Raw genomic sequence first — 59,305 nt, 5'->3', positions numbered from 1 at the left:
AATGTTACCCTAATTGCCTTAGTCTTTGTTGCTAAGCGTGGAGAGAGAGCGCACTGGAAAAAGCCACATGCCCGTCACGAGTTTCGATTCTCATTGAAGTCGATCGATATTGTACCCATGATTGTACCTCATCATGGAGGAAGGCTCCTTCCATGGACCTTATGCAGCTTTTTTTATTTGCAATTTTTTGTTTGTGCATTACGTTCGAAGAAGGCGTTCTAAATCACACTAGAGTTAGATGTGGAATCAATGAGCCCGCTTACCATAAATGAATGAAAACAGTCTGTCGAGTGTGCTTGAGTGCACGAATCATGGTTGCACGGTTCTCAGATTTGTTCGGAATGGCACTGTGTAAATAAGAGCATGCTACTTAGACGCGGACAATCCTGTCCGCGCCTATGTAGTGCGTCTTAATTACGGTCATAAGAATGCGCTTCCTTGCTCTCACGTGATTGTCCAGAATCACTTTGCGTCGGCAAAATAGTGATCATGACCATCACAAGTTCATGACCAATCCGCGGAGCAATTACGCATCGTCAAGGCGAATCTGGCCAATGGTAGTATGTAGGTGTTATGTGATTCTGGCCATTCACGCGAGGCAAGCCAGCGGATCGTTTTCCCGTGCCAGAGAACACCGACTGTGCCCCGAACTACTGAGAAGATCGACTCCATGGTGCTACCGGTGATGACGTTGCGCACCATTTCTACGACTATAGGCGTGTGATTTTACCGCCACGCCGTGAATTTTGTAGGATGTTTAAGACAAATGCACATTCCGCCCATTTCGTGCTCTGCGGCAGCAACTGCAAACTACGGTGTACCGTTGTTGCAGCTATGAATTGTGAGTAAGCGCGAACAGTCAAGGACGTAGAAGCATGGAGTTAATATACACACGGCAGAAGAGTGACAGAGTCTTCTACGTCCTTGTCTGTTCATGCTTACTCACAATGGTGCAAACCTACAAGCCCACCAACCTGCTTTAGCATCGTTTCAGCTCTATTCAGGCATTCTTGCGATATCATCACGGAGGGGACCGTCGTTGAGAACCTTCACTTCCGTGGCTTAAATGCAATCAGCAGTACCAATCTTGGGTACTGATAGTAAATGACTTGACCGTGTACATAGTGTGTCACACAATAACACCAGATAATACCATGACGTACAGTGTACGTACATACTGATTCACAGATACTCGAATGCCGCGCACATAACACCTACCAGTGCCGCGTCTATCTTTTTACTATCATCATCACCACATATCACCGAGCTTCAATCTACTGTGAATGTACACATACACAGCATTTCTCTACGGGATCTACACAGAGATCATGTGTTCGTCGTGCGGCGTTGTTGTGCCGTGAGTCTCGATCGAAGGAAAACTAGAAAAAAATTCCCGCTCGAGAATTTTCCGCGGCTGCAGTCTTGAAGCGCAAGAGTAGTGAGCCAGCTTCCCGACTGACCCCGTCGATCTTGTGGGTCGCCTATCCGCTCATGACTTTGGACCTTTGAAAATTTCCGTCTCAGTGCAGAGAGGGAGCCGCCGAGAGAAAAAAAACAGCAGTAACGCTAAAGCAGTAGTTGCGTTTTGAAAAAAACGTCGCGCAGGCGTCTCAAGCGAATTCGATGCAACATGGAAGGCAAGCGTCTTGAAAACAAGCGACGAAAAGAAAAAGAAAATTCCGGCAAGGAAGTCGACATTGCAGCTGAGAAGAAGCGTAAGTCTCGATTTCTTCGCCATGGCCATTTTGCCGTGCGGGGATGGCTTTCGCATCGAGTGCATTTTCCCTTGTGTGTGCATGTAGTCGCCAAGCGTGCTTTTTGTTGACAGACGGCTGCGGTTGGCCCGAACAGCTGTGCCGTGCGTGCTCTGGCTGTGCACTGCAAACTACGCCGTTCGCGCGCCGCAGTTCACTGAGGCGGCGCCTCAATTAAAAAAAAAAAAAAAAGCCAGTGCGTTTTGCGAATGAATGAAGCTAAGAAGACCGACGCGTGTCTCGGTGTTTACATTCGTAGCCAGCGCGTTGAAGGAACTGCTACGCTCTTGAAGTAACGTGCGTCCGTTTTGTTGCTTTTTTCGAAGGCGCCTTGAAACACGACTGGAGCCAAACACGGGCCGAAGTAAGCGCTACGCTGGACGTGGGTTTTCCCCTGGATTCCAACCAAGTCACCCTCGAATGCACCGACTCTCAATGTTCGGTCACGTTGCCTGGTGAGTCAGCATTTTTTTTTTTTTCGCTTCACGCATACTCTTGCGCTGCTGTCGGCGACGCGTATTAAAAAGAAAAAAAAAAAAACGTGGGTGATCTATGTTCTTAAGAATCGGTAAAAGAGGGAAGTGAAATTAGTCTTCACAGAGGTAGTTGAGCGTTTATTGCCCGTTTTCTTTTTTTTTTTCGCCACAAGCCCGAAAGAAATGAATGCTCAGCAACAAATTGCAAAGTCACACGAACAACGACCAGCAGCAGAAGCTTGAAACATGCAGCACACACCTCAAGCCGAGAGCGCGCATGAAGTGAGCATATGTAGGCCCGTTGTGCTCAGATTCGGATGCAGGTTAAAGAACCCCAGCTGGTCGAAGTTTCCCGAGTCCTCCACTACAGAATCTGTCATATTCATATAGTGGTTTTGGGATGTTAAACCCCACACATCAATCGTGAAATGAGCATACGCAGCAGGAGCGCACACAAACAACTGTCTCAGCTCGACACCTAAAGCACGCTGCCCAAATAGAAGGGAAAGTGCACGAAACAAACGCACAAGTATACTGAGGACAGGTGCGAAAAACTCAACATTTATCACTTTGTGTGTGAGTAGCGTGCTCTTTTCGCAAGAGCGGCCACAGCAGCGAGCGAAGTGATCTTCGGGCTCTCCCAAATCACTAGTCTGATGAGCGTGCACGCAGGGGAGACCATGCTATGTAGAGGTGATGCTCTCCGATACGCGAGAGACGAACAACCACCTTTAGAGCGGGCCTAACGCGTGCTCGTCGTGCAGTCTCGCTACTGACGAGGAAAATGCACTGAAGCTACTAAGCTCTGAGGATTGCCAAATAGTATATGGTGTATATAAATGGCTCGCCGTTAGCACTCTCAACTGCATGCGCGATCTGGCGTTACAGTTAGCGCCGCACACTGTGATCCAAGAGATCGCTGGTTCGATGCCACAGCCTGTGCATATCATTTTTTTTTTCTTTGCAATCTGTTAGCATGTATTTTGCAACGTCATATCCGTGACAGAAATACGTCAGCGGAGCCGTGTTCGGCCTTGGCATAAAGCACTTTCGTGTTAAAAAGAAAAAGTTATCTCAGGTAACTTTGCAACTTTCTCACCACGCAATACCTGCTCTAATGATACCAGTTTAGTTTGAGAGAAAGGGTGAATTCGTGCATTGTAGTATGCAGAGCGTCAGGGTAAGATTATGAGCATTAATTTTTTAGGCTTCACAGAGCAAATTAAAATGATATCCCCATAATTGTCACATCTTGTTCAATCTGCAGACAGGAGAACAAATATATCGGTCAGTGCCAATGCTCAGTGTGTTATACGCCTTCTCTTTAATCCTGTCTCATTTATCATTCCTTCTGTGTGCTATTCTTTTATATGCAAAAAATGTTTTTATAGTTATGTTGGGCTGGTTCAAAAGAACGAAAATTAGTTCTAGCCCAAGTGGAAGGTTATAGAAAGTGAGGATACCCATGGTTTGATGGTGTTCTCGGGGGTGACAGAGCAACATCTCATGAACTTCAAAGAATTTGTGGTGATATATCAACTGACATTCACGTGGTCTCAGTGTAGCCAGTAGCCATGGATGACTTTACGATACTTAACATTGACAACAATCTGTAGCAGAAATCTGACTAGTTTTTTTTTTTTTAACGACTTCGTGCAGATGGTCGTCAGTGGCAATGTGAACTTTATGCACCCGTGGTGGCTGAATGCACCAGTCTGGTCCAGAAATCCAAAAAAGTTGTAGTGAAGATGGTGAAGCAGGATCCAAACATCGACTGGCAGCAACTTGAGGTAAGCATATTGTAAGGAAGTGTTAAAGAGCATCTCGTCTCTATCTTGTCAGCTTTTGCATTCCCAAGTTTGCCGCTGCTTGTGTGTTGGATTCAAAAGTAAATAATCACCTATAAATTTCATGTGTATCCCATGAGAGGTGCATGCTCAGGTTGATCACCGAAGATGAAAGAAGCTTTGAAATGTCAAATGATGCGACATGCTAATTTTTAACCTGCGTAAGTCTGTTATCACCATGCTTAACTGTAGAAAGAACAGTGTAAAAACGTTAAGCGAATCGCAGTGAAGGATGGAACTCTCTTCATTATTGCGAGGCAAACAAACTGCTCTCAACAAAACTGTTTTACGCTTACAACTGGTAATGCTATGAAAAGTACATCTCTCACAGCTTTCATATGCCAAAAAAAAAAATGGAAAAAATGCTGTGCATATATATGAAGAAAAAGTAGGTGCTATGCATTTGAATATCAGATTAACTTGATTATTATGTTGTATTAATGTTGTGAAACATGGTGGTACATTTAACACAGTGCAAGCGTCATATAGCTGGAAATGCTTATACCAAATAAACAGACTGACACATCTCTGAGACAGTTGCTCACGATGCACTTTTCTTTGTGACCAAGTGTGGCATGTCACTAATTAAAAGTGCTAATGTGCAGAAATGATATGACATTTGATGCAACGTTACATCTAGCTTGCATGTAGTAGCAATTTTGTAGAAGTCAGTTGAGATAAAAAAGAAAATACTCTGCAACATTGGTGTATTGTTGGTTATAACCTCAGAACTAATACAAGCTTCACCCACTGCTGTTACTGTTTCAACCAGAAAGGTTCTGCATAGACTTTTCATCCAATCACATTTGCTCATTTCCGTGACGTCAAGCACTTTACACATGTTTAAATAGCCTATGTTCCCACACAAACACTTGTTCAAGTTGCTGGTCTTAAGGGGCTCTGCAACATTTCTTGAAGTAGCCATGGAATCGATTTACTAAAGGAGTATAATGCCTGAGGAATTCACCGCCGCAAAAATTTTTAGAATCCGTTGAGTGGTAGCAGAGTTACAAAGAATTGTCGCATGCTGCAATTGCGTTTTCTCTCCTTCTGTCCCAACGAAAGCACAGAATTCAGGCAGAGAGGAATGGCACTAGAAAAGCAAATACACCACGTGCGCCTCATCCTTTCGAACACTTTTTTTTTCTTCGTATACGTGGCTTTTCAGAGTGACTGCGTGCGCACGCTTGGACAAGTCACAACCTCCCATGGCGATCCTTGCAACGATTGAGCCCGCAATGTTCAAATGGGGTAATGGCTGATACGACGGCTGTGACAAATTATTTTTGAGCTTGTCCCGTCATTTGTTGAGAGAAGAGAAGGAAATTTTTAGCCGACTTTGAGAATTTATCGAAAATTACAGGCCGTGAGAATTTATTGAAAATTTCAGGCCATGTGCTGTACTGTAATATTTGGATCGCGTGTTCTCCAGAGCTTCTACTACCTGCTGGCATTGTTTTCTGGTTGCAGGGCCCCTTTAAGTAAAGAAAAAACTCTTAAACATCCTGGCAAATTTCAGCTGAGATTCGGACACCGCTGCTTAGTCAAAGGTCATATTTTAGGCAGGAACCATTAACATTCAGTTTTTCATATGTGGGGAATTTGCATTAACACATAAAAAACACTTCGCCTTTGAGAGGACCCCGGTTCGCATGAGCCTCTGACATAGGTGATAGGCAAGCACGTCGGGGTTCTGTGGGTGGAGTTTGTCTTTATTGATTTGTGACCGACTATATATAGCGAAACAACTATCTGAAGTCACTACTTGTGAAATGTCAGCAGAATGTACCGCCAAGCTTGAACAAAGTAGTGTATGCATCATCCCCCCCTTCCTTGAAGTTTCTAGTATGTGCAGGAGCTGTCGAAAGCTCCCAGGCCGCCACCCCCTTTCCCCCTGTGCATACGCATACAAGTGGACAAATGCAACAGATCCATCAACCCCAGCTTTACCTAAAATCCTGACTACACTGCTGTGACGTAGTATGACGTGGTTGAAAGACTTACTTACGGTAATGCACGGACTCTGTCTATTCATATTGTCAAACGAAGAAAAGTGAATGAATGGCATGGGTACTGAATTGATGAAAAAAAGCAGTACCGTTGAAATACATGGCTTCATGCTTGTTTCTACTTAATGTGAGTCTACGTTGATTCTCATTATTTGTACTGTTTTCAATCGCAACTTTGCAGAAAGTGGAAGGGTCGCCTTCGCTGCCCTCGTCAGACGAAGAGCTGAAGGACCAGCACCCGACCGTGGAACTTGTCGGTCCGAAATACGACTACTACGAGAGTGGGGTGAGTGGGCCTGCTTCGGTTGTTGCTCTGCGGCACTTGTCGGGAGGATAGTGCATCAGGCTCATGACTTGCTGCATTTGGTACGACTGATTAGACTCAAATGCGCATGGATGTCGTGCAGTAAGAGAGAGAGAGAGAGAGAGAGTCTGGTTGTTTTAGTTGCTGAACTCTGTAGGTAGGGACACGCAATGTTTTCAATAAAAATTGTATAGCAAAACCTATTCGATTGGAAACTTGTATTTGAAGTCCCATGTAACTTTTTTTTTTTTTTCAGGCAAACGGGGACACAGTCACGGTCACACTGTTCGTCAAGAGCATCTCCAAGGAGGCATTTGCTGTAGACTTTGATGAAAGGGGCTTCCTGGTGAAGTTTCACACTAAGTATGTTTGTTTCGGTGTGCAATACAGTTAGAAGTGTGGGTTCTATGATATATCTTATTAGTTGTCTGGGACTTAATACTGACCATGTTTTCAAGAGGGTTTAGTATCACCAATGTAAATGGTTAACACAGATATTTAGAGATCTTGAATTGCAACGAGTTTCCTCCCAATGTCTTGCGACTGGACAGTTTGCAATTGAAGACTTTCGTCGCTTGTCGATTTCAAGGTCAATTTTTTATGATGCGCTTTCCAAAGTTTTTGAAGAATTTGTCTCCTGATTAACTGTGTAAACCTCAGACAACTTTGTGTCTAGGAGAATTAGAACAATTTGTTAACTTTTATTTTATGCCACAAAAAGTACACTTGTGCAAAAAAAAAATTATTTGATTTGAGCATAAACTTAATATTAATACGCAATCACTTGTATGCGCAAAAGCTCAATCCAGAGCATTAAAAAAACAGCTACTATAAGCGGTGAAGAAAGTTGGTGCCTTGTAATCCTCACTTAGAGGTATCAACTTTAGCGTAGCTGAAATATTTTGGGCGTCACAGGGGTTTAGGTAATTGTTATTTCATGCACTACTTTTAGAGTGTTTCCATGTTAAACCTTTTCTTATTCATGGTGTTATGTTTTTACAGTTATTCGTTATTGTCTACAATATAACAGATAAGCTAGGCTTACACATCAGTACTGTGTAATCCTGTTTTTTAATAAGAGATCGTATGGCTGATCATCTAAAACAGTGCAGCACATTTTTTTTCTCATTTTTTTTTATAATCATGCCAACAAAAGCTTGAGTTCTATCTGGTGAGATGCGCACCAAGTGATTAGCTTGTTGAACAATTTTTCTTGGGATAAATCCGTCTGTGAATAGCAGCTAATCACGTTAGCTCACCCTTATCACTAAACCCCCTCTCCGAACTACAGAAAGAAAAAAAAGCCCCCCGAAACATAATTTTCAACAAGGCTGTTGGTGTGAGACCGTCTATTCATTTCCCAGTGCTCAATGTTTTAGGCAAGCAATTAACAAAAGGTGTGCAATTTCCTGCAGTGCATCTAATTTACAATAATACATTTAAAATTGTGCATTTATTGTTGTCTGCACATCACTTGTTACCTCCTATGCATGCTTTCATTTTTCACAAGCTACAGCCTTTAATTTCTTGGTTGGGTGGTGTATCAGATTGCAGCTTATCAGTGTGACTGTACGTCACACTTATTATGTCCTCCCTTTGTTCCCTTTCCCTCTTTCATATCGTTTGCTTCAAAAGGGCTCGAAATAAACCGCCAAGGGGGGCCCTTTTGGGTGGCGCAGCTCTAGCCAACATGACAGCCTGCTTCTTTTAGAGACACAATACATGGTGTCAGAAGTGCCAAAGCCTCGTCAAAATGGAAAACGTCAAGCATCCAGAACAGCTGCGGTTGGCAGGCAACATACGAAGAAATTGGCAGATGTTCAAGCAAAAACTGGAACTTTTCTTCGCGGCGATGCCTACTAAACCACCCAGGGCGGAAGCCTCCAAGACAGCAATCTTGCTCAGCATCGCCGGTGAGGAAGCCCTCGACATCTACAACAACTTCTCGTTCACAGAAGGTGAGAGCAATGAAGACTACCAGACAGTGTTGCAGAAGTTCGAGGAGTACTGTGTCGACGAGGGGAACGAGGTTTACGAGAGGCATGTTTTTCGCCTTCGCATGCAGAGCGAAGGAGAGCCGTTTGAGCATTATTTGCGAGAGCTTAAAAAACAGGCGAAGCTATGCTGTTTCGGCACGCTAGAAGAATCCATGATACGAAATCAGGTTGTTTTTGGCGCAAACAACTCGAAGATAAGGGAAAAGATGCTGCGAGAAAAGGGCTTAACCTTACAGAAGGCTGAGCAGATTTGTAAAGCAGCCGAGGTTTCGGCACGACAAACTGCTGCTTGGTCGAGTCAAACGTTGCAAGTAGACTACGCCCACAGGGCAGAGCACAACAAAAAAAAGATTTCGGTGCCGACAGTGCAGGCACAAAGGCAATGTCCAGCATATGGAAAGACATGCTTTGCTTGCAATAAGCCGAACCATTTTGCTATATGCTGCAAGCATCGACCGAGCTGACACATAGACCAAGTACAAGAAGTTGAGGCAGAGGACGGATTTGACATTTTGGACATCGGTGTCTACGGTGTCAGCCTAGGGGAAAGCGCAGACTGGACGGTGAGCGGAAAGCTAGGCGGACAGGAAATCAGATTCAAAGTGGACACAGGTTCACAAGCCAACATAATTCCGTGGTCTCTTTTTCGTCGTTTCAAGGCAGCAGCGGACCTTCAGAAAAGTAGTGCAGTTTTGAAGACTTACAACGGCAGCGCCATCAAGCATGTCGGATATAGCAGGGAATTGTTGCTACTAAACGACACGACGCATGCTGGGACCTTCTTCGTAGTCAAAAAAGGTCGCCAGGCCATATTAGGGCTGCACGCATGTAAGCGATTTGGGCTTGTCCCGAAATCTGTGGATTCGGTAAGGTGGAGCGAGCCGGAACCCGAGAAGGCCTTTCCAGACTTATTTCAGGGTACGGGCTGTGTCGGAAAACGATACCGGATGTTCCTGCGGGAGGATGTTGTTCCAGTCGTGCACGCAGCCCGACGGGTACCCTTGGCCCTGAGAGAGCCTCTTCGACATGAACTGGAACGCATGGAAACTGCCTCCATTATCAAGAAAGTGGACGAACTGACAGAATGGGTGAGCTCTCTGGTTATTACGCGTAAGAAAGATGGGGCCCTCCGTGTATGCATGGATCTGAGGGAAATAAACAAGAACATAAAGCGTGAGCACTATCCTATGCCAACAAGGGAAGAGATTGAGGCAGAGCTGTCAGGTGCAACATGTTTTTCGCGCCTAGACGCCAAAGCAGGTTTCTATCAAATTCCATTGGACGCAGCTACATCACGAGTGTGCACTTTTGCGGCGCCGTTCGGGCGTTACCGCTTTTTGCGACTTCGGTTCGGAATTTCGTCAGCAAGCGAAGTTTTCCAGAAAACGCTAACAGAAATATTTGAAGGATTGGCAGGTGTACGCATATACATAGATGACATTTTAGTGTGGGGCGTTACCAAGGATCAGCATAACGAACGCCTGCAGGCCGTGCTGAAGCGGGCACAAAAAGCAGGCCCGACTTTTAACCTGCGGAAATGCATTTTTGGCGTGAAAGAAATTGAGTTCCTGGGTGACGTAATAAGTGAGCAGGGAATAAGTCCGAGTCGCAACCTGGTTGAAAGCGTCCGTTCACTGCCGACACGTACAGATAGGCACACCGTGCACAGAATGATGGGCGTGGTCAACTATTTTCCAAATATGTGCCGTCGTTGAGTGATTGGATAATCTTTCTGCACGGCCTTGTGAAAGAAAACGTCACGTTTGAATGGACCACAACGCATCGGCGGGAATGGGAAGCAGTGTGCAACGCGTTAATAAACCCACCGTTACTCGCGCTCTTTGACGAAAAGAAGGACACTAAGATCACTGCGGACGCTTTGGGGACCAATTTAGGCGCGGCCCTGCTGCAGAAACATGGCAATTACTGGCGCCCAGTGACGTACACATCAAGAACATTAACCGATTGCAAGACCCGTTACTCGCAAATTGAAAAGGAAACGCTCGGTATAGTGTTTGCATGCGAGAAATTTCATCATTTTGTTTATGGTCGAAAGGTATGGATCGAAACTGACCATGCCCCTGCTTTCAATTTCTCAAAAGGGCATTGGAGACATGCCACCACGATTGCAGCGTTTTTTCATCAGGCTTTTACAATATGATTATACTTTGCAGTTCGTGCCTGGCAAGAAGCTGGTTCTGGCGGACATGCTGTCGCATGCACCTATGCCATCACAGTCATCGAGTGCCTTCACAGACGTCGACATCCATGTGACAGAAGTCGTCTCCAGCATCGTAAGCACGCCCATGAAAGTACGCCTGGAAAAGAAAACAAGGAACGACCCGTATTTGAGCGAGGTGAGAGAACGAATTTCACGGGGTGACGCCGTCGAAGGTGAACTCAAGCCCTTTGCCGGAGAACTGTCAGTGGTAGAAGGTACACTACTGCAGGGATGCAAAGTGGTCATACCCAAAGCCATGAGAGCAGAAATTCTTCGACGAATTCACGATGGACACCTCGGACTAAATAAATGCAAGGCGAGAGCACGCAGGTTGGTATTTTGGCCTGGACTCAGCAGTGCCATTGACTCCTTCATTCGGGGGTGCAGTACTTGCCAGAGGTATGCATACAGGCAGCCGAGTGAGCCCCTTCTCATGCAGCCAACCCTGGACAGGCCATGGCACCGAGTGGGAATTGACATTTTTCAGTTCGGGGGAGCCTCCTATGTCATTGTATACGATGCCCACTCCAATTTCCCTGACTTAGAGAAGCTAAGAAGCACAACGGCCAAAGAAGTCATAGATAAAATATCGGCCATCTTCTCACGGTACGGCGTCCCGGTTCATGTATGTACTGACAATGGGCCCCAGTTTGGATCGCAAGAGTTCCGAGAGTTCGCGCAAAGATATGACTTTCAGCACATCACATCGAGTCCAGAATTCCCTCGGTCAAATGGACTGGCAGAAAAGGGGGTTCAGATTGTTAAGCGCATCCTAAAGAAGACCAACGACTCCAACGGTGACTTTTGGTTGGGGCTTTTAGCCTATCGGTCATCCCCACTAGAAGATGGTCGCTCTCCGGGTGAACTACTGCAAGGCCGGCACCTTCGCACGACCCTTCCCGAGTACCAAGGCGATCCCGGAACAACAGTGGAAAAGCGTCGCCAGTCTTCAAAGAAAAAGGCACTGCCACCGCTCGAAAGTGGAACAGCAGTACGCATTCATAATGGACACTGGTCACGCACAGCGACAGTAAGCGAGAAAGCCGCACGAAGATCTTGCATGGTGAAGACCGAGGACCAGCGGATGCTGAGGCGAAACAGGCAACACCTGCTGCGCATACCCGGAAACGGTACAAGCGAGGATGAAGACCAAGGCGCCGACAGCCCTGAAAACATGGTCAATCGGGACAAAAGCCAGGACAGCAATACACCTGGCGAACAAGCGCACGGAGACCAACAAGGCATAGCGGATCCCACAGCTATAACGCAAGGTGCCCACCATGACGGGGACAATTTCAATTTTTCAAGTGCACGAAAGTCTAACAGGAAACGTGCGGAATCTCGACGATTGCATTACGACAACAACTTTCGTCAAGTTTTCTAAAATGTTTTTTTTTTAATCAGAACGAGAACATGTATCAGATTGCAGCTTATCAGTGTGACTGTAGGTCACACTTATTCTGTCCTCCCTTTGTTCCCTTTCCCTCTTTCATATCGTTTGCTTTAAAAGGGCTCGAAATAAACCGCCAAGGGAGGCTCTTTTGGGTGGCGCAGCTCTAGCCAACATGACAGCCTGCTTCTTTTAGAGACACAATACAGGTGGGGAAATTTCTGTGTTGGGTTAGGTGGGGGTTAAGTGGGGTGTTTGAATCCATGACGTTTAGTGGTAAGCTTCAGGGGCAGTTCTGTTTCGATATTTTGTCACTTTGAAATGTGCTCACGTTGTGTAGTGATAGCTTTTGATGCGTACATCTGTTCCAGGAACACCAACACAGAGTTTTTGGAGCAGCATGGAGCGTCGGAGGAGACAACATTCACCTGGCGTGTGAACGTTAAGTGAGTACATGTTTTGGTTAGTTTGTCAGCATTGAATTAGTGCTGGGATTACTTCTATATTAGGTCTATATAATCTGCCAGAAAACGAGAGAATTGTTGTAGTGTGACGGGGACCTATGAAAATTCGTCATGTCATATTTCTGATGTCGACAACGAGAAGACTGTGATGCTGAAAATGCTTGTGGGATTACATCATGATGTGATCATATTATCATCAGCATAATGAAGTCAAAAGTTTGAACCACTATTTCAATAATGTCATCATGACAGTGGCAGGAATCATTTCATGGTTGTCATCGGTGATGTGCTATCATGAGGTGATAAGGATCATTTATGGTTATTGGGGCGTCATAATGCCATCTGCAAAGTTGGTCTTGGCTTTGGTTCCCAGTCACAATGGCTGTGTTGTGGTAAGATATAAGTGCAAAAATTTTTCTCCAATGTGCTTGAATTTCTCTTTGCAACAAATAACGCCAAATGGCCAAAATCAGTTCAATGTATGTTACTACAACAGCCTCATCATCTTATTATGATTTTGGTGCTCGAAACTCCGCGGTTAAACTTTTTTTATGCAAGAATGCCATTGATGAAACGTTGAGGCTGATGGAAAAACGTCATGCCAACCAATGCTGTAACTGTGGTTTCCACTTTAAAAAAACAGGTACCTCAACCAGTTACTGTATTTTCTCACATATAACCCTTCCCTGCACATAACCGGCACCCCTACCTAAATTTAACTCAAAAAAAGAAAGAAATAAAAACAAAACAAACCATGCACGTAACCTTCTGATATAACCTGCACCGTCACTTTTGATGCACATTTAAGTTTTTGGTGCGTGTTACATGCAAGAAAGTACGGTATGTCTCTGGAAGAATTATTGGAGTGATGGAGGCCAGAAAGATGCTATTCTTTCACTTTTTATACCCTAAATCATGCTCGCAAATCGTTATATCTTATGGTAGTTCTCTTTTTTAAAATGCCACAAATAAGAACCATTTGCAAAATACCGATGATTGGTTTCCTATTAATACATTCCCTTGATACTACTAACACACACATTAATAACCTTGCCTACGAAACTGATAAGGGTAAAGGATACACCCAAAGTATTATTACAGGGATGCTGACTGTAACGTATTTTGAGTGCGAGTAGCAGCTAGATGACTTTTTGTATACATACGTATCTTAATGGGTGCTCTACATCAGTTTTTTTTTTTGCCCATCTTACCATGAAGGGGAATATTGCTGCTGATTGTTTGTAGACGTATGTGCTCTGTCAGGCATGTTGCCTACTGCCCTCCTGTGCTTTTACTTTGAATAAACACCAACTTTAATTTGCTTCGCGTACTGTAGGGAAGCCATACGGCCCGAAGAATGTCGGTTCAAACTCAGCCCCTGCAAACTGGAGCTGATCCTCAAGAAAAAGGTGCCGTCGCGGTGGTCGTGTCTTGAGCTCGCGCCCCCTGCCAAGAAAATCGGTGAGTGCCGGTATAGTTGGTTCATTATTTTGAGGCGTTCCTTCTGGGATATTGGCCCGCCTGTTAAACTAAAAGTGTGCAGTTTCTGTACTGTAAAGAAGAGCCCTTGACCTGCGTGAATGCCCACGCTCATTTACAGCTCGATCAAAAAAATGAAAGCCCCACCAACAGCCATCACAGTTTCTGCCATGTAAAATTTGCATAAGTGCTTCGACCAATAGCTCTCACTCATTTTCTGGACTTTTCAAGAAACTGTAGTAGGCTTTCTTATAGAAGATCGGCGCTGAATAGGTGGCGCGCCGAAAAATAGCCCCTGGCAGAGAACCGCGACACAATCATGCTGTTCGCGCCCGGACGACTGGCCGCTGTGTACTGCGGTGAGAGCACGAGCGCGCGCTGCTGCCATGCTTTGTTTCAGAATGAACAGCTCGAAAAGTAATTGCGCCAGTAATACTGCACCGTTGTTTTAAAAAAAAAAAAACTCTTTGAAGCCTTTACTCTCACTCAAGAAGCACGGGAAAAATGAAGAGAAGCTTTGCAAAGCGGGCCGGGTCTATGCATATGGCATTGAAGGGAGAGGTCTGTGCCATGATGGTAACTCCCTCATCATTTTTTTTGGTTGCGCACTAGGTTTTGTGTTAAGCTAGTGCAGGCTGACATACCCCCATTGATAAGTCCGTGCTGCGACGATACCATGCTGTTCACTTCTGTAGTAAAACAGAAAGACACAAAATGGGAAGTGGTAGCTGTGTCAGTTTTCTTTTTTCTGGCGTCGTATGCGTGCTTTGTCCGCGGTACATATGCACGTGGACGTTGATCAAGCAAACCACCGTGGCGGTATAGCACGTGTGGTGTTGCACTGCTGGGCTTGAGGGTGCATAATACGGTCCACGACGGCCGCATTTCGATGGGGGTGAAATGCAAGAAACACCCATGCACCAAGATATATACTGGTGCAAAAAACACGTGGACGCAGGAAGAAAACAACACAAGCACTAACTTTCAACTGACGTTTTCCTTTTGCTTCAAAATAATACCTCGTTCGGCACATGAAACCCCAGCAATAATCGATGTTGATTAGACAGCTTTATTTTAAGCAGACACAGGCAAGCGGAAAAACTAAAACTGTGCTTTAGGGGAACTAAACGAACAGTAGAAATGGAAGACATACTTCTCTAACAAGGCCTAAATTCTGGTGTTACTTAGCCAGTAAAAAAGAAACTTACTGTATTGGCTGACTTTAGAAAGCCAAGCTCGAGTAATCCGCTGCTTTATTAGTAGCAAGAACCCTGTTTTTAGCACAAGTTAAGTCAAGGCGAGACGGTGGTCTTCAAATGAAATTTTTATTCATGGAGATACTGTAATGAAATTAGGTGTGTATATGTATTGTTTCATCTTCTTTTCAAAAATATGATTAGTTTCAGTGTACAACAACTACTTATCAAATTGTGAGAGAATAAGTGAAGTCTAATTGTGTAATTTCTTACGGGTTGTTAAGGCACTTTCCCTCAATATTTTTAGGTTTTGTTTAGGATGCAGCTGTAGCCAAAGACCTGCGATGTGGAGCTATGCTATTTATATTGTCACTGAGATACATCGTCATATCAAAATTCTCATTTGCATTGATCCTCCACAATTTTGAAATTGAATTAGCTCACAATATTGTTCATTACATTTCATATGTCCATTTTAGCCACAAAGAAACAGCATAGCTCCACAGTCCTGTTTCTTACGAGTTGAACGATATAAAGTTTTCAAAAATTGCTTCACAAAAACACAATTAAAAGTTCCGTAAGGCCGGTCAGGTTGGAAAAAAATGTGAAGCTGAGAAAATCACATTTGAAGTTTCGACATGCACTGCAAAATTTTCTATAAGAAACTTTTACCACAAATTTTATACACATGTACGCCACCTATTCCCCTGCAAAACAAAACAAAATGTGCTTTATTTCACCCTTGTAATCATTTCTAAACATTTTTCCAATGTGGAAAGCATTATCAGAACCCCACCATGACAAGCTGCTGAGGGGTCCTGGAAAAGCTGTAGGGTATGAGGCTCAAACGACTAGCTGTTAGGCAGCATGCTACCCTGGGTAATGAATTGCTGTGTTCCGGGCCCTCAATGGACCATGAAAATATCCGGAAAATCGGGCATCCGCCCGGAATGCTAGTGCCCGGAAAAAATGCCCCCTTTTTATAGGTATTTTTTGCTGACGCTGAGGGTCACGGCTGTAGTACAACATTCTTGTTGCGATCTTGTAAATGCATCGTTTAGGTGGTCTGAAAAGAGCCGTTCGTAAAAAAGATATCGATGTGGCCGGTGCTATCTCAGTGGTTGACAGGTTGGCCCAAAAATAGTCTCCCATTTTCTTTTGCACGGCATTCTGCTTGGCCGCGATGATGTTTGCCTCAATTTATTTAAGCTAGCCGTCGTGCTGTTGGTGTTCACCGATGACCGTGTCATCAGTGCTCGTGTGAACTCCGAGCTTGTTGGCTGTGTAGGCACTGCCAAAAATCGGATGGCGAAGGCTATAAGCGCCGACTCTAAGGAGGTCGAACTTTCGGGTAGCCGGCTTTCCCGACAAAAGGCTCTTCGTTTGCACCGATTTCTCAACTCGCTGCACCTGCTCCGCCGTTGAGTAGTACACAGCATCAATCCGAAATGTATCGCTCATCGAACTTGGTCCCACGGCGTCGTCAGCATCGTTAAAGTCTCCTGCGGATCCAACCAGTCCGGCCGAGACTGCAGCTAGCTGCCAAAGGGCACTTGTGGCCGGTGCCTTCTTGTTCCAAGGCCATTTTTTACGGTTACCGAAAGCTCATTGGTTGATGGTTTCAGATGAGAATTTCCAGACATCTCGATCGCGGTGAAAAAGTGTCGGTGCAAAGCGGAAACACAGTGCATCGAGCAACACGCACGATCGAAAGAGCAGACGCACACAAACAGACAGCCACGGCGGGGAATGCAACACAAAGAAAAAAAAAAGATGACGCGTCAGTCACCTCATAAATGGGAGACTCGAAAAGCGCGCCTTGTGTGTTGGTTTGTGTAGTTTTCAGGGGCAAAGCTTCTTACTGTCGATGCTTTCCCGTTGGTGGCGTTGGCATGCGCCGTAGCCGTGATGACGCCGATGACAATGAAGATGATTATGATGATGATCGTGGACAATGACTGGCTTGTGCAGTATATGACGTCTCTATATGCTCGACTTTATGACGGGAAACAACCGTCAACCACCAGTGGAACGTGCACAGGCCTTGTCTCTGCCAACTTAAGGCTAGATTCGATACCACAAAAAAGTAATAATTAAGGCATAACAAAATTCACAGCTCAACACTGCATACCATGATCAATGAAACATTGTATAGAGCTGCACACCACTTTATCACTCATGTACATGCATGAGGGGTCAGTGCCACCAGTGATTTACAATAACACCGAACGATCCCACCGCTTTGCCCACGCATCATCATTTACTTCGTGGATATGCTGTTTTTTTTTTTCATTTCATTCCGCTTGTGCAGCATGTAAAGGTTTCAGTATGAACCAACTAGTCTTCGTAGAAGTGTCCCAAAAATTAACTTTAGTGGCTTCGATGCGTAACCATCAAATTGCCTAAAGACTTCTGTTTGTGTTGTCTGATTGGCCGACTTCTGTTTGCATTGTCTGTTGCTTTCCGCCGTCTGCTGGCAGCGCCACTGCCCGCGCCCAGCAACACGTGGGTGCCAGTGTCGAGGAACGTTCAAGGGAGGACCCCGCTGAGCAACGTGGCCCCCGTGCACCAGCTGACGAACAATGTTCAAGGCAGCGTGCAGCATGCTGGCGTGCTGGACTCTTGCGCCGGTGATGCCTCGACTGCTTCAGCATCCCTCAGTGACCCTCTCTTAAAGGTGCAGTGAGCAACCAGGCTTATTAATTCCTTCTAACCAAAGACGAGCCGGACTTGTCCACACTAAGAGGAGCAATTGGGGGTACAACTGAGCTGCTCTGTTTAGTTCTGATCAATTTTTTTTAGTTGGGGCTTAGGAAAACTAACGCAAACTAAGTGAACTAAGCAGCTAAGGTTCACCAAAAAAAAAAACTCTGAGTACTCGTTCAAAGCATGCAATGTGGTCGAGGAAGGCCAGCATTCCAGCAACTGGTATTGAAAAGTGGTGCTATCCTCAGTGCATGAGTGTCACGTGTGGGCCAGCAACAGCTCCATTCAGAAAAAAGAAGTAAAAGAAAAATACATGTTTTGAAAATTTTCTCTGTTAAACAAGAATTTCAGTTTCCCTGAGAATGTGGCAGTGACTACACAGAGCCGCACATTTTCTGTGAATCATCGGATAAGATGATGACTGTGTCTGCAAATACTGGCTGTGGGCCGGCGAATCCCCCAATGGCGCTTCCGAGGTGTTTTTTTTTGGGGGGGCGGGGGTTGCTGCTGCACTTGAAATTTTAAATTTCCGAGAGGCATTTTCTATACCTAAGACTAGAGAGGTTGGGGAACATATGCAGAGAATTGGCAGTAAAGCCAATTCTCTGCATGTGTTCAGAAAATATTTTGCTCGTATCTTGCAAATAAAGCACCTTCAAACTGCTTTATTGAGCAATTTCAATATTTCTAAGATGAAAAAAAAATAACATTTCGTTTGGTTTTTCGATTAAACGAATTCAGCCTGCTCCGCTTGGTGGACAAAACCGATATAGCAAAGCTGGTGGCATGCAGTGGGATTTAAATTAAGTGGAGTTGAATGAAGTGGCAGAAGCAATATAATGGGCACAGTGACAGTTGCGGGATCGGTGAGAAGTGCGGGTGGTGGGAGGGCTGGCACATATCCGTAGTGGGACTTGTTTCCTGCGGGTAACATAAAGTTTCCCAAAATTAACTAGAGGAGGCTCAAGCACTGCGATCGTTCAACCGCATTGGCAATGATGGGTAGTACATCGATTTGCCGAGCCTTGTGTTTGTGGGTTTCCAACGCAGTTGTGGCTTTGTCGAGCACTGTGTTTTGGTTTTGTTTCGAATGAAAGAACAGACCGTTCTGAACTTCACGAAAGGTCAAGGTGGTGTAGTGTAATGGCTGAACCTTTGCTGAATGTTTGCTGAACTTCGGCTTGCGGCAAAGTGAACGCATGTCTCACGAGGCCTGACGGAGCCGAAAGAATGAAGAATAGTCAGACCCGTGTAGTGCCCATCATTCCCGTGCTGGCTGGAGCACCGTGCGTTGCTGCAGCTCCCCCAGATACTAGCGCCAGAGTTCCCTTTAGTGTGTATATGGGAAACACTACTGTGTATATGGGAAACAATATGCAACACTTAAAGCCTCTACCAAGAACAGCTTTGGCTGTTAAACCTCGGTAGGCAAAAAGCTAAGTGAGAGCCCCCGCTGTTGCTCGGAGGTCACAGAGCTCGACTGCTGTCCTGGACACGAGTTCAATCTAGGGCGTGGCAGTTGTGTTTCAGTATATAAGAAGAGCCTACTGTGTGTGATGTCAATACAAGTTAAAAACCCAACCTGGTTGAAATTATGTTGACCCCTTCACCACAGCCTTTAAAGCCTGTGCTGCATTGGAACGTTGAGCACTAAAAACCGTGCAGCACATTGTGTTAGTGCCTTCCCTGCCTTTTTCTCCTTCGTTTCTTTCTCTCTTCCCCAGTGCGGCTTCATTGAAATGTTACTGTTCAATACGTCTTCCTGGTGCTTGTATTCACGCAACAAATGTTTTTCAAGCTCGTTTCGGGCAATTGTGTGATGTCGCAGTTTCCTAGGTCATACGTCCTCTCTCTGTGCTTCTATTAGAAATATTTCAACATTTTATTTCAATTGGCCAACAAGCTTCAATGTTACTTAAGAGTTTTTGTCCACAAAATAGCATTTCTAGATTTTTTTAGCACTTTGTTCTGTAAGGAACTTAAACAATGGAAAGCATGGTACAAAACTTTGTTAATGAACCAAACTGCTTTTTTTTAACGAACTCCTTTTCATTCCTTACATATAGGACATGAAAGATTGCCAAGTCAGAAATTGCGCTGTTTATGGTGTAGAGCAACATGTTTTTGTGCAAATGTGTTCCTTAACCTAACCTAACACCCGTTTGCAGGTTTGGTGTTTCTCAACTAGCGAGTCCCTTACAGCCTTTTTGTCATGGGTGTAACCTATTTAGAAGCTCTATCCGCTTATGGATTGTTGTAATGGGTGTGTAAGTCCATGTATCGCAGGTATTCTGTCGTCAAAGTATTGCAAGAGCATTCCTAATTAACCATAATTAACTTAGGCCTCTCTTAAAGGGGCCCTGCAACACTTTTCGCGCATGGTCAGAAAACGCTGCCGATCGGTAGTAGAGGCTCCCAACAACACAGGAGCCAAATATGATAGCGTAGCACGCGGCCTGGGATTCGCAATAAATTATCAAATTCAGCTAAAAATTTCTTTCTCTTCCCTGAACAAATCACGGAATATGCCCAAAAATCAAACGTAGATGATCCATCTATCAGCCACTGGCTAATTTGAAGATGGCACGCTCGGTTGTTACAGAAATCGCCACAAAAGGCCGTCACTTATTCACGCGTGCGTGCGCAATCGCACTGAAAAAGTCGCGTATTGGATGAAAAAAAGAAAAAGTGCTCAAAGTCACGAAGCGAGCGTGATGTTTTTTGTTTGCCCCTCCCATCTCTCCCTGCTTAGCTTCCAGCGCTTTCGTCAGAACTAGAGAAGAGAGAATGTGAATGCAGCGTGTGACAAATCTTTGTAACTCCGCTCGTACTGGACGGATTCTTAGAATTTTTGCGGCGATGAATTTGTGAGGCAATACGCTTTTCCAATGAATGAATTCCATGGTTACTCAAAAAAGTGTTTCAGCGCCCCTTTAGGCTCAGTCACACCTATGTGCGGCTCATAGGCATTGCCACACAGAATTCGTGTCTGCTTGCATATGGCTCCAATTGCCACGGCCCTGCCAAGTAAGCTGATGTTCTACTCCTGTGCACGTGATTTGTTCAGAGGTTTGCGAATACAGCTGCATGTCTGAAAAATTAAGCAGCAAGCAACTGATTCAAAGTACTAGTCGCTTTTGTAAACAGAACAGCAATTTGCGACCGGTCACGCTGCAGCTAACTAGGTCCCGCGACTGGTGGATAGTCACAGTTATGCATGAGCCTTTAGCAGAACGAATGCTTCACATCATTGTATTCAATACTTCATCCATTTTAAAGTATGCCATTATTAACTTCGGTCTTTTTTATATAGCTTCGTGATGTTTGCCATGGTATCAACAAAAGGCAGGACAGGAAAAACACAACATTTATGTACATCAGTCATAGTCATAGCCTTGCTACTGCTCGTCTCTGCAGAAGGTCATCAACAAGCCGGAGCCGCCGCCGCCACCCCCTGCTCCACCAGTCCCTGCTCTACCAGCCCTTGCTTCACCAGCTCTTGGTTCACCAGTTCTTGCTCCACCAGTCGTGGTTGCCCGCGGCTACACGGGCCTAGACAACTTGGGCAACACATGCTTTATGAATGCGGTGCTGCAGTGTCTCGCCAACACCCGGGAGTTCAGAGATTACTTCCTCAGTGCGTACATTCATTAATTTGTTCATTCACTCACTCGTTTAATCCTTCATAGATGATGCAGTCTCTATCAAACACTCGGAACAAAATTTTTTTCGTTCCAATTTTAGTATCGGCTTTCATGGAGGCAGTAGGGTGGGGCAAGGTTTTCAGAACCAGTACAGTTTCGCAGCTCCACTTGCGAGCCGACACACGTGTCTGACACATAAACGCGGAGACGACGCACATGCTCAACAAGCCGAGACGTACGAAGAGCAGTCGCTTGTGATGCGCTGCGCGTTTCTCCGTGCTTGCTTCCTCCGCACTCTGTGCATGTTCGTGAATGCTTCAGGCATGATTCAAGATGGAACTGCAGTGTCGCTAGTTCTTGCGTCGGCCACCGTGTTCGCTTCGGCGAGCAAGCGTCTATGGGGAGCTGTGATGCCGCGAGGAGCTTCGACGAAACGGCAGGGTGTGGGCCAAAGGAGCCTTAAAAATATTTCAGTTCTTCTCCGTAATGAAATAATAGATAACATCTCTGTTATGTGTTTGTTGTGGTCAAAAATACTGTTTGCAGTTTCTTCGTTTTTCATATCTGGTTTTAATTCTGTTCCGACAGTGGTTTTCATGGTAAGACGGTCGCAGAACTATACAACTTATTAGCCACTTTACAACAATAAAATGGGCGTGCTCTCCAAGTAAGTCGTCTTTTATGCATGTGTACACATACTTAATCGTTGTAAGTGAAGCAGCACAAAGGATGCTTGGCTCACAGATTTGTTAGTGAATTTATTTCAGTTAGAAAATGGAAGAACTTGGAAGAGCTGTTTCTCTCTTTGGGTAAACGGTATGATTGATTGAGAATGGGGCTTTCTCTTGGTGTGACAAGTTTAGTCATGATAGGTGGGATCTTCTGCACTCTTATTTTAAAACTTGTCCCATAACACTTAGCGACACGGCACCCTCATTTGTAGATACAACACTTCTGCCATTCCTGCTCGATATTGTCAAGCAAGAGACTACAAACACTGTGCTAATGGTCAATGAAACATTCTTGTTGCCTACCACATTTTCATATCGCTTCTGTTTGAAATTCTATTTCGCGACATGCGATTGCTTCTGTAAAGGTGGTACCGTGTGTAAGGAGGCATTGGCTGTGGGCATTTTGGCTGGAACTTCAGTATAGTTTTTTTTACCTCTTTAGAAATAAACGCTGCCAGCAGATAGCTATCGCATGTAATCTGAGGGAGTTGTGGAATTTTGTTTATGAAGAAATATAGCATGACTCACTGTACAGTAGTTTGATAATTGTCGAGAAATGGCAACACAATGAAAGTGCATGTGATGAATTTACGGTTAAAGTGACCTAAATTAAGAATATCTTTGCTTTTATTACAGTGTTGAAAATGTAAGTTTATAAAGAATTTGTGTATATATTAAAGTTATCCTCCTGTCAATGCGAGTTCATTAAATACAGCTGAACCCCTTTGTTAGAGGCATGCACCGGGGAGCAATTCTTGTCTTTTATAGGAGATGTCTCTTATAAGCAGGATACCACGTATGCATTTTTTTATCAACAAGCATTTGAATATAGGTGCATTATTGGCTCTTAAATAAGTTTGTCTCCTAAATCATTGTCTCTTATAAAATGTTCGACTGTAATGTGCGAAAGAAGTTTTTTTCGAGAGGTTCATTTGTGTGTTAGACACAACCAAATGAGTGGAATATAAATCTGGCTGGGCAAAGCATAAAGAATGCTAATTGTTGTCTTGAACTTTAGTGTACTAATTGGAACATAAATTGAAATGAATTGTAGATGAAAAAATCACCCTTCCTGTCGGTAGGATCTGATTCCACAATATTTATACTACAGTAAAACTTCGTTATAATGAAGTGGGGTTATAACAAACTAGTGGATATAACGAAGCAAAAATTTCCTCACAATAGATATCACGAACCATTCTTCGTAAGCAGTGAGCATTTACTGATCATTTTGTTATACGTCAATTCAGTATCTTATAGCACGTGACGATTTACGTCTCATCACGGCTGCGGTAATTCAAAACTAGCGCCTTGCGCTCCACGGGAGCTGCCTGCGGCCTGCCAACATGTTTGTGGGAGCGAATCTCTCTGCCTCCCCTTTCCTCAGGAACTAATGGACTCACCCGCGCAGCAAATCGTGCGAGTGTGTGCCTCAGCTGGCCTACCCTCTCCTGTAGAACTCGTTGACCCGCTCGCGCATCTGACTTCCTCCTCCCCTTCAGTTTCGCGCTGGAGTCACACGCCGCCCAAGCGGTGGGGATTGTGGGTTTCTTTCTTGTCGTTCGCTGTGGAAGAGCAACACCACCTCTATCAGTTTCTGCCGCTAGAAACGAGATAGGCAACGGCAGCAGCAAACGTACTCGCAAAAATAAACAATCGATCAGAGAAGTTGGCAATGTTAAAGGCCGTTGAGTGTGACGTCAAGAAAAAAAAAGTGGCCGAAGATTTCGGCGATGTCGCTGGGTGCTGCGGGCGACTAGGCCCTGACGTCGTTGTACGCTCTCCATGATGCCGGCGTTGTGCCCGACTGCGACATTTTCCGCATGTACGTTGGTGCCGATGCTGACGCGGTAACAACCAAAGTTTAGTCAGATGCGGAAATTGTGCCCGTGGTAACGGATGTGCATGACGACAGTGACGAATGTGTCGACACCCCGAGCCTAATGTTGGCGAACCCGACGTACCGACGCCCGTGCAAGCGCTGGATGCGACAGAGCTGCTGTGCTGCTTCTTTGGTGCTTATGATGACGGCGAGGACGGACTTAAAATGGCTGCTGTAGCTGGAAGAGCAGTCATACGCGTGAGGGAGAGTCTGCAATAGTCAATAATATTAAGGACCAATTTTCTCAGAAGTGATCTGCCAGCTGGTGCGCTGAATTCGGCGGTAATAAAGTGCATTGTTCTTTGTTATTTTGCTATTTTTTGCCTTTCGACGGCTGTTTTTCTCTGCGAGGTGGGCTGCTGTGATATTCGTTGGCATGTACATTTTCTCTTGCTGGCTAATTGTTAGTAGAAATGGATATTGGCTATAAAAAACTAATGGTTATAACGAAGTAATTACGACTCACCCTTCAACTTCGTTATAACGAGGCTTCATTGTACACCTTTAAATGACATTTGACTGTATTTACATGGTCATTACGATAAATTGTCGTAAAATACTTGTAATTCTTTCGAACGTTTACGCTTGCTTTATATTTGGTTGCCAGAACCTCTGCATTGAGTTGGGTAAATTTCATGCATTTATATATAGTCAATCATGATGCGTGTCGCGAAGGGCTTAAGCTTGCACTGAATTTGTGCGACGTTCTTCGCAGGTGCCACCTTTCAGGGCGAGTTGAACCGGGACAACCCTCTGGGCATGCACGGAGAGTTGGCCGTGGCGTTTGCTGTGCTCGTCTCATGGCTGTGGTCGGGCAAGCAGCGCTCGTTTGCACCCGACCGCCTGAAGCGCCTCATCAGCATCAAGGCGTCCCAGTTCACAGGCTTCGCTCAGCACGATGCCCAGGAGTTCATGGCGTTTCTCCTGGACGGACTGCATGAGGTGTTCTTTTCCTCTTGACACGTGGAATGCTAAAGTTTAAAGAGGGGTTGTACTGCATGGCGAGATGTTGTTGAGAGTGTGGTTCAGCTTATTACGAGCGATGTATAGAGAAATAATTAGTGGTTTACGCTAGTGTACATGGTGGCGCAGCTTACTCGCATAGTTTAAAAATCAACTGCAGCGAATTCTAAACGCGCCTAGTCTAGTTTAGAACGGTGTGTCTAGAAGTCTGGTCTAGAATGGTACAAACGGAGAGTTATCTCCGTGCTCAATTTGAGGATTGTGATACAAGGCGACGTTGCCATTCCCGTTTGCTAAGAGTGTCTCGTGGCTGGCTTGTTATGATGTCACCTTTGGTTGCCTGCAGGGGCACATTCACATCTTTTATTAATTTTAGATTTGCTATGGAGTTCGTGTTCCAGAGACATTGGTGGCCAACTTCTCATGCTGTCAAAGTGCAGTCTCCATAACATTGCTCGTGGCGTTTTTGTACCTAGGACCTCAACCGCATCCACAACAAGCCTTACGTCGAGAGGGTTGAATCAAATGGCCGACCTGACAGCGTGAGTAACTTTCACTGCTCTCGTATTACTGAACTATTTTGACATTGTGGGTCAGAGGGAAGTGTCTAAAGGACAAATTCTATATGCACAAAAATCGATGCCATGGCACCGAGCCACGCAGAAAGCATCGAAAAGGACTGTCGCACAACAAAGTAGAGACTATCGCTTGGCTGATAACTCAGCTTTGCAACCCTAGAAACTTGCTCATCGCCCATAAGTTGTATGACAAATGAGCCAATCGCAAGAGATCGGAACAGGGGGAATGATGATGACTGCTTGCTGGCATAGCACAGAAAAAAAACAATAATCAAATGTGCTCACATGTCAGAAGAAAAAAAAAATATGCAAGACATTGTGAAATATTGTATGTCACTTTGTATAACAAAACATACTGCTTTACATTAAATTCTGCTTGCATCACACCAGCTTCAATACAGAGTAGCCACTCACCAACACTGGAAATTCGAAGCCGTCCTGTGGATGGGGCTCGGTTTAGTGAGGGTTAGCAACAGTATGTCCCTTGAATTGCTCGTCACTGTCACATAGATTTCCACTCATAATGAATTTGGTCTTTATTAGAAAACATCTGAACACTCCCTCCCCAAGAGTATACGACTCGCGCTTTGTCCTTACTTTCCTTTTGTTCTCCGTTCGTTTTTAGGTGGTTGCCGACGAATCCTGGAGCAACTACAAGCTTCGCAACGACTCCATTGTCGTAGATCTGTTCCAGGGCCAGTACAAGTCCACTGTCATCTGTCCGAAGTGTCACAAGGTGGGCGAGACGCGAGTGTTCTTCACACAGACAGACAAAGAACTTTATAGGGTCTTAAGAAACGCTACTTTTTAGAGCAACGTCGCAGGCTGCTCCAACGTAGGAACGGGAAGGCCTAGCCTCACCGCCGCATCGTGGGCTTTCTGGACAGCCCGTAGTTGTGGTAGCAGCTCTGAACTTTGCAAGGCAGAGTCCCAACCCACTTCTGTGAGTCGACTTGGGCCCCGTAAAAAGGGGCACTGCCAGAGCATATGTGCTAAGTCACTAACCTCACCACGATCGGGACAAGTAGAGTCAAAAGCCTCTGAGGAGACGATTCTGAGGAAAGATAGGCTTGGATAAGACCTGGTCTGGAGCATTCTAAACGTGATGGCCTGAGGTCTAGACAGCTTGCTGTGCGGAGGAGCAAATGATCGCCTACTCAGCTGCTAGTGTTTAGCCACTTCACTAAATGTATAAATAAAGCATCCCTGAACATCTCCCTGCCAACCTGCGAACCTACATCCTTTCCAGCGCGGAGGGTTAGTGCGCACGCCCGGGAGTGAGCAGTGTCGTTCAAGTTTACTAGAGAGTCCAGTTGGGGTTCGAGATTTGCAAGAAACCAGGTAATGGTATGTGGAGAAAGTGTCCTATTTTCAAATAGTTTAAATACTTCTGCACAGACGGAACCAGAGGCGAAAGCCTTGACCGCTGAATTTGAGTCGGTGAAGATTTGCGATCTACTGTCATCCAAAAGGGCAAGGGCTACAGCCAACTTTTCGGCTCTTCAGGGGGGGGGGGGGGGGGGGTGTGTTATGAACTCCTAGCTGCATAAGCCATTCAGTGCTTGTTTGCAGGGGGATGCCCAACACCCTCTTTACGCTTTTTCTGATCAGAGTTTCCAGCTTCTTTTTTTCAAATCCATACCAAGAGTGCAACGTATGTCATGTGACTCATGAGGAATGCATGAAAGAGCCTCAGTAGATTGTCCTCTCTGAGTCCCCCCCCTTCTGTTCGAAACCCTATTAATCAACCTGATCATGTTCTCGGTCTTGGTTGAAGTCTTACCGATGGTTTGTCTGTTGTACCCGTGCGACTCTATAATCATGCCCAGCACTCAAATAGCGTCCACTCTCGGAATGGGGGTGCCACTTTCGGTGTGAAATACAATGTCAACCTTTGATAAAGGCTTCCAGTTTTTTGGCTTGGCTCATTTTCTACTGGGCCTGTATGAAAGCAGCTCCGATTTACTTGAGGAGCACCTCAGCCCTGTGCCAGCACGGAAGAGCTTCGTTTGATCGACAGCTTCCTGGAGTGCAGTCACGACTTCTTCTTCGCTACCTCTGGGACACCAGATGGTAATATCATCAGCGTAAAGCGTATGGATGATGCCCTTCACGTTAGATAGCAGTGTGGACAACTTGCACATAGCAATGCTAAAGAGAAGCGGGGATATCAGCGCTCCTTGCAGCATGCCTTTAGGGCCCAGTGTTATGGGAGAGGACTTGAGGTCCCTGATATTGAGCGTGGCCTTCCTGGATTCGAGAAAAGAGCTGACGTATCTGTGGAAAGCTTCGCCCAGTCCAAGCTCGGAAATGGAGTTTAAGATGTGCGCGTCGGAGATGTTGTTGAACGCTTTTTCCAAGTCAATACCCTGGCTGCCTCTTACGTCCCTTGTGTTCACGTCTATGATTTGATGTTTGAGTAGCTTCATTGTGTCTTGTGCAGACAAAGACGGATGAAACCCAACCATGCTGTAAGGAAAAAGACCTTTCTTCTCGATGTACTTAGAGACACGGTTGTGAATGACGTGCTCTGCTACCTTGCTGACACAGGACGTTAACGATATAGGCCCAATATTGGCTAAACCTGGAGGTTGGCCCGGCTTGGGAATTAAGTCAACCGACGCCATTTTCCAAGAGTCTGGGACAGAACCTTCTCTTCATATGTGATTGATCTCATCAGTAAGAAAATTGGTGGATTCGTCGTCCAGGTTCCCGAGGGTCCTCTTAGAGATGCCATCCGGTCCAGGAGCCAATCGTCCATTACGGTTTTGAAGAACTTCACAAGCGTCGCTCGTGGTAAAGGGCTCTCCAAGCTCAGTGCAAGGGGTCCATTGTAGAACGGATAGTCTGAACAGCTCGAGGAGCCAACGGTTAAATATCTGTGAGCCAAACCATCTAGTATAGCATCTTCAGAATCAGACTGTCTGATGGCATGCATGAGTTTAGCAATGGCTTGCCTTTGATTACTCTTGGAATTTGACTCGTTCAAAACATGCTTTAGCAAATTCTATTTCCCTCCTATTGTAGTGGAGCATACCCACCAACGCGTATGCGCCTTCGGAGGATAACGAAAAAGCCCCGTGCTCTGATTACACGAGAGCCTGTGCCGTCTTTGCCAGACTTGTCGTACGGCCATCTTTTGTTGCAACCTCGTTGCGACTTCTCTGCTCAAATAAACATCATCACACTATTCTCATTAGGCCATCAACAGAATTGCACACCTCATCCCACTGCTGCCTAGAGAGGGTCTGGCAGTGGTCCTCGATGGTTTGGTTAAGTTGTGCAGTTTTCTTGTGGAGCCGACGATTGAGCCTCTGTCCCTTCCACCTCTTGAGTAATTGTTTCTTGGCCTCTAGGAGGTGCGCAAGGCGGCTGTCAATCCTATCCATTTTCAAATTCGTGTGTATATTTTTTGTTGCCTCACCGTCTCCTTTGAGCTGTTTAGCTCATTGATCCAGGCTGGGGGCTGAGTCCTCAGCTTGTGCGCGTTCTTTTCTAATATGCCAGAAGTAATCCCAATCTGTGAAACTAAACTCTCTTAAGGGCTTGCCCTTTACACTGATATGGGTAGCTAGGACATTATGGTCACTACCCAGATCCACGTGCAAGTTGTGCCAAGTAACAGATTCAACATTTTTAACAGAGTTAAGATCTGGCGTGGTGTCCCTCGTGCAGGAGTAACTAAGTTACCCATCCTGGTCGGAAATGCTGGGTCCGTGGTCAGGGTGAGGTTCAAGTCCGCTGCTGCTTGCCACAAATCCAGGAGCCCCCTCGAGCTCCTGGACTTGGACCTGGACTTGTTTGCCGGTTTGGACAGTTCATGTATTGGTGGGAAGTCCTTGTTAAAGCCGCTTTTCTGCGCTGTCTGACGATGTAAGGTATCTCGAAGCTTTGTCTACAGGTTCTGTTGGCCGTTGGATGAGGCCCTCCGCAGAAGGCGCACTTCAGCGAGCGAACGGGCTGGTTGCCAGTGGTGGTCATTCCGCAACCTCGGCAGATAACATTTCCTAGAGTAGGGCACACGTCGGCTCTGTGGCCGAGTCTACCACAGGCATAGCAGACGTCTGTCTGCCGTTGGTAGAGGGTGCACTTGACTATGCTGGGACCGAACGTCACGTAATTTGGGACTCAAAGTCCTCCGAAAAGGACTGTGGTAGAATTCTTGATTCACCGCACTTCGAGAACAGTGGGATTCCTCGGCTGAGTAAGAAGTCCTCTGAGCTCTTTGTCGTTTATTTCCATATCGATGTTTCTGATAATGCCCTTGCATATGTTGTCGGGCGCAGCAATGTATGAGCTAACCTTGTACCCTGCATTATTAGTGGTGAAGGCCTCTAGACTTGAATAGGCTTGCCGTGGCATGCTCATCACAACAATGTTCTGCATAGCGTTAGGGCAAATGCTGTCTTCTGTGATATCCGCAGTAGAGAGACGCGTTGTTGTCGTGAGGGCGTGAGAAATCCAGGTGTTATTGGTATTCTTAACGTTCAGGCCTCCCCGAGGCCTAACATTGATTCGAAAATGCTCCCTTGGTAGATGAGGCAGTCTTGACGCGTTGGAAAGCTGTTTCTTCACGTTGGCGGGAGATTGGATGCCTCCGTTCTTGTCATATGGTGGGCCTTGATCTTCAGCGCCCGTCACGGATTCTTTAGTTTATTCACTCTTAGAAAGGGTGGTTGTCCATCCAGAACACTGGAATTCTTTGGGAGAAATGTCCTCCCCTTGCACAGTGACTTGCACAGCCATCTTGATAGCTCAAATGTGCTAAGCCTAACCTTAGGCCTAGCAAGCAACGGCATGGTTGAGCAGAAAAGTCCTTCAAAGGTCGACAAAAGGTCCACCCACCGTGACAAAATTGTTTCCGAGTGGTCCTCAAGACTTCAGGCGTCAACTGGAGCAAAAGGCATCAAACACATAGCTAACTTTTCAGAGAGAAAAGGTGAACAAGCAGGAGCCGATGTTTAGACGACCGCATGAATCAGCGCCCCCTAGGTTTCCCCAGGTTGTGATCAGTGTTCTTCAGAATGTTCGTGAAATCGAGAGAATCAGCCCTTTGCATTCGCACATGTGTGTTCCAGCGTGAGTACTCAACTGTTCAACGATTCAGTTTGAAAGGAGACAAGCTCCTTAACAATCCTCTTAAATGCAGCATCTTGCACTTAGTGTGTTCCCTCGACATAATTCGCGACTTATGCTATCAAAAGTACTGACAACGGGGTGAGTTGGTAAAGATTCATTGTCATAGAAAAATTTGCTGTGAGAAATGAGGACACACACAAAAAAAAAGATCAGTCACTGTCCACGTAGTGCCAGTTTTATTTTTCCTATGTCCTTATTCCTTGTAGTGCTGCACTTATTTGTTTATTTTTAATAATACTTGCACTTATGCTTGCTCTTCCTAGTTGAACACATTGGTTTCAGTGTTTAACTCTTATATTTCAGGCTGTGTTTTGTTCTTTCTTTGATCTTAACCCATGCCTTCCATTCATTGTTACATTTGGTAAGTATAAATGCAATTTTGGGCACATCTAGGTATCTTCAAGAAACTAGTGCTAATGACGAGTTTTGATTAGATGTGCTCGACAAAGAATCTGTCTATGCACACATTGATAGCGTCTGGCGCGTTTTCAGCAATTTATTTTTAGTGTGTCTCACTGTTTTTCAGGTCTCTATCAGCTTCGACCCATTCCTGTACCTGACGGTGCCTCTGCCGAAGAGACAGCGTGTTTTCGTCGTGCAGTTTTTCGCACTAGACCCACAGTCCGTTCCGGTTAAGGTCAGTGTTTTGTCTACATTGCCTGTAGGGCACAAGCCGCTTGACAAGCCTAACCGTTTATTATTTACCTTCCAGCTTAGGGTCAGGCTCAACCACGACGCCAAGATCCAAGACCTCAAGGAGGAAATCTTCAAGAAGACCAAGGTGTCCCCAAAGAATGTAAGTCTGAGAAAGTGGCCAGTTTTGCTGATAATTAGCAGATTTGGGCTTCTTTTTTTTTCTCTCTTTGTCTAAAATTTTTTTTGTTATCAAGTAGTTCGTAGAATCTTTCAATCGCTTCTAGTGTATTTGAAGCTTAAAGGGACCCTGCAATATTTTTACAAATAGCCATGGAATGTATTCAGTAAACGAGCTTATTGCCTCATGAATTCACCACTGCAATAATTTTTAGAATCTGTCTAGTATGAGCAGAGTTATAATAACATGTCACAAGTTGCAATTGCACTCTTTTTTCTCATCCCGACGAAAGCATTGGAAGCTAAGCAGGGAGGGATGGCATGGGAAAAGAAAAGTGCCACGCGAGCTTCATGACCTTGAGCACATTTTATCTTTTCTTTCTTCGAATACGTGGCTTTTCAGTGAGACTACGCGCGCATGTGTGGGCAAGTCGTGGCCTCTCGCGGTGGGCCCGCTACCGACCAAGCGAGCCGTGTTCAAATCAGCCAATGGCTTATGGTGGCTTTTGACGAGTGATTTTTGAGCTTGTTCTGTCATTTGTCTGGGAGAAGAGAAAACAATTTTTAGCTGATTTCGAGAGTTGTGAATTTTGGGCCATGTGCTGTGCTATAATAATATTCGGCTCGCTTGTTCTTGATAGCCTCGACTACCGATCGGCAGCATTTTCTGACCATGCTCAAAAAGTGTTGCAGGGCCCCTTTAATGTCGTTTTTCCTGCATATATAGTTGTACAGTTTAACCTGACTGTTATGTCACATTGCGGTGCCAGCTGCGCTTGCTGGAGGTTTACAACCGAAGAATTTACAAGGTGTATGGCAGCGAAGAAAGCCTGGTTGGCGTGAATCCAAAGGACCAGATCTTTGCGTAAGTGCTGACGAAAAGTTTTTTTGAGATGCTGAAAACATTGTTGGTAAACTAAATTTCGCACACGGTTATCCTTGTTATCTACTGCAGGGAAAAGGCAACAAATATTAAAGAAAGAAATCATTTTCACGTGCCACTCTAGTAAAATTTCACTTTGGCTGATTTGGTTGAGAATGATTAGTGCAGTAGCTACTCGTTAAACAGAACTTTAAAGGGCCAGGAAAATGTTCTATTTAGCGGGGGTTCCACTTACTGAGCGTTGAAACGAGATAGCAAAATTTAAGGGGGACGTGGCAGTGGGAATGTTAAATTTGGTCAAAATGTTCAATTTTTCAATTAATTTTTTCTGCCATTCCGAGATCATATTTTACGTCATGGTGAAATAGTAGACAAAAATGAGTATACATAGTAGAAGTTGAGAAAAAAAAGCATTTACTGGTGGGCTGTCGTAAAAAGCTATGAGAAAATTTTAAGAAAAAGGAAATCTGCATCTTTTCCTTGGCACGGTGCCACCATATTGGCATCATCTTAAGGAAGACAGATCAGAGCTAAAGAAAGCCACAAGGCTGAATTTATTCAATAGAAATCTAAGGCGTGCTCCATTCCGTGTTTCGTTTTCTTAGCTTCTAGCTCTAATTTCTTTAAGCTTCATTTTCTCAGCTTCTTTTTTTTTTTTGGCAGTTGCTGTCAGTCATCCTTTTGCCATTTTGCAATAATGAAGATATGGCCATTCTGTTTTCTGCACTTAGATTCTGAGACATTGGTGAAGGCTGTAAAGCTGTCCATATTTGTGTGCACATCATACAGATTTTTATAATTGACTTTTTGTAAAGTTGTTAGTAAGACAATATGCCCAGAGCATTTCAAAATTTTTTTTGTGCTTACTTAAATATTCAAAAATAAAACCAATAGCATTATAGCATTATGGTACAGAATAGGCCCTCCTTGTGAATGTCCTGTTGTGAATTTTGACAAACTTATGTCTAATTAATTAATTTTGGGATGACAATGATAGTATATCAAGAGTTGTAACAAAAAGACTACATTAGATATTTCAAAACCGATTTCAGTTATGATATCATCACAACAAATGATGTTTGCGTGCCAAATTTCATCACTTTATTTCCTTAAACAACAAATGTAGTTTTCATAAGTTCTAAGACAGTAATGTAAGGTGCAGTTGTTTCAATTCAGAAACAGTACTGTTTACTGAGAGTCTACTAAAATTGAAGTTGGTAGTGCTTTACATTTAGCAATTGCTGAAGTTCCTTTTCAATAGAAGCCTCTCGGTAGGAGTCGGTGTGAACTGAATCCTATTTGAAGGCTTCCATATTTGCATTGTGGTAGAAGATAATAGATATCAATTTTTAAACTTCGTTTCTTTTTAAAGAGGTGCTAGTTGTGCGATAAAGGTATCACGAAAACTGTGGCTTTGTCCCAGTAATTCAAACGTGCATAACTCTAAACATTTGTGGTAAATGTGTTCCGGCCGAGACGGTACTAGTAAAGCGTAAAACACTTTTCTGTTGGCAAGCTTTGTGAGGAGGTCAGATGTGCTTCAGTGTGCACAAAGCATGTTATAAAGTTCTTGACTTGCCTCTGAAGTGTTATTTCGTTGCACCTCTGTTACAGGTTTGAAGTCCTTGACAGAGACGTCGCACGGGAAAGAGTGGTGGAGCTGGCTGTCGTGCAGGTAAGATTGATCGTGTGGTCTTTTACACCGGCAGCAAGTAGTGTGAGCACTCGTGGCTAATTTTGATGTTGCCGTCATGTTTTGTATCAAGTACAAATTGATAGTAAGGCGTTCCTTGTCATGCATATTTGGTGTGGTAGTATTTTGATGCGTCCTCTTGGGTGAAGAAAGCAGCGAGTCGAGTGCATCTGGATTGAATTGCTTGTTGAAAGACTAAGCAGGTCTAAATGTAATCCAGAGTCTTTTGGAGATTAGTTAACTGTGCAGTTAGGTGATCTGATGATTTAGCAAATCTTCCAGTGCCAGTTTTGACTTGGGCGTTTACGCCCTGTTGTAAATGCCCAAAAGTTGTTCGAGTTGTAGCGCAGGTTTTGCTGTTTCTGGTTGTACTATGATTTACTATTATGTATTGGATTTCGATCCACGTTCATTGTACTGCTTCGTTTTTGTATGCTTCCTGTGGCACGTGCACACTGTAAACTCCCCTCATGCGCTACTCATGGCAACACTGGAGCCAGCAGAGTACTTCGAACATTTAAAACTTATAAGCCATTTAATTCCCACTCGTAACAGGTATTCTAGCTTAGAATAATTAAAAAGCCTTAGAGTTTAATTAACACCAGTTTATCCACTTTTGAGCGAGTTGGCATCGCGCAGAGTTTTCTTCGAGTAGCACAACCCAGGAGTGAAGGAAACGAGCTGATAATGAAAAGGCAGGGGTGACAGGGGTGGCACTAACTTTTTAAAAAAAGTTTAAAGAAACTTTTGCTAGCGCTTCACTCTGAAATCTCTGCTGTAAAGCGCTGGATAATGGTGTGCTTTAGCAGACTGGAAAGGCTGCTAAGAAGCCCTTGTCTTTCAACGCAGAGGGCACTGATGCCTCCCCTGGCGAGTACCTGCTCGTCGTGCGGCAAGGAGTGCGTGGCTGAGCAGGACAAGCTCAAGCGTTGCACTCGGTGCTTCCGCGTTGGCTACTGCAATCGGTGAGTGAAAGTTGTCAACATTACAAATCAAAGTTGGTTGCTTTGTGAGGCCGTTGAGTTTGTAAAAAGGTGGAGAACGTCTTGATCTTGAATGCCTTCCACTTTAAAACTGCCTACAGTGGCCATTCTTATCTATATTACTTAAAAAATAGGTTAATGAGGCTGTCCAGAGTAGCTTTGCCATTGACCATTTTGATAAACTTTCCTTACTTTGTGCAGTTAACGTTGGTTCACAAAAAATCTATCAACTAGCTCCTCGAGATGTTCTTATCGACTTCAAGTGAAATGGGGGGAAGGAGGGACTAGCGGAGGGCTCCGTTCTTTTTGTTTGCCACAACCGAATGATAGCAGCAGACAAGAGAGAGAAATGCTTTAATGAAATGCTCTAGATGTTAGCCTGGCTTTTCGCTTGACATGCTACTCCTTGCGTTGGCGAGTGATCATGATATTTACACTGATAAACAGATAACGGCACGTCTGGGTTAACACATTGAAGTTGGGCAGGAAGGTGTAAGGGACAGTACTTGCAGTTTTTTCTCACAAGCGTTTCCGGTGCGTATTTAAAAGTTCATCGAGAGGTCTTCAAATCTTCCGCTTACAGGGTGTGCCAGACCAACCACTGGCAACAGCACAAGAGCGCCTGCAAATTCTACCTTGAGCTGGTGGGCCTTCCCTTCGTCGTGAGCATGCCGGCGTCCCAGGCGACGTACCAGAACCTCTGCCGGCTCATGGAGGCTCATTCGAGGTATGTTTTAAATTTATTTCGCCCCAAGCGCCTGTGGCTCATTTTCACAAACTGCTGTGCGTGTTTGAAAACGAGGGGAGCTCTGTGAGCAGCCACTTAGCTGGCAAGATGTAACAGGGTTACAGACGCTGTTCGAAGGACTAAGGAAAATTCAGCCAGGCCCGCGCTGTAAAAGCCGTGGGACAGTGAAGCTGTAAGCGCTTGAGTACCTGAGTTTGGCTAGTGAGATCACATGCATCGTCATTTAGCATGATCATCATCATATTGTTTTCTAGATTTCTTTAGCCACTCACCCTGAGATCATCCGACGTGCATGACTACTACTACTACTACTACTACTACTACTACTACTACTACTACTACTACAACTACTACCACCGTGACACCCACTACTACCACTACTGCTACTATAAGTAGAGTACGAAAGTCCTGCTCTAAAAAAAAAAAAAAAAATTGTGCCTTTTTTTTTTCTCGAATTCTTTTCGCCATGGCATACAGAGTGGAAAATGACCACTTTCCTCCGAAAAAAATTTTTCCCTATGCCCTGGGGGAGGTGCTGATATAACTGGAAAGTGCGTTAAAAAAAAAAAAAAAAAAACGTGTGGCCGAGTCGTATTTAGGTTATCGCACCAGCTTGCCGTGACATCATAGATCTTAACGGTGTCTCCTGGAACGTGCATGATTCTTATTAATAGTAACAAAAAATTACATTAGGCCATAAGGTAGCCAGTGGTAAAATAAGCAAGATTTGGAAAAAAAAGTTATAACAAATTTAGACAAATATATATAAAAAAACTGCAACGTCTCAGATCACACAAACATTCAGTTGCCGGGATTGCAGCATGAAATTCAGGAATGACACCTTCTCTTTCATTTTCCTTTTTAGTAACAGTCCTAATATGCTCTGGTTTCCTTCTTACATAGCAAGTTATGTATTGATGTGGGGTTGGTATTCATTAAAAAATGTGCTTGGGGGTGTCCTTGCTTGCTTGATCCACGGGTGTTATGTGTTTTAGGGGAAGTTCCTGTAGCGTAATTACGCGCGTAATTTTCACCCTTTTTTTCGCGGAAAAGAATGAAAAGTTGTAAGGAGCAAACAACCTTTCGGAGGGATGCAGCATTTTTGGGGTACGATAATTACACGCGGAAAAAAAAGGAAGTCGAATTTTGGATGGGCAAAGTGGGGGGGGGGGGGGGTTTAAGAATTATGCTGGTGTGAGGATTACGCCAGTAAATACGGTAATTCACAGATTTCAGGGGTGGTGTTGTATGCGAAAAACCCTTCGCCAGTGAGCGTACTGAAAGGTACCTCTTGAAGATGGTCCGCTGGCTGCGTACATATTTTTATGTGCCGTTTTCCAATAATTTACGATGTTTCGATGATAAGCTTGTCAGCAATCGACCGGTTCTTGTATTTTGTTTCTTTATTTTAGTTATTTTGTACGATACTGCAGGCAGTATAGTCCAAGCAGGAGAGGATGTACATAAACATACAAGAAAACACGAAAAAATAGAAACTTTCTGCGTAGCAAAGGGTAAGAAAGTAGTAATGAATTCCACTCTGGGATTGTTCGGGGGAAGAATGAATGTTTATATAAATTAGTTCTTGCGTCAGAGTCAGAGTTTATTCTGAGCTCATCAAAATAAACCGAAGAAATCTAAGCATGCCTGTTTTCTTTTTTCATATAATAGCTCTAATTCGGCCATTTGTAGCATATCTGACGGTGAATTAAGGTCACTTCTCGTTTCACGTTGCCACTTTTCGTCGTTGCTTGAATATGAATCCATTCATGACAGTCGTTACCTTCAGAAACTCAGGTGTTGCAGTGCTAAGTACGTTGAAGAAGGTCCAATTCCAAACGTGGGTGAGTGAAGCAGCAATGCGATAGATAGAAAGAGAGAGAGAAAAGTACTAGTATTTGGAATAACAGGTAGTTGAGCTAGTTTGCAAGAATTCATTCTAGAAGATGACATGCAAACACAGACACTAGAAAGAAATGAAGGCACCACAAATGCCGTTTCTGGTGCCTCTGCTGTCTTCTTTCTTGCGTGCCCTCCCTGTCTTTTAGAAAAGTAGTACGTCAGGCACTTAGATGCAGAGGTTCGCTCGAGTTTTTATAATAGAGGTTTTCAGTCATGTTTCTTACCATTGCTTATATGCAGTTCCACTACTCTGTGTAGCAAGGATTGATCACCTTCACCTTTTTTTTCTCATATTTTTTTGTTCAGGCATTCTGTAAATGTTTTCCAACCACCCGTGGAGTCCAGCAAGCGTACGCTAGAAGCTGCCACGGCTGCCTGCACCAATGAGGTGGCTGAAGTTAACAACCAGGAGGTTGAGATTCACGTGAGTGGTCACCTGAAATTTCGGTCACTTCTACAACCAAAATGCGACGTTAGGGACGTGGGTATTAGTTCAGATTTACGAAAAGCTAGCAAATTGGGCACATTACCTTAGTATATTGAACTTCAATACAGTAGATTATCACTAAATGGTACCTGGAGGGACCAAGGAAATATGTTTCATTTAACCGGAGGTTCATTTACTGAGAAGTGAAGAGGGTTGCAAAATACAACGACAAATTAAATCATATCAGATGCAGTTGTTCCATTTAAACATCACCTCTGTTTAAGAGGTTATTGTTTACCGAGAATCTACCGGGTGTAATGGACTTCCCTTATAAGAAATTATTTTACTCTTCACAACTTCAGTTTCAGTGCTGCCTGGGAGGAAGACGGAGGTTATAAACTCAAACTTCTGCTGGGGGTGGTTATGCAATTGAGTTGTGCATGTTTTATTTATTTATTTTTTTGCAAGCAGTAGTACTACTATATTACTTCACAGCATTAGGCCTGCATTTATTGCAGAGTCACGTGCGATATTCCGCCGCTGGTGAACAGGAATTCTTCACTGGCACAGCATCACGCCGCATTCGCTACACCTTAAGTTCAAGAAAAAAGAATTTTCTTTTATTGAAGTTAGTTTTTATACAGCCGTGTTATTCAACCATTCTTCCAGCTCTTCTCGTTCAAAAGGAAAAGCTATTCATGACTACACCTTGCTCGAAAGGTGGAATTTTAATTTAACGAATTTTCAGTGACACGACGAAGTAGATTGCAGATTTTGCTGGCTTCATTACATTGAGTTTTCACTGTATACACTAATGGTTTTATGCACAGAGAGAGCTGCTGTGTTAGGACCTGCCATTGCTTGTGCCTGCTTGCACTTCTTGTGACAGGGCAATTCCTTCCCTCCGCGCACGAGCAAGAGAAAGTGGGTTGACCTGCGAGGTTTGGGAGAAAAAGACTGCGGGTCACCGAAGGGAGGCATCGCGTGTGAAACCCTGAGCGGACTTTTGTTGAGGGCCGGTTGTAGTCTGCCGCCACATTCGCGTCAGCCAGTGGTGGCAGAAGTTGGCCACGCCAGGTTCACCTGGTTACGTTGACATGAAAGCTGAGCACATTCTATACTCCCACTGATGCTGTGCCGCATTGCCTCGGTGCACGTGCATCTGCCCAACTTGTCGCGAAATTAAAACACCTGATTCGCGTTACGCAGTATAGTAGTCATCAGGGAATGTTTTAGTGCCCGTTTTACCATAAGAGTCATGTTACCAGAGCTGCTTCACGAGTAGTCGTGACCTGAACTGCACAGGCCGACTCTGTGAGCCAGGGTGCTGGAGACAGCAGCGGAGCCATGTTCACCGTCACCAGTGTGAGCTCTGAGAACACTGAATGTAAGACAGACTTCGTCCTTGAAGACGAAGGTGAGCACTACGTAACGACTTTCTTGGAAGTGAGCTTGGCGAGTGAGTAAGTGAGGAAATAATCTGACGGAGTGAGTGTGTGCCTTTTTTTTTCTGCTTGCTCTCCAATTAGGGAATGAGCCGTTGGACTTCAGTGGAGTGATCCGCTTGGCGATGGACTGGAAGAATGACCAGCGTCAGGGTAACTACGTGCTCGTCGAGTCCAAAGAAGTGGTAAGCGATCAACTGGGAGGCCTGGGGCCCAGAAACAATCAGTGAACGTTACTTTTTCCATGCTTCCACTTACTTTTTCTATGCTTCCACTGCAAGCTTGTTATTCTTAGTTTGCAGCAAGCAGGTAGTAATGGTGGTATTTTTATTTCTCCCATAAAAAAAAAGTTTTTAAAATATAGAGGGGACCAGTACAGGCTGGCTGCGCTATTTCAGAGGAGGTGTGCGGGGACATAGAGTTTCCTAACATTACCTAAAGGGGGTACTCTGGCGCTGCAATCGCTCGGCCACCATGGGAATGATGGGTAGTACACGGATTTGCCTAGTCTTCGTGCTTGGTGGAGGCGCATCGTACCTGTGGCATCGTTTATTGCTGTGTTTTAATTTTGTTTCGAAGGAAAGAACGAACCCTTTTGAACTTCGTGACCCGATTTGAAAAAGGTAAGCTTAATAGAATACGGTGGTGAAGCGCAACCGCTGAGCATTTGCTGATTTTTGTTTTGTGAGAAAACAGCTCCAAGCCACTGGAACACGCACGGAGCCAGAAGTACGGAGGTTAGACAAATCTGTGTACTACCCATCATTCTCATGCTCGCTGAAGCGCCGCGCGTTGCAGCCGCCATAGACACTAGCGCCAGAGTTCCCTCTAGTGTATATTTAGGCAGCTCTATGGGCGGGGATCCCTTGGGATACCGCAGCCTCAATCGTGCGCTGGATGAGCCGGCGTTGGTCTTCTGGCTCGGAGGCACGCATGAGGGACTCCCGTGACCTTGGGGTGTTTGTGTTATCTGTGTTGTGATGCGTGCATATCCGCACCATATGTATGACTGTCGTCGAATATGAGCAATCTTTGCACCTTGCCGCTATCTGTTTGTTGCCTTTGCTTGAGCACTCACCTGCTTGTATAACCTTCCCACACCCCCTCTTACACAAGCAGGTAGGTGCTAAAGCACAGTGAAAAACGGGAGGCGAAGAGAGATGCCTCCCATTGTTCGCTTTGTCTCCTCTCCTTCAGTACTTCTCTGTTTACGCGGGAAACTCTTTGAAAACGCATTTCGACAACCACACCCAAATAGCCATTTTTATATTATTCTTGTGAGCTGTAGAATGCAACAGCAATTGACGTCCTTTATGTTTCAGAGTGTTTACTCTAGCCTTTGCATGTTGCAGGAGTATGCAATGCCCGAGGATGACCGCAACATGTCTATTTACGGTGAGTTTGTATCTTTTTCTCTGCATTACCTGTGTTGTATTAAGTGCTACAGCACTGGCACTGTCGTTAAGTGTCATGCATTAACATGCATTCATTTGTCTAATGCAAATAGACTAGGGGATCTTCGCGTTCGATGAGCTCAGGTCTCTATTGCATGTTTGTTATGAGTGCTCTCTGTAATGCTAAATAACAAGGTTCATTACGCACAACAAACAGCAAGTATAGCACGTTACATAAAAATTGCGTAAATGTAGTGGTTAACCACTTCTCTGTATAATTGTTGCACTATTCTGCGCAAAATGCAAGAAAGCTTTAGCTCATGTGTAACTTGAATGCTCCTGTTCAGTTATAGTACATGTAAATGTTAAAAGTGTTCTCGTAACATCAGGTTCTGGATTTCCTGATTAAACTATTGCACCTGAGAGACTAACTTAAATTTTAATAATGTGGGAAGCAAAATCTTCATCTGAGGGCGTCGTACCTTTCACAATGATTGTCGATAATTCTTGGGTTATCAAAAAGCAAATAAAGGTAACTGAAGGATAAATTTTAAGAAAATCTGTCACTTTGAACTGAAAACAAACATAGCTGTTCCGCACACTCCACCTGCTAAGCATTTAATGAAAACAAATTGTCTTCAACAAAAACTAGGGGGCCTTGACCCTCCGTTTACGGAGATCAGCAATACAAAATCATATGGATACACCCTTTGACACACTCGCACACATGCACACGACACCAGCTGCTGATATGTATATTGGTATATATGTGCATGTATGCATGCATTACGGGGGCCCTGCAAAACTTTTCCACCCTGGTCAGGAAACACTGCCGATTGGTAGTCGAGGCTCCTGAGAACATGTCGGCAAAACATGGTAGCATAGCAAGCGGTGGGGAATTCATGGATAATTCTCAAAGTCAGCTGGAAATCTCTCTCTCTCTTCTCTCAACAAATAATGCCACACACCCTAATGACCACGCCAAAACACGAAGCCCATGGCCATTGGCCGATTCGAGCATCGTGAGGTGCGTAGTTACTGCAGCTGCTGTGGGATGTCACCACGTGCTAACACGCTCACTTGTGTTCACACTAAAACTAAGCCGGGTGTTTGAATAAAAAAAAATGGAGAGAGAGAAAAAGAAAAGGTTAAAGAAAGCGCTCACTGTCATGATGTGCGCTCCGTGTGCTCATAAATGGGTGTAGCTTCTCGCCTAATTATCACAACCTTGACGGGTAGCTTTAAGCGTGGTTGAGGTACGAAAGAAAAAAAGAAGCACTTGTAACGTGCAAAACTCCACTCGCACATGTCGAATTGTAAACATTTTTGTGGCAACCGATTCGTGAGGCTATGATTCCCTTTAATAATAAAGTTATTTGATAATTACTTGGAAAAGAGTTGCAGGGCTCCTTTAAGCACTGGTTTCCGGGTGTCAAGTAACACGTTCGCTGTTCATGTTCCGCAGAGGAGGACGGCATCACGCTGGACCAGTGCTTGCGGCTGTTTACGGAGCCCGAGGTGCTGGATCCGCAGGAGGCCTGGTACTGCCCGGGCTGCCGTGAGCACCGCCAGGCCACCAAGGAGTTCTCGTTGTGGCGGCTTCCCGTTGTGCTCGTCATCCAGCTCAAGCGCTTCTCCTTCACCCGCTCCATCTTCCGCGACAAGATCGACAAGATGGTCGACTTCCCCGTCTAGTGAGTGCACCCCTCCAAGCACTTGAGGTGTTTATGCCAGGCTCAGAATATGAGCAACATCTTTTGAGGAATGTGACATTGAGCCTGTGCAATAAGACGTGCAATAAAACAGTGCAATAAGATGACGAGAAAGGCTAAACAGCAGCAGTGCTATCAACAGGCTCATTTATTGTTGCTGCTCTAATATATCCTTCTTTCTTGCTGCTTTCTACAATGCATATACTATACTTGTGCAACAAAAATAAGCGCACTTGTTAGTAGTCAGTGCTGGTGCTGTTTGGTCTTGTCATCATCTTGTTGCATCGATTATTATTATGATTATTAGGATTATCAGTGTTATGATTTTAGGGGAGCGTACGGTCATGGAGTTTCGTAAGATATTTACTTGAGGGAGCTGTGGCTCTGCAATCGCTCGGCTGCCATGTGAACGATGTGTTTGCCTACTGTTCACGCCCGTGGCCTCGGACACGCTTGCGATTTTGCTTATTGTTCCGTCTTGGCTTTCGTTTTGGAACCTTGTGACCCGATTTGAATCGGTTATCCTTAAAGAGTCAGGGTCGTCAAAGTGGTACTGCCAAGTTTTCGCTGAATCTCATCTTGTGACAATGTTGCTGCACAGCAGGTGGAGCCACTCGGAGCGTAAAGGGTGAAGCTTACGCAAATTCATGTAATATCCATCATTTCTGTACAGGTGAACCGCTTTGCATCGTTGCTCCCATAGGCTCTAGGTAGTACCAGATTTTTCTCTAGTGTATTACAGTAAAAGCTTGTTAATGTTTTGCTAGTGAATCTGAAAAATTGAATAATTCGGATGAATTGTTCAGTGGCGGCTTGCATATACATTGTTTGATGATGTCAGCCTCTCTTTGTTTCGGTCGTATTTGGTCGTAATCCCAATAATTCAAACAGTCCCAGCAGTTCACTGAGCTCTAAGTGCCACGAATGTGCGGCAGAAGAGAGCAAAAAAGGCGTTTGCGGCCAACCGAAACGAGTCAGTGCAGTTCGCAGTGCCGTCGTCATCATCACCAACTACACGGTAATGACAGGAATGCCAGAACCCTTCATGCCTATTTGCATTCACCACCAGGACGTATGACACTTCGTTAGCCGCGAGCGTTCTAAAAGGTGCAGTCGCCATCCACAATTGCGCTCTTGGCGAGCGAACCTTGAGCAGCTGTGGCAAATGTGTTGTTTGCCGGAGAAAAATAGTATCGTCGCATAGTGGTAGTATGTAATAAGGAAGGGATGCAGGGCACGTTGTGGGCTAATTAATACACAAAGGTCTTGCGTCACGGTAGCATTGCGAACAAGGTCACAGGACGACGAAAACTGTGTCTTTTTCACTTTATGCAAAAACACAGCATCCACGTACTCACCAGGAACGCTAAATCTATGTTTATATTATAGTAATTTGTTTATTGTTTTCTTGGTGCTTTTGATAAGTAATTTGAACATTTTTTCTGGTCTCACTAAATCCAAACTAACGAGCTTTGACCCTGACGTGAAACTCTGTGCATATGGTTTTTTGTTCGCTAGCGCTATGGCAATGCGTGGCACATTCGCCCGTTCAAAATTGTGTGCCCCGAAAGTATTTGGCCCATTTTTTTCTAGAAACGAGCAACAGTTCGAAGCATGCCAAGGTGCTCTTACCACCCAACCTCAGAACTCGACCCACACCTGATCGCGCAGCTCGAGCGGCCCTTATTGTTGTGTGACATGAGCTGCGGCTGCATGGGTGCTGGCTGGTCAATAAGCGACAGCTCACAGGCACTGAATGCACGGGTGTGCTGCCTGCAAACAAACAATAACGTGCAGCCATTTCAGCTGGTGAGGCGTGGTCACTGCGAGAAATAAACAAGCACATGCGTCGGCATTATTACTGTTACAGTCGCGTATTTCTTAGGTGCAACCACATGTCCGCCGCAGTGGCGCAGTGCAGCTGCTGACCTGAAAGTCACTCATGTGGTCCCATCCACAGTGGTTGCAGTTTGATTGAGGTGAAATGCTGAAGGCATTTCACCTCAATGTCAGTGCACGTGAGAGAACACCGGATGGTTGAAATTTATGCCGCCCCACTCTGTGGTGTGCCCCAATATAGTGTTGTGGTATTGGTGCATAGAACTGCTAATATTTTTTAATACAACCTTTTAGGGCATTATCTGAGTTAATATTGCACTCAAACCTCATAACACCCACATCTTCCATGAAAATACGTAGCTATAGTATTTAATAGTTTGTTACAAACAGTCATTTGTAACACTGATTGGTCACTTCTGTCATTATAGCTGATAATTCGTGGCATCCGAATTTGTTATATCGAGGTTTGATTGTATTTGGAAGTCTGTACTTTCAGACAGCCTGAGTGGCTTCAACTGTTCCATGCTTTCTTGCATCGCTAACTTCGCCGAATCGTTGCTTCTCCTCCTCAGTGGCCTCGACATGAGTCCTTACTACTGCGGCCCGGGCACCAGCCACGGGCAACCTCCCATATACGACCTTTTCGCCGTCACCAACCATCACGGCGGCATGCTGGGCGGCCACTACACCGCGTTTGCACGCTGCACCAACCCCGTCGACACGCGTCTGAGCGAGATCGGTGAGCATTTTATCTGGGCATGGGCGAACATTCTAGCATTTCAATTGTTAAAACGAACAGGGTAGACTCTCACTGTGCAGGACCTGAATGGACTAATCTGAATCCGTTTACTACAATGTGCCTCATAATTATGTATCGTGCAGTTTTGGCTCATAAAACTGCATATACAGTGAAATCTTGATACAACGAATCTCAAAGGACCGCTAAAAATTATTTGTTATTTTGAAAAGTCATTGCAGTTAAAGTATTAAAAATTTGTGCAAAAATCGCAAACATGAACATGTAAGTCACCTACCTGTTTTGTGTATACATTTGTGATCGTGTTATGCTGAAATAAGTGAGAAAAAGCAAACACGAAATATTGCGGCACCAGTGTGCATTTATTTTAGGAAGAGCGCGACCTATCCAGATGTGGGCAGCTTAAATTCTGAAATACGAACTTTTAGGTGTGGGCATCCTTCTTACACACTGCAAAGTACCTTCTTATGCACTGCAAAGCACTGCAGTGCATGTACCGCAAAGCACTTTGGTTCCTGCACAGGTAAAGCTGCCTAACGAAAGCAATGCCTTTGGGGCAAAAAACAAATACCAGGCGATAACGATGGCGATAGGGCTTATGCACATTTGAGTAGGGCGGACAGATAAAAAAGATGGGGGAATTTTGATGATGATGATAGTGGCAGGTGCGGAGCTGAGCATTATTTTTAAAGCTGCAAATAACTTTTTAAAATTGCTATTCCTTATTTTGAAGTAGTGTGTAGGTATAAGAGGAATAAAATTGTGTACATTACTGTATTTACTCGCATAATCCTCGCACCTTTTCTAGCGGAAAAGCGACGCAAAGTTGGGGGGTGCGAGAATTGTGGGGAGAAAACTTTCCACCAATAAGTACAGAGAGAAAAAGAAAATGAAGAGGCCGCAAATCGGGATTTTTACACTAGCAACTAACAGCAACCTTTGAGAAGTACTCATTAAAGCTTACCTCAACAATAAAAGCACAGGTTCAGTACAAGGCAAAATTTATTTGAGACACAAAAAGTGCAAGCAAGTAGTCGAGAATTAGAATACCATACGCAAAGCTTGTGGGCGTTGCGGGCGTAACGGTAGCGTTCATCGCTTAACAGGAGCCCTCAAAAGGTAAGCATAGGACGTCAGTATTGGGCTGATGGCTGTCTAACAGAATCGTCTGCAGTTTCCCTTATGAAGAAATAATGTTTACCTTCAATCCCAGTTTTAGGCACACGGCAGGCCCCCGGCGTCTTGGTGGCTTTCAGCTGCCGTCACCAGTTTCGAACACAAAACTCGTAGACTCCGGAGAGCCTACCGGCGGCCCTGTTGCCGTTGTTTAGTGCATGATCTATCACTTTCAACTTGAAAGCAACCGTGTAGCTTCAAGTATCGCCCCATAACGTGACAAGATTACCGACACAATCTACAAAACACCCTGCAACGCGCACTTGCCACTTTGGCTTGGCTTGGATTGGATTGAATCTCAGTGCAATAATAGTACGCTTGATGCTTAAGAGATGGCACACGCTATCATCATCAATGGCTGGAAGGAGGAGATGACATTATTGCAGCAGTTTTCGGGGGTGCGATAATTACTGGAGAAAAAAAAGAAATCGTATACTTGTTGGGGGATGTGGGGGGTGCGAGAATTATGCGAGTGCGGGGATTACGCGAGTAAAAACGGTATTCTGAAATATTCGGTATTCTGAAATATTCGGTATTCTGAAATTTGTAGTGGCGAAATATTTTTACGTTAAATCAATGGACATTTGGAGGCAGATTTTTGAAAGAGTCGTTAATCTAAAAAAATCGTAATCTGAGGTTAGCTCTAACGAGATTCAATTATCTGTAGTAATATTTTGATTTGTATTATAAATACTGTCATCATCCCAAATTTCTCTTAGGGTTTCTTAATGCAGGCTCATTGCTAGGACTTCACTGAACATTTCATTGAGTTTTCAGAGAAAGCAAATTCTGCTAGCTAACGAGCTCACTTACGGAGACACCTTTTTTTCCTGTCTTCCAACAGGCTGGCGGCTGTTTGACGACAGCCACGTTGCCGATGTGTCGGACCAGCGCGTCGTGACGGCGTCGGCGTACATGCTGTTCTACCGGCGCCGGGGCGTCCCGTTCGACCTGCCCGCCGTGGTACCCCGACCCCTGCCCTCTGCGTCGAGGCTCGTGCCCGTTCAGTCGCAGAAGCTCGTTAAGGACCAGGAGAACTTGTTGGGCCAGGAGTTGGCCTCCCTCAAAGACAGCAACAACAACAGGCGCGTCTGCGACTTATCAGAAGACTCCGATGACGACTACATGAACAGCCCCGACTGACGGATGCGGCTCGGAACTCTAGTGGCCACGGCGCTTTAGGTGGTTTTGAAATTGTTGCCTCCTTGCGAGGCCTGGTTTTATTTGTGTCCCCCCCCCCCGAAAGCAGCTGCTTTCTACCTGCTTGTTTTTCCGGTTAGAAATCTACAAAAAGCCATGGCGAGCCTCGACATGCTGTGAGCACGGCATTGTGGAAGTTGTCTACAGCTGTCCACAATCGGCACTCTTGGGCGTCAAAAGTCTGTGAATTGGTGGTTTAGTTGGAATTTTTCTTGCTAGTTTTCCAAAGCAGAGCGTGGTGTCATGAAGATGATTATAGATCCCAGTTTTATGTAAGAACCTTGGAGATGTTACTGGCACGATCGTGTTGGCTGTAGCACAGCGCCCATGGGTTGCCATAAATATAAAATTTGGCATAAATTTCTGTCGGAGAAACCATTGTTGTCCCTCAGATGTTCATTGATGAGGTGCGGTAATTGTCAACATCCAAACTTTCGCCGACAATGTGGCAAAATATTGTTACAAGCGAAAATATTGGACAGACCACATCAAGAATTTGGCACAGTGCTAAACCTTGTCTGTAATTTTGTCGATAAGTTCACGTAGGCAAGGATCTATTTTTTTTTCATTTGCATTACCAACTCAAGACGGCATGACACCATGGCTGTGGAATAGACTGCTTGTGGGATTTCATATATTCTTCCTACTATAGACTGTTTGAATTGCTGCCTTTTTTCTTTTTCTTGCAAGGCATATCTAATTGGGTAATGAGCTGCATGCATGTGTTCCTTCCATTTATGCAACCATCTCACCACCTGCCACCACAATTCTTGGAAGGACAGGTCAGGCTCTTGTTAATTTATTTATAATAATTAGCCTAAACTCATCATGCTTTATTTTATGCTTCCGAGCGATCTCGCTTTATTGTATGGTTTCCGAGTGGTAAAGATGCGCACAACGGTGAAACGCTATATGTGTCGCAGGTGTAATTGCGCTGCACTGTCATCCTTGAATGCAGTATACAATCATAAATTAATCAAGAGCCTCTGCATCCACGGTTTTTCATGTCAATAATTTTTGTTGAATTAATTGTCATTGTACCCCAGGCATGGCTTTCTATCACACAAAGGCGGCTTTTGCCACTATGCACCGAATGAGTGTTATAATGCTTGCTATAATGACTGTGTCAAGAAACTAATCTTAAAAAATACTTACGTATTTGGTCAGATGACATTTGAGGATTGCTCATTGAAATTGGTTAGCAACTTGCAGTACACAGTTTTGCATCACATCAACTAAAAAAAAATCAATGTCTCTTATTTTGTTTTGTTATTTTGTTTTCGTAAGAGCAATAAAGAAGAGATAATGCTCATTCAGTATTCTTTTTTTATAGAAAAGTTTAGTGTAATCAATGTTTCAGTATTGATGAGGAAAAAGAGTCTTCCTTAGCCAGACAAAATATTTTGTACTATTTTCTCTGCCCACTCGTTGTTGCCAGTGTCGCTGTTGTAGTGATGTTGTTTTCAGTGGAGTGTAAATGTTCCCCTTCATTCAAGTTTTTTTTGTGCACTTTTAGTTTTTAAAGCACAAGCGTGTCTACCACTTTGCTGTGTTCTCCAAAAAACAAATAGTAATGTTGATAACTCCTGGCGTTAGTGGTTGCATTTTGACGGTGGAAAAATGCTGGTCAACCATCTGTTGTGTGATTTCAGTGCTCTGAAGAAAGCCGTGAGAAGGGTGGTGGAAATTATCCAGAGCCCTCCACTACAATGTCTTTTATACACCGAGCCTGTTTAAAACATTAAACACAATAAACAAAACAAACGTTACAGTATATCAACAACGCTGGCACTGTATCTCCATCTGAACACATTTGGTGTTACGATTTCACGTATATAATAAAGAACTGAGATAGCCCGACAAGTATAACACCACAGGAGTGTAAGCCTAGCCAGCGAGGACCTCTCGGGCTTAGCGCTGACGATGTGACTGCCGAGCTTTGCATGACCCACTACTAGTACTTCATTACACATAGTAAAAGAAATATAGAAGCCCTCACGGATCTGATGACTTATTAATTTCAAATGTGATCTGTTTAACAGTGAAGAAAAACCAGAAAACTCGTCAAGTGGTTATGCGCCACAGTAATTGCACATGCCCCGCTACAACGTGCAGCAGGTGCAAGTGTCAATAGAAAGTGAACCCTTGACAAACTGAGACGGCAAGAAAGATTGAAATACAGAGAAACACATAGGGAGAGAGAGGAAGATATAGAAAAATAAACGTATGGAGAAAACATAAAATAAGGTGCAGAGAGAGAGGACAAAGGAGCAGTAAGCGAAAGAAAGAAAAATCAACAGAAATAGAGAAATAAAAAGAAACATACAAAAAATGTACAATGTAGAGAGAAAGAAGAAAAAAAAAGATGGAAGGCCACGCAGCTGCACTCTTGTTTCAGGCTTGACAATAATGTGAAGCTGTCATAATATTTCTCTTTATTTATTCTGGCACATAGTTTAACCTCCTTGTAACAGCTATAGAAATGAAGAATTGCCTGTTATATAGTGATGTAGATGAACAATAGTGTTGCCATTGATACAATGTTACAGATATACATGCGTAACGAGGTTTTTAAATGTAACTATGCTCTTTTCGTGTAAGACACAACTTCGCTATGACGAAGTTGCGAGTGTAGATGGTGGCAAAGCTGTCGATGGTCACCTCCTTGTGATGCTACGAGTGTTTCTTTTTGGGCTAAAAACTTCAGCTCTCCTGTGTTTTGTTTTTTTAAACGCAGAGCATTTTATAGTCGTACCTACTTGCAATTCCGGCATCAGTGGTGTCGTCTACACGCCCACTGCGAATGCTCGCGTCATGCCGTCTCGTGCCGCATGCTCGTGTCTCATGCCATCTGTTGCTCTCCCCATCCTTCCTCTCTCTCGCTTCACAAGGCCGACACAGGCAGCGTCTGCTAGTAAAAACAGACTGTTTGCGCTGCACAATGGTTCACTGGCCACCGCGCATATGTAGGCACTGGATCACACGTTTTAAATACAGTCAAGGGCGTCTCTACTTGGCTTTCACATGACTTGACGTTTTGCTTAACTCCAGTAGATGGGGTGGAAGTAACAGCACTTTTAACCAGTAGTGCGGCACAATCCAAGATCAGTGCCCCACCACTCGTTGAAGGCAATGCTTCTCCTTGAGTCAATAAATAAGAACAATAAAAATGAATAACAATTAAGCATTCCCAAACTACACCCAATTATGCAACACTCATATGATACCCCTAACACTCTGCGACGCATTTACTCGAGTTCCTCTAGTAAAAAGATGCAGGTGGCTTTTTTTTTTTTTTTCAAGAGAGACACTTTCAGGTGCTTGTTCCACTGTAGAGCTTTGATGTGCCTCATTAATCGTAACCGAGTAACCGATGTAACAGATGCGTCAACGGAAAAGTGTGGAGAAGATGGCGAAACGAATAGGGTGAAATTGAATTGCTGCACAGGACTTTAGATTCAGAAAGGGCGACAATAGCGTGACGAGAAAAACAGAGGGCCACATGCGGCTACAATATGGTGCCCGAGTAATGTGCATTGTGTAGGCAGCAGCTGCTGTGAATCGCACTCATTCTCTGGCTCTTGTAATCATTATATTAGCGAGGCATTCCCACCGCACTCGAGTTCGAGTCTTACACTTTGCTAGGCCCATTCGCAGCATGTTGTAAGAGGCTAATTGTTCACAACAGCCAATACGGTTTCAGGATTAAAAATTAGTACAGAGCTGTGCTCAAATTTTCTATTAGGAAGTATCGTAACCGTTGGCGAATGTTTTGTTTCATGTTATGGGTTTTTGTACAGGCACATTAGCGAAGTATTCTGTGTGAATATGAACTTGTAGTACATGCTTATCGCAAGTGGAGTGATTGACACTGAATTCATACCTTGCTGTTTTGAAAGCCAGCAGCCACACTGTGACCTTGACATAGGCGGTGGACGGAGTTTCAGACGATGGCTGCTTGGCTAGGTGCAATGGGAGTTGCGTTGTTTTTTGTAAAAGGCACAGACAATGTTTACTGTTGTTGCCCGCCTTTGTTAAAACTTGGGACTGGTACTGTTTTCTTTGGGCGCACGTCTCAGTTTGTGAAGAAGGCTCGTATTGCTAGATGAGTTCCAATAGCCGAATCGTTGCAATCTCTTTGGGGTGATATCTGGTATGGCTGCAAATGTACGTTGTGAACGGTATCGATTTATTGAGCCCTGCTCTAAATTGTCTTGCATGAAAGTTAAATTTATTTCGTTCTAGAGTAGACGTGCTAGTGGTAAAGCTACGTTTGATGATTCTCATAGTTGGCGATGCATTGTTTCTGCGATAGTTGTCCTTGTTAAGGTTTACCTATGCTAGTTTTAGCAGGCTGTGAGATTTGAAGTCTAAAGCTGTCGCGCTGCGCTTGATATACCAAAGCGTTGCGTTGGCAGGAACCTCTAAGCTCTTTCCCTTTTGCAAAATTATTTACCAAGTGCTTGTAATTAGTGAATTGAAATGACATACAACACTGCCTCATCTCTGACCTCTAGTGTACAATAGGCAGGATGGTTAGCAATGTTGGACTTGTAAAGTCTGGACTTCTCGTGGGGAATTCGCTGTGTTTGTTGGCAGCTAGGCAATGCATTTTATACAAAGTCCTTTTCAATTAAATGTGTTTATTTGAAATATTTTTTGTAGGGAAAGCTTGGTTTCTTTGATAACTGTAGCAGGCTGGTTGCTGTGTTTGACATGCTGTAGTCTCTGGTGGTGGTGTTCTGCAAGCCACTTATAAAAGGTAGCAATTAGTTATATGCAATAATGTTTCGAAAGCTAGCTTAGTTGATGATTCGTATTTTCGTTGATGATTCGGACTTGACAAAATACACTTCAATCTTATTATAACGAAGTCACACTTGCCACGAAAATGCTTAGTTATATTTTGAAATTATGTTATAACATAATTGTGGAACTGTGTCTATGACAGAGCTACTTTTAATTTACTTTGTTATAAGCAACAATTCGTTACATTTGGGTACGTTATACCGAGGTTTGAATGTACATGGACGTATTTCCACCTCTGCGAGTGGCATCCCGAGTATGCACTGACACCACATAGGCAGCGAAACGGCTATGTAATTTTCTTACATTTTTGTTGTTTTTAGTCAGGAGTAAATCTTTTAAAACATGGCAGTTGAAGCCAACAGACTTCATTGTAATTGAGGTTTATTTGGCACAAGAGTATCTTTTATGAGCAATCGGATTTAATATTTCTGCCTTTACACAATGAAAGGGATTCGCAAGTTTTAGTTTCAATTTACCGAATATGGTTATCTGTTGCACGTAATGACATCTGTTGTATCGACTTTATCCGTCATTCAGGCATAACATGGCTAGCAGTTCTGTGATTGCCCAGCAGTTTTCGTAGTGCTGTATTCAAAATTTTGTTTCTTTCCAGTGTACTCCTAGGCATATCTTGTAGAAACTGCTTGTAAGGTTTGCAAAACACATTATGAATGCCACCATGATGTTATATCGTTATGCAAAATACCTTTCGACAGGGTGTCAAACAAGGAAGCTTTGAAATCCTGCAAGTTTACAGAATGGTAAAAGGATTTAAAGATTATTTTTTGGTGACCACGTTGGCATGAAGATTGCAGTGTTTCCGTACTTGTGTATTTGTGCCAACAAGTTTTTTCTGGCTTTGATCACAATTGCACACATTCTTTATGTACGTAAGAGGACCGTCCTCTTGAAACAATAATTGAGCAACAACACAACGGGCTTGTGACGCCAGCATGAAGAGTTAGCACTGTGCAATGTTTCAATAGCAGCAGAGGCATCACATTCTTTTGTTGATTTCAGCTCAGTTTTAATAAGCTGCTGCGTTCGATCACGTGTCACAGTGAAGCAATTTCAGTTGCAATTGAGTCCTACCAGGATGCGAGTTTTTTTTAGCCTCTATTGGTTTGTGCAAAATGCCAAACAAAGCAAATCACAATCAGTTTCGATTTCAACACGACCTCTCTTGCAATTGAAGGTGCCCATACGAAACGCATATTAGGTTCTTTTCTTAAGACTACAATGTTGTAATATTTGATTTTTCACGGCTTGCCACCTAACCAACTTTAATAAAAATGCATTGATAATAATCAACTTGTTTGTTGCCAACTGCGAGCTGTACTTCCATTTCACCTTTTTGCGATGGATTCGATGCGGACGTATTGTTTTCTCTTGGTTTTTCCTACGTTCGTATTTTGACAACAGTTTTGTCTTTTTACAACAACCGTGTTGGTTCTTTGCCTTGTGAGTGTGGACTAGTGTCGGAGCTGTGAGCAATATTGAGTCTCCCAAGCCTGCCTTGTACCAAAGCTGTATATATTTTTACCCCAGTGGTGAAACCTGTTGTTTTCTCAATAAAATACAGTGTGCAAACATTGGACTGGATTGTGTCCAGTGAACCATTTGCTAAACAAAACTGTTTACTGCAGTGCCAATTTTTGGGCGTGTTGGTAAATAGAACCCGACGACATATTGAGCGCTAACAGACAGGAACATGATAGAGACTACAACGCTGCATTGTATTGTCTATTGTGTTGACCATTTACTGCATAGACTAATGTAAGCAAACGTGTAGTGAGAAATTTCTTTGTTAAGGGAGGAGTGATAACCACCTTTTATGTGTGCTGGTGTGTGCATTTGTACATGCACACACATCTATGCAAAACTGAAAAATTTTAGGGGGGAGGTGATGAACACAATAAGCGCTTGCAGCACTTTCAGTTTTGACGTGGTTTACACCCTGTCAGTCCCGAGTGCACGCTTACTTTATCTGTTGCAAACACGCATCTATTGATTCTTTTCAATTATTTTACTGTACAATCCTAAATAATTGCCGTAGTTGAACATGGTTAAACAAACTTTGTTTAGTGATAGTCCTGTTTTGCTTGTTTCCAGAAAAGAGGAGACCATTGGATGGCAAGATTTTACCGTATTGAGGTGAACACCTTATATATCCGATCGAACAGCAATGCAGAAAAAGTAAATCGAAGACGTCAGCATAACATTACAGATTTTCCGAAATGTGTGATGTCATCGATGACATCATCCGGTGACGTATCATATGCCACAGTCTATTTAAAATCCATGACGTCACTATCGGAGATTGTGGCGGCAACTGGAACTCGACATTGATTAACCCATTAATAAAAACCTATGGTTTCGTAGTTGACCCCCCGTGGTGGGTTGAGCCATTCTTCCAGGAAGCATCATCATCATCATAACTTATCAGAATAAGCTAGTTCGTTCATTCCCTTGAGTGTCTTTTGGAAAGGCCATGGACCATCCGACAATCAGTGGTTCTCTGCGAAAAATAGAAGTAGAGAGCCTATTATACCTACACATATAAAAAGTCGACTGTAAAAAAATGTTTCAGGGCATAAGTGTGCACTGAGTTGCCCTTCGGGGGGGTGGGGGTGGCATTTCAGCGCCCCGCTCTTAAGTCATTGTATGGGGCAGACTTCACGCCCCCCCCCCCCCCCCCCCCGATCACGCCTATGTTTTAGGGTAATACAAGCTTTAAAAGCCACCCCTAATACCACCATCCGTCCGTTTCCGCCATTTTGCCATAGCGTATGTGACGTCACGTTCTGCGCATGAAGCAAAGCCGTCGTTGTCTATCAAAGTTCCATCCGCCGCAAATCGTTCAAGTTCAGCGCCAAGTTGAAGAAAGCTAACATATCTCGATTTGTCACGCAACTGACCCCGAAACGATATCGTTCGCCGCAATGCAGAGGCTCGCACTTCTTCTTACGGCACGGCTCTCGGGCTTCTCGCATGTTTTAAATATTTTATTTCAAACAAAGTGCTTCACCAACCGCGTCAGAATTTCGCCAGCTTATTTGTGAACACACGAGAATTGCCCCATATAACGCAGATTATGATCGAAAAAAGCCGCCCGCATCTTCCCACGGGGGAAACTTGAGTAAATGCTTCGCAGAGTGGGCCGCGCCACAGAACACTCGAATTTAAGGTCCGTTCGATTCACCTGCACCGGTCGGAACCGGTTCGCGGCTGTGCACGCGAAGTTTTAGAAATTGTGCAGCGTGAGTTCAGCGGTGTAGGCACAGCACGACACCCGAAACAAATGACGATGTGCCGACCAGGTGTTGGCTTTATTTCTTTTCGGTTAATTTACACCGTTCAGCAAACACTGACCTATGGCGAAACGCACATGCGGACAGTTTATGAGGTGCGAACATCTTTGCAAAACACACCGCATTTGTAGAGGCGGGCACGGCGCCTAAGCTACCTACGTCTAAGTGCTGCGTCGTCTGCTCAGCTGCACGCGCGCCTGCACCAAGCCGGCACCGTCAGCGAAGGAGGTGCAGGAAAATCGTGAACAGGTGCTGCACCTCTTCTGCACCTTTTGAAACGAATGGCAGGGTTCAGCGGTCGTCAATGCTGCACCGCTGAAACGAATGGTAATGCGCAGCACCTCGTGAACTGGTTCACGTGGTGCAGGCGAATCGAACGGACCTTTACTCAAGCTGCCACCGGGTTAAAGTGTTCTATTCTAGAACACTATAACCGGGTGGCAAAACGCTCCGTTCACCCAATAACCGCTTAAAACCGGCTTGACTTGGCTAGGGTGGCTAGAATTCTAGCCACCCTAACTTGGCTTAAAGTGTATGAATAGACGGCGACAGAATCGCCGTGTTGGAAATTTTTTAGGAGGTTTAGGGGGTGAGAACGAAAGGTCTACCGTAAAGTTACTCACTAACTTGTGAGGATCTTTACGCAGAGTGGGGGGGGGGGGAGCATCGCGTGATTGTTGCCTGGTTGGGAATGGTTTGGGAATGCTCAATTGTTGTTTCGTCTTTATTATTCTTATTTATGGAATGATGGAAAAGCTTCGTCGCCTTCAACTAGTTTCCATCGTATCTACTCGGATCAAACGAAGCGTCAAGTCGATTGAGCGAAAGCCAAGTAAAGACGCCCTTGACTGGATTCCCAACGCGCAATCCAGTGCCTACATATACCGTGATATACGGGGTGGCCCAACGTTACTAGAACCAGTTGGGGTGGCCAGTGAACGGTTCTTCAGCTCGAGAAGTCGGTTTTTACTAGCAGACGTTGCCTGCGTCGGCCTCGCGAGACGGGGGGGGGGGGGGGGGGGAAGGGGGGGGGAGTTTGCACGAGACGCGCAGTGGGTGTACCGACGTCGGATTTGCGACTAGAGTCAAATGCTCCGCATTTAAAATTGGTTACGGTATAGTATGGTATGAATAGGTTTATTTTGGTCCTGGGGATTAGTCCAAGGCGGATGCTGGCTGCTCCCACGTCGGGACAAAGGCAAAGCCCCTCTGTTGTCATAGGACCTTTAAGAGTGCATAGTGGGTGAGTACCTCGGATTAAGCGACAAGCAAGAGAAGAAGAAGAGGATTTCAGACCCCGGCCAGGGGATTGTATTCGGCTCCCTCGCAAAATTCGGGGCTGCGGTCCCCCTCCACAAGGCAAGTCAGCAGGCTTAATTAAATTTCTCCGAAGAACCGCCGCGAGTCTAAAGTTTCTCGGGCGGGACAAATTCGCGCCCGCTAACACGTCAATCCACGACTGCCCATCATCCTGAAGCCGGATAGCACGGTGTGTCCTTCAAGAGTGGTGCGTCGGTGTCTTCTGCGTAAGGATGATTTTAGGAAAATGTCGTGCTTCCATGCCTTGTCAGCGGAACGTAGGGGGTTATTGTTATCTTCCACTGTGAAGGTCCCATTCTTGTGGAATCTGCACGATGGAAGAGTGGGATCTGTGCGGGTTCCAATCTTCTGACGTGTGACGCCTAGTGCGCTTTCTCCGGGAACCTACTATAGCAGGTTCCCGAAGAAACATCTTTATTGAAAGCTCTCTGGACGCCGCCATAAGCCCCTCTGGGGTATTGCTAACATGCGTGACCCGCCCCTCTCCCCCCCCAAAAAAGAAAGCAGGGCTGAAGGCGTAGCGTCAGCTTTTGCGCTCCCGTATAAAAGCCCAGAAAGGAGAAGATCCTCCTCTTCTTTAAAAAGGGAGATACATAGGGATAAATGAAGCAGATGTCGTTAAGCAGAGCCTTACCGTCTAATCTATGTTTACATTGACGATAGTGTAAATGCACGCCAAGATTTGATGAACGAGTAACTCTGCACAGGCACAAATTGAAGACACGCGCCTGATGGTACAGAGGCATGGCATATTGATAGCGCATGCGCGAGCCAGCCGTCGATTAACTTGCATAAAGAAGAAACAAAATCCCTGACTGATTATCTTTCACTACAGACATTTTCAAAGGCGAGATAAAACGCCTTCATTCTGGGATGGGGCATAAGGGTACAAGACTGACCTGACTGCCTCGGCAGTGCATTTTGCGAGGCGCTCAACTATTCACCGCAGCCCAAAGTCAGTTATGGCGGCGCCCAGAGAACCTTCTGTGAAATGGTCTATAGACCCCCATCTGTGCTTGACAGTTAGCGCTGCATTTACATTTGACTGGTAGGTAACGCTGCGTGCCTGTGCATGACCAGATGAACTTTTGCATCAACTTTTTTTAACCGCACACACAAAAAAGATAGCACGCTATAAATGCCGTCTGACAACACAATGTGCGCACTATGTTCGTGTATGCACACGCCTACCGTTTTTTACCATGAATCCTTACCAACTGCCTCACGTGTGTTTTTTCTTTTCGTTCAGAGCTAAAAGCCAGAAAAAAAAGTCGCCACGAAGACGACCCCGAAGAGCCCAGGGCCACACCCCTGCATTGATTGGCAGCAAAAGTGGCACTTCTGCGTCGTGGCGGGTGAATAAGCGAGGGTGACACCATGCCCCTGCCGCGGCGCGAGAAGACGACGTACAACGACATCCGGCAGCCGGCCACCGAACAGGTGCCGCACATCCCGAGCTCGCCGCCAAATCCGGTGTGCATCCGCCAGTCCGTCCAGAAGTACCGGGACCGCGTGATGCCCGATTGGTTTCAAAAGGTGGGCACTGCTCCCTATTCCCATGGCTGGAAGATTACCCCGCCGTGGTGGTCTAGTGGCTAAGGTACTCGGCTGCGGACCCGCAGGTCGCGGGTTCAAATCCCGGCTGCGGTGGCTGCATTTCCGTTGGAGGCGAAAATGTGTTAGGCCCGTGTGCTCAGATTTGGGTGCACGTTAAAGAACCCCAGGTGGTCGAAATTTCCGGAGCCCTCCACTACGGCGTCTCTCATAATCATATTGTGGTTTTGGGACGTTAAACCCCACATATCAATCAATAGCTGGAAAATTAACATCGCCATGCTGGGCTGCGCGCACTGGTACAAAGGCTGACGTCCAGGTCTCGGTAGTGTATTGTCGAAGAGGGAGGTCGGGGAGGTCAGGCCTATTTAGCGCAGCCCAGAGAAGATTATGGCGGCACCCACGGAGCCGTTAGTGAAAGCACTTTTTCAACGACGGCTTTCTTGGTGCCGCCATTATCTCCTTTGAGCTGTGGTAAGATGCACGACCCTTCCTGCCCTCCACGAAAACGCACTGTCCAAGCAGGGACGCCCAAGATACTATGGCTATCGCGCGATTA

General features: G+C 44.7%; 2 protein-coding genes across 6 annotated transcripts in view; both read left to right on the top strand.

Moving 5' to 3' along the window:
• The first annotated feature begins 1,453 nt into the window (after positions 1–1,453).
• LOC119163570 (ubiquitin carboxyl-terminal hydrolase 19) lies at positions 1,454–48,031 on the top strand. Its single transcript, XM_037415590.2, has 25 exons — positions 1,454–1,715; positions 2,081–2,209; positions 3,890–4,020; positions 6,268–6,372; positions 6,647–6,753; positions 12,370–12,444; positions 13,799–13,923; positions 17,618–17,814; positions 21,261–21,480; positions 24,816–25,042; positions 25,540–25,605; positions 26,267–26,377; positions 31,307–31,417; positions 31,493–31,576; positions 32,364–32,458; positions 34,091–34,151; positions 35,019–35,134; positions 35,736–35,879; positions 38,109–38,226; positions 39,535–39,646; positions 39,759–39,859; positions 41,027–41,069; positions 42,534–42,762; positions 45,192–45,358; positions 47,397–48,031. Exons 1-25 carry the CDS (start codon positions 1,631–1,633, stop codon positions 47,693–47,695), a joined length of 3,258 nt encoding a protein of 1,085 aa, XP_037271487.2. The 5' UTR covers positions 1,454–1,630; the 3' UTR covers positions 47,696–48,031.
• An 8,894-nt stretch (positions 48,032–56,925) lies between these two features.
• Positions 56,926–59,305, top strand: part of LOC142771275 (uncharacterized) — an 8,927-nt gene continuing 6,547 nt past the window's right edge. The window contains exons 1-2 of one of the 5 annotated variants that reach the window (XM_075872750.1): positions 56,926–57,231; positions 58,442–58,728. In XM_075872750.1, the coding sequence (XP_075728865.1) occupies positions 58,570–58,728 (159 nt within the window). In that variant the 5' untranslated portion in view covers positions 56,926–57,231; positions 58,442–58,569. Of the gene's footprint in view, positions 57,399–58,105; positions 58,241–58,441; positions 58,729–59,305 lie in introns of those variants that run through there. The other 4 variants (XM_075872749.1, XM_075872748.1, XM_075872747.1 and 1 more) reach the window with 4 other exon arrangements.

The sequence above is a fragment of the Rhipicephalus microplus genome, chromosome 9 (genome assembly GCF_043290135.1).
Source record: "Rhipicephalus microplus isolate Deutch F79 chromosome 9, USDA_Rmic, whole genome shotgun sequence".
NCBI lineage: Eukaryota > Metazoa > Arthropoda > Arachnida > Ixodida > Ixodidae > Rhipicephalus > Rhipicephalus microplus.
Note: the sequence above shows the minus strand (reverse complement) of the source record. Positions and strands in the feature narration are given on the sequence as shown.

What these genes read in the sequence shown, in the direction of transcription:
- LOC119163570 (XM_037415590.2), top strand. Translation starts at nt 1,631, where the DNA reads ATGGAAGGCAAGCGTCTTGAAAACAAGCGACGAAAAGAAAAAGAAAAT. An exon ending in ACCTGGCGTGTGAACGTTAA is followed by an intron (nt 12,445 to 13,798) that starts GTGAGTACATGT and finishes CGCGTACTGTAG; the next exon opens with GGAAGCCATACGGCCCGAAG. An exon ending in TCTGTCCGAAGTGTCACAAG is followed by an intron (nt 26,378 to 31,306) that starts GTGGGCGAGACG and finishes ACTGTTTTTCAG; the next exon opens with GTCTCTATCAGCTTCGACCC.